Source organism: Cibotium barometz, chromosome 9 (assembly GCF_041138505.1).
Source record: "Cibotium barometz isolate CiBa-2024 chromosome 9, ASM4113850v1, whole genome shotgun sequence".
Lineage (NCBI taxonomy): Eukaryota > Viridiplantae > Streptophyta > Polypodiopsida > Cyatheales > Cibotiaceae > Cibotium > Cibotium barometz.
The window spans coordinates 6,811,353-6,883,441 of NC_141054.1; the positions used below are offsets into that span (position 1 = coordinate 6,811,353).

The 72,089-nt window shown below is 39.8% G+C and overlaps 1 protein-coding gene across 1 annotated transcript; it reads right to left on the bottom strand.

Moving 5' to 3' along the window:
- Positions 1-32,996: 32,996 nt before the first annotated feature.
- On the bottom strand, positions 32,997-35,023 carry LOC147635203 (peroxidase 29-like). The gene is made up of 4 exons (XM_086803254.1): positions 34,811-35,023; positions 34,494-34,688; positions 33,517-33,691; positions 32,997-33,388 (listed from the first exon to the last, which is right to left on the bottom strand). The coding sequence occupies exons 1-4, from the start codon at positions 35,021-35,023 to the stop codon at positions 32,997-32,999; spliced, it is 975 nt and encodes a 324-aa protein (XP_086659380.1).
- Between the last annotated feature and the right edge of the window lie 37,066 nt (positions 35,024-72,089).

The window sequence follows — 72,089 nt, forward strand, 5'->3', positions numbered from 1 at the left end:
AAGGTAAGAGATAGTGATATACTTGCCAAATAATCTATCCCTTGTCAAACATGAATATGAAGGGTGCATTTTGGGCAAGCTGCAACAACAGGTGCATTATTCGCAAAAGATTGATCAATAAAGGCTGTTTAGAAATTACAGCTTATGTATGTGGTCCTATGGGGGTGCCATTGATCGCGTGATATTTCTACTTTGTAACTTTTATTTGTAAGATCCCTCCTTTATATTTATTATTTAGGTTATAATTTAGTGAGAGAGAAAAATTTCAAAGAGAGAGAGAGGGGGGGAAGCTAGTACATCACATGGTGGCCCTCTGGCCATTTGTAAAGTAATTTTTGTAATATATCTTTTATTACAAAAAAAAGAGTTTAAATTCAAAATTTGTTAAAAAGAAATGACCCCAGATAACCTCAAAGGCAAGTTGAGTGCTAATCAAGAACTAAACAAGTAAAAATCTGAAGCATAAGTCAGTATAGAAGCCAACTTCCATAAAAACTGCCTTATAGAAGCCAACTTCCATAAATGACCAGTTGGAGACATTTTGAGGTCATGTAAAATATCAAATATAATTTTTGTGTGGACTAAGAACTTTTGGAAGAATCGGAATGAGAAAATCACTTTGTTTTTGCCAAATTAAAAAACCATGGAGAGAAAATGGTCTAAAGAGAGAAAGGTGTACTTGGAAAAAGTGTCTAAATAGAAAATTTCTACTTAGTCCTTGGATCCTATATGTCAAACAGAACTCAGTTTGCCTCCAGATGAGAGAGATTATTTTTAAGAAACAAACTAGTTACAAAAGCTGACATGAATCGTAAATAAAGTAAGCTTGGTTGTGAAAATCTTGGAAAATACTCATTTGAGGATAGAAAGAGATTATGTAGCATAACAAAATTCATCCCTCATACATTTTAAAAAATTTGGGGGAAAAAACTTATGGCTTTTATAATCTTAATCGAGGTCACATGCCACAACTTTTAGAGTTGGGAAAATAAATGGCCCAACCACTAGGCTTGCCCTATCAATGGTAAAGACTAACATCAAGTTCTTTTTCATGCCTAGAAAAGACTAATAGCAAGTTCTTTTTAATGCTTAGCATAAATAATAATTTTGAGAGAATGATTATCCCACCATTTTGTAGAAATGAGCACAACCTTACTAGATCTTTTTACTTGTTATGAGGAGTTGTTTGCACATGTGACTATGCCTCCTTGAGGAGCAAACTCAAGGGAGGAAAACAAATCATGCTGAGAAGTAATGTACCACTATCAAAATACCAAACATGATGATCTATCACTAACATGCATACATCATGTGAAAAAGGTTCATAATTGTACTGCACACTACTGAATGCCCAATTATCATGTGCATAGTTTGTTGACTCCCTCTTTTTAGCACATGGTGTTGAGACATCAGCCACATCTAGTATGCCTGTCTCTTTCTCTTTCTCCTTCTCCTTCAATAATTTTTTTTACATTCATTGATTTAATGTCATGGATTTTGACAATAGCTACATTTTCCTTTCTTCTTATACTTAATACACCCCTTCTTGTCATCCTGGTTAGAAGACTGGGCCAATTTTACCTCTTGGCTTGTAGTCACCCAGAGAAGGCTTTGCCTTTACCTTTTTGACTCATTTAGCAAATGCCTAATCTCACACAAGCATACTAGTTTAGTTTTGTCGGGATTTATCTGCTTGTAAGAGCACTCCAACCAACTCATCAAATGTAAGGACATTGGGGTTACCCTTCACCCACCCTTCATCACCACCCATGAGCCAAAGTGTGGATGCAAAACCCTAGTATGAATTTGGTAAAATTGTGAGAACAATAGACACCAATGAAGTGTTTGGATAGGCCTCATTAATACATGAAATTTTCTCTCTAAAATATTTTATCCTTGTGAGAAACTCGTCCATTAAGGCTCCCTCCTTCATATGCTTAGATTCTAATCACTTATGCACCACTTTTGCCTCATCTTACACACCTAGTAAAGTGTAGCAAGCGTATCCCAAGCTTGCTTCGTAGTTGTACATGAGAGAATATGAGGAATAATGCATCTTTCATAGAAAGTGCCACCAGTACATGTGCCTATGCATCCTTGCCATCCCACTTGGCTTGTTCCACTGTGGGAGGCATAGAGGCATATGCTATGGTTATGTCTAAACTAGTATGACCATCCAAAGTACTTATACTATCTTGCAGCACTAGTGAGTTAGGGCATGCCTCAAATGCTAATAACAATATTGCAAAGCTCTCTGGTAACCAATACATGACACATCATATAGGACCACAATGGCTAGTTGGTCCTGTCATGCTTATTCTAAGCAGAAAGCGTATAGGACCATAATGGGTAGTTGGTCTCATCAAGCTTATCCTAAGTAGAAAGCATCCAAATATTGTGCCTGCCATTTGAACCTACAAATAAAGAATCTTTGACAAATATCCCAACAGCTTGCAAGTACTATCAATGCCCATTGAATGGAATCGAGATGGTTATTGCTAGTAGATCACTGGTGATGAAGAAACCTGGAATATGAGAAATGGCAGAATGCATAGTGTAAAAATGTTACTTGCACACAGGGATGCAAAAGTTGATGATAATCATGATGATGCTGATGAAGGCGTATGATGAGCTTGAAGATGTTATGTTGATGATAACAAAGAAGTGATGATGGAAATCAAGCTTGCACACCAAATGTATACCACTAGAATGCAAAAACCTAAAATCAAATATAGACAATTCAAACTAACACTCCCTCAAGATGTCTAAAAAAATCTTACATCATGCAAATGAGCCCCAAAATGTGCTTGACATCTAAAAGGTGTAAACACTTTATTACCTTGGTAGTTAACAACTCACTTTAGGATATATCTTCTCCACCTAAGATGATAGCTCAATCTTAGTTAAGAGTAACTCAAGGAGGTGATGAACAAGGAGGTAAGGGCCAAGAAAACCTACTTTGATACCAATTGTTGGAGTGGAGGCAATGGTAGCGACACACAGAGATATAGAGAGATGCATAAGACTCAAAGTAGATTGATGAGAATGAGTGAAGTGACATAATAAGGTCAGTTACACACACTCATAAGAGTGTGTGTAAGTGACATAATAAGGTCACTTACACACACTCATGAGAGTATGTATAAATGCTTGGGGAAAAAAACCTCCTACAAAGGGAAAAAATGCCCTAGCCCATACATAAGCCTACATCCACACATCAGTACTATATAAATGGCTATAATAACTACAATATTTTTTACACATACATGGTATTTTTTACAATACCATGCACGTATTGGGTATTTCTGAGATAGTCTCAAGTTTAGTCAAGGGCCTTAGTGGTGTGACCACTAGGTGTGAGCACATTAGGTGCCTATAAAAGCATGTACTTTGGTCCTTCATTCTTACATTATGAGTACCATTTAAGTTGTGTAATCTCTCTCTCATAATTGAGCTCTACTACTTCTCTCTCTCTCTCTCTCTCTCTACTACTTCTCTCTCTCTCTCTCTCTCTCTCTCTCTCTCTCTCTCTCTTCTACACACTCCCCCATGCTGCACATCCATAGCTCCATGTGTGATCTCTTGTGATATCCAATATGGTATCAGAGCTCAGACAAGCCATGAATCTTTCTCCTTCTCTTGTTCGCATCTCTGCATTTTTAGGGTTATTTAATCAAAAAGGGAAAAATAAGGTTTCACTAAAGGCATATATATCTTAGATTCCATCATTAGTCTTTGGGAAGGATAAGAATGTGTCAAGCTATCCAATCAATCCAACATCTTCTTAAAAGTTGAGCTTGGTAAAGCCTATAATAAAATGAACTAGGCCCATATCACACTGAGATGTTATGGATTATTGTATTAGACCCACTTTCATTAACCTCATGGAAATAGGATCTCAGTCTACTAGTCTTGGTAACTATAACCCTACCATTAGATTGGTACAAAGGAGTGTAAACATGGCTATCCTTCATCCTCTTATTAAAAAATTGACGCGAGGAAAGATAGAAAACTTCCTAATGGACAGCAATAGTCTTGGAACAATTTGTAGATGTGACACCTCAATCTCATTGGGATCGGATGTAACTAAATTTTGCAAAGCTTAGAGTTTATAATCATTGCCATATCCTTGGTTCTCTAGTCAAGACCTTTGAAACTATGATTTATTCAATCATTTTTTTGATTAACTATTCTCAATCATGGGTTTCAAATAATTAAAAATTGATCAAATCGGTAGGAGGGTTCTAGGAACCTTTTTGTATACTCCTCACATATTAGAGACCCCTAGAGATTCATCTTAAAAAATTAGAAAGTATTCTTAGAGATATGTTATGGGTAGAATTCTAAGAGGGTGATCCTAAACAAAGTTAAGACTTGGAAAGGCCTTCCTATGTTTTTAGTTCTCTTTGCTTCTTTTGGTTCACAATATGAGGGCTTAAATATATTGAAAGTCCTATGGAAGGGAGGCACAAGAATCTCCTTAAACGGATGTAGTAGTAGATTTTTTTGGATTTCAACATGTAATTTAGATCGAGCCTTAGATTTGAAATGGAAAACCCCGCTTTATAAGAAAAGGAGTGAAAACGTGGAGTGAAATTTGGGATTTTAATCTTCACCAAATGGAAGCTTTAAAACCACACCCACTAATACTACAAGAGAATGAAGGCCATAACCCCATGAAAGGTAGCCATGAAATAGTGAGGCAAAGTATTGATATCAATGACATTGATCATGGCATGGCTATTTTACGGCTATACATGTAGCTGTACATGGCTATACATGTAGTGCTACTAGCATGGCTATGCCGTGCATATAGCCACATGTATAGCCATGCAGATAGCCATGTTAACATGGAAAAAATAGGTTTCTTGAGTTTGGGCTATGATGCGTTATAGTAGACCTTTATCTCATTCATGCCTTCTTCTTTCCTTGCTCTTCCACAAAAATATTGCTCTCTTCCGCAAGCATAGTGCTCTCAATCATAAGATATGAATCTCCTCCCTTCTATGTTTTTTAATAAAAATGTTTGTATTTTCTATGCTCTTCTCCATTCCTCCTCTTCAATCCCTCTCTCTCTATTGATTTAATTTTCTTTCTTGCGTGTTTGGTTTTTTGTTAAGGTAAAGACTCTTTAGGACATACTCTCTTTGGCCGCAACTCTTGAGGTAAGGTCCAACCCTAAACCCAATGCTCTCGTTTTGTTGTTTTATGTTTTTTTATTCTATCAGGGTTTAGGTATGAGCTTTCTACTTTATACTCTATGCAAAGAGTTTAATGCATATTTATTTTCATATAATCCATGTTTCTTGTAGGGTTTAGGTATGAGCTTTCTACTTTATACTCTATGTATAGAGTATAATGTATATTTGTTTTCATGTAACCCATGTTTCTTTGATGGGTAGGCCTTTCATCTATCTTACGCAATCTCTATTTTCCCTCTCCATTCTCTTATGGTAAGCTTTAAACCCATTACTCATTTCTGTAATGTTGCTACCCTCGACTGCTATGGGAGTACGCTTTTTTCACATGCATGAGAGCTCTATATGAACTCTATTCATGCATAGAGGGGTCTACCTTTTGGATATAGCTCTTTATGCATGCATACAGCTCATAGAAAGGGCTCTACCGCTCTACAGAATGCATGAGAGCTCTATGCATGCATAGAGGGCTATACAAAATGCATGAGATCTCTTTCCATAAGGTAGAGCCCTTATGCAAATTCATATAGGGATCTACAAACTGAAATGCATGAGAGCTCTATGCATTTGCATAAGGGTTTTTACCTTATACATATAGAGCTCTCTTTAAGCTCTATGCATAACGTAGAGATACAAGAGGCGGGGCCATTATCCACGCTTTTTTCGATGCTTTAGAACTAAGCTTAAAATCCTAGAAACGTCGAAATACACGTTGAAAAAAGCGTCGAAATAGAAACGTTGAAATAAGTGCCGATATATACGTCGAAATAAGGGTGGAAATAATCATGTTTTCCATGCTTATTTTGATGCTTATTTTTCGACTGATATTTCGACTCTGATTTCAACTGACATTTCGACACCGATTTCGATTGACATTTCAACATCGATTTTGACTAACATTTCGACTCCTATTTACGGATGCAGGAAACTTTCGATGCTTTTTTTTTACAGTTATTTCGACGTGTGCAGATATTAATTTTTTTTGGGCATAATGGTGCATCCAGCTGTTGCAGTCTTATAGTAGCTGGATGCACCATTATGCCAAACTTATAGAGTACTAAAGGCAATTGTACTCTCATGTGAAGAACGAAGCGAATTTGTTGAAAAAGTTAGAGTGCCTTAACGTTTTCAACATTATAAAAGTAGGTACACAATTCACACAAGTGCAAACAATGGCCAAATTATATTGCAAGATGTGAAATTTACATATCAAGAGCTCTGACGAGATAAGCCAAAATTGCATAAAGTAGTTGCATAAAATTGCATACAAGCTCTACAAGCTATACTCGATGACCAAAATTGCATAAAGTAGTTGCATAAAATTGCATACAAGCTCTACAAGCTATACTCGATGACCAAAAGTGCATAAAGTAGTTGCATACAAGCTATACAAGCTCAAACAAAGATGTGAGAGCTGACCAAAATATGTATGTACAAGAGGAAAGACATGGGCAAGGCCACTCTATGCGGAGCCCTCACTCAGGGTTAGGCATTGGTCCCTGCGAAAACCATACAAGACGCTTTTTTTGGTATACAAAATAATGATCTAACATGACATGGTAAAGCAAGTATACAAATCATAAGGTTAAGGCTTACCGCACTTACCATATCTACAATGTGCCCCCAATTGAGGTTGGCGCCTTCTTGCTCAAGCTTCTACAAAAGAAAGTACATGTTATTGCGATGAGCAATGTCCTCCTCTTCTCCTGTTGCTAGCAATGTCCTCCTCTTCTCCTTGCTGGCCGACCAACCACTTGATTCTAAAAGTACCAAAAAAACAAGATAAGCATTGATACTTACAAAGTAGACATAACATCAAATGAAACATACAAGATAAGCGTTGATACTTACAAAGTAGACATAGAATGCGTCCCAACCGCCGCTTCCAAGGTGAGAGCTTCCTATGCTCTCCATTCAGGCTTTGGTCGCATCCTCTTGTTGCTTGTAGCGTTGGGGATTTCTTGCATGCTTTTGCTTCTCCTCATTCCAATCCTCGGTGCTCATGTACCAAGGCTTTTCACCCAATGCCTTCACTCTCCTAGTCACATCTCCCCGCCAATGTTTCATGACGTCCACCATGTGGTTCTTTATCCACCTTATGGGGACGACATCATTACCGACGGCGGTTGGCTTGTACTCATCCTTGATTTGATTTATGACTCTATCTTTCTTATCTTTATCCAACTTTGGTCATAAAGTCATAAAGTCATTTGCAAAGACAATGTGGCAAAGCTCGCAGATATGTGGCTCTTCATCTCTTGCCCGATATTATCCAAAACCACATTGCCATTGACAATTGTGTAATATTTTTCTCCATCGGTGGGTGTGGGCTGTGTGTCGAAACGTCGCGATGATCGCAAGCGTGGAGTGCTTTTGGCGCTAATGGGGAAGGATGATGCTCACGTGGTGGGGGCATAGACCCATCCGTGCCCTCACTTGGACAACAACCGCCTCCGCCTCCACTACTCGAGCGTTGTCCTCTTGAGTGGTTGAGCGACCTGAGGGAGGGGTTCTGGCAGCTCTTTGTGGGGTTTGTACAGGTAAACTAGGGTTAGCGGTGGTGGTGCCCGATGGTGCGGCCAAAGTCCCCGCCCCTCTCCCAAAATATTGTTGTGCCATCGCTCTTTGCTCAGGCATGGCTTGTGCTAAAAAACCCATAAACTAGTCAGGCAACATGGCATATGGAGAGAAAGATGGAGAGTAAGCCGGTGTCTCATCTGGAGTGCGAGACATGTTTCTACACACACATAACAAAGCCCACATGGACACTTTAATAAGAGCATACACATGAATTATCCCTCAACATTCATTTATGCATGAGGCCTTATGTATAAAGCCTATGCATAAAGCTATGCATGAGGCCTTATGCATAAAGCTATGCATGAGGCTTATGCATAAAGCATTATGCATAAAGCTTATGCATAAATCATGCATGAGAATTATGCATAAAGCATTATGCATAAAGCTTATGTGCAAACCTACAAAGCTATGCATGAGGCCTTATGCATAAAGCTATGCATGAGGCCTTATGCATAAGGCTTATGCATAAAGAACTATGCGCATAAGGCCTTAAGCATGAGGCCTTAAGCATAAAACTATGCATGAGGCCTTATGCATAAAGCATGCATGAGGCCTTATGCATAAAGTTATGCATGAGGCTTATGCATAAAGCATGAATGAGCCTTATGCATAAAGCATTATGCATAATGCTTATGCGCAAACCTACAAAACAAATCCCCAGCACCCAAGGGTGCAATAATAATAGAGGAAAGATAGAAAAGCACTTACCTCTTTTTTGTGATGTTGAAAGAGAGGATTAGAGGACCTACAAAACCAACAAAAGGGTGAGGAAAGAATTAGTAATGCATACATACAAAAGCTTATGCAAGCCTTATGCAAACTATGCCGCTATGCAAGTCTTATGTAAGCTATGCTAAGCTTATGCATAAAGCATGCATGAGGCCTTATGCATAAAGCTTTAAGCATAAAGCTATGTATGAGGCCTTATGCATAAAGCTTATGCATAAAGCATTATGCATGAGGCTTATGCTGCATAAAGCACTATGCAAGCCACACTATCCTAAACTAAACCGTACCCCAGCACTATGCATTAACCATGCATGCATAGATTAAGCTCTATGCATGCATTAAGCTCTATGCATAGAGCTTAATCTATGCATATATCTCTATGCATTATGAATGCATGCATAGAGCTTAATCTATGCATTAAGCTCTACAAATAGAGACTCGGACTAGCGATGGATGGAGTGAATCCATTTGGTCTACGAAGTTCATCATCATGGAGTACATGGCCTGTTTGTCTAGTTAACTATAATCTTCCACCATGGCTAGCGATAAAAAAAGGACATCTTTTATTGTCTTTGGAAAGTACAAGGTGAAGAACATGGATGTGTATTTAGCCCCTTTAATTGAGGAGCTTCGTGTTCTATGGGAGGGCAATGAAGTTCATGATATTTCCAAGAGGTTTGGACAACGTGCGCTAACATTGAGAGGAATACTTATGTGGACTATGCATGATTGGCCTGGCTATATGGAGAGTGCTCAGGTAATACTGTAGCTTGTTAACATATTATGTTAAGTCATGATTGTCATCCAAACTTACCTGCTACAATATTTTTTGATGTTCTACACAGGGCTTTCAATGTCAGGGTATAATGGATGTACATTATGTGGGCTGCAACTTGAGGCTCGATACTCAAAGTCTATGAAGAAGATAGTATACGAGGGCCACAAGAAGTATCTCCCAGTGGACCATCCTTTGCGTGAGGGATTTCTAGGGAGGTCTCCTCGCATATGGAAGAGTAGTGATGGAAGGACCTTATGGGAGCTGGATCCAACCTGTACACCTCCATGAATGAAGCGTCTATCCATTTTTCACCAACTTCCATACTGGAATGACCTTTTAGTGAACCATCTTCTTGACCCAATGCACATTTTCAAGAATATAGCCGAGGTGCTTTGGAAAACCATCACAGGAGCAAAGGAGAGCAAGGCACGATAAGATGATTTACAAGAGGTTCAACGCATGTACCACTTATGGGCCCAAAATAGAGCAGATGGAAAGGTGAAGCTACCAAAAGCACCTTGGGTCATGACAAAGGATGAGCAACGACGTGTAAAGAAGTGCATTAGTGAGTTTCATACCCCTATAGGATGCATGCATTGCTTGAAGGGAGCATTTACAAAGGACGATGATCTTAGTGGCTTGAAGAGTCATGATTGGCACAAATTCTTACAATTTGTGCTTCCTATAGCCATCAAGGATTGCCTCAACAATGACATTAGAGCAACAATTTACAAAATTGGTGCAGTGGTACGTTGGATATCAAGGAAAGAGATTAGTAGAGATACATTGGAAGCAGCACAGTTAAACTCCATCGAGGCTGTTACAATGGCTGAGAAATACTTTCCAACAAGTATTTTAGCCATTCAATTGCACTTGCTAGTTCATGTGGTTGATGAAGTTGCTGTGGCTGGGGTTGTCCATAGCTGATGGATGTTTTTCTTGGAGAGATTTATGAAGACACTTAAAGGATTTGTTCGTTCAAAGAGCTCTAACTGAAGGTAGTATGGCAGCGGGATGGCTTGTTCAAGAATCACTTGTATATATAACTGAATTTCTCAGTACGTCTGATCCCGATATGCCAAGATTATGGACACAAGAAGAAGATGATCGACTAGTTGGGGAAGAGCCACAAGGGAAAGGCCTTGTGAAGAGAACAATGGATGTAGCATTGCGTGAGAAGATCATCTTAAACTCATATGCTATGGAGAAATGGATCGAGAGATATAACTTGGTGAAGATTGAAAGGGACCAAGCTCGTTTGAGTTTTAGAAGGAGTCGAACAACCCGCACACTACCGTACCCAACACAACTTGCACTTCTTCTAGACTTTCCTTCTAATAAATGGCTTGAGCAAACCATACTACAAGCTAAACGAAATAGTGAATCAATAAGTGATGAGGAGGAGGAGCTTGCATATGGTTGTGATTTCCATGTATATAAGTTAGAGATATCTTTCATGAAATTATATAATAAAAGTACTTATTTATTATGCTTGCAGTATCGTAAGTTTGGGGCAATTTGGTCATGCGGATGTCACTTTCGAGTAGAAGAAATAGATAAAAAGAGAACAACATTTGATTGTGGTGTGAAGGATAATTTCATGCAAGAAAGTCGTTCAAGTGCAAGTGATGGCAATACTGAAGTAGGCATGCTAGATTATTGTGGAACAATCCAAGATATTATCACGGTTGGATTCAGAAAGTTTGATATGTTCATTTTTGATGTGAAATGGTTCAAGTTGGTAACTCAAGGGGCACAAGTAATTGTACGCAAAGACAAGTGGGGATTTCTTCAAGTAGACCGCACAAAGATATGGACCAAAGGGACACATTTGTACCAGAGCACTGTGAGCAAGTCATCTTTGTGGAAGATCCAATAGATCATAAATGGTTGTTTGTGATCCAAATAAATCCACGTGGAAAACAAATATTTGAAGAGGTGAAAATAGCAGTTGACTGTTTTCCAAATGTTGAGGAACTCCCCCCAGATATCATGTGTGATGGTTGAGCATACACCACTAGCACCTATTGAACAGCAAGAAGAAGACATACTAGTTGAGGAAGTAGGTGAGGCTCAACAACCGGTTCCACCAATTGACAACAATGATGGAGTATTTCTAAAAATAGATTTACTTGGAGCCATGGATCTCGCTGAGGACGAGCAAGTTGATGATGAACTTTAATTTCATTGTAAAACAAAGCACTTTCTTAATTGCACCTTAGTGATAAGGAGGAGGAGCTAGCATTTTTTCTCCTTCAAAGATTGTGATGGAAGTTATACCCTCCTCTCTCCCTTGTCCCCCCCCCCTCTCTCTCTCTCTCTCTCTCTCTCTCTCTCTCTATCTCTCGTTCTCTTTGATCTCTCTCTATCTCTCGTTCTCTTTGATCTCTCTCTATCTCTCTCTCTCTCTCTCTCTCTCTCTCTCTCTCTCTCATATACACATATGCTTGCAACAAAGAGGTAGAAAGAGAAGGCTAAAACACACCCCAAGATGGGAACTAGCAAATATTATATATAAATTCAAAAAAAAAATTCGATTGTTATTTCGATGCTTGTTTCCACGTATATTTTGATGGATATTTCCACGCCTTTTTCCACGCATATTTCGACGGATATTTCGATGCACATATCGACGAGACGGGACCAGGCGTGGAAACTAAGCATCGAAAAACAATGATTTTCTTGTAGTGGTAGAGCCTATATATCAAATGTATGAGAGCTCTATGTAGTTTCATAGAGGGCTCTTACCTTATGCATGAGAGCCCTTATGCAAATGCATAAAGGCTCTATGCATAAGGTAGAGCCCTTTATGCAAATGCATAAAGGCTCTATGAATAAGGTAGAGCCCTTATGGATTTGCAATGAGGGCTCTACCAAATGCATGAGAGTTTCTCTATACCTTATGCATAAAGGCTCTATGCATAAGGTAGAGCCCTTATGGATTTGCAATGAGGGCTCTACCAAATGCATGAGAGTTTCTCTATACGTTTGCATAAGGGATCTTACTTTATGTATAGAGTTCTCATTGAGCTTTATGCATAAGATAGAGCCCTTATGAAAATGCATAGAGGGCTCTATCAAATGTACGAGAGCTCTATGCATCAGGGCTCTCTTTTAGCTCTATGTGTAAAAGGTAGAGCCCTTATGCAAATACATAGAGGGCTCTAATAAATGAAATGAATGAGATCTCTATTTGCATCAGGGCTCTCTTTTAGCTCTATGTGTAAAAGGTAGAGCCCTTATCAGGAACTGCTCAATATAGGTACTCATAGTGATCCAAAATTGACATGTTGAGGCTTGGGGAAGGAGGGCTTGCAAGATAGGTGGTTGCAAGTCATTTATGCATGTATCCCTCCATTGTTGTGCTTGAACCTCCTCAGGTAATCTACGTTAATTTGGTCCTTGGTCTCATACTCTCACATCAAGAAGGTTATGGCGTTGGGGTGTAATTAGCCTGTGCCATATCGTCGAAAGTAAGAGCGGCATAGCCAACAAATGTGTGAAGCTTCTCCTAATACGAGTCGTGCATACTCTTGACAATGTGGAAATGGGTGATGTTGTTGAGATAGAATAAAGTGACAAAGTGATGCCCATAGCAATTTTCACCTAAGGGAGCATAAAAGTACCTAGAATGAGTTTGAAAAGGAGGAGCACTATAACCCCCGCGATGTTCAGGTTGAGTATCTCGCCAAGTATCCATCAGGAGGTATCTAGTCATAGAACAATGAAATTTAGAAACTTCAAACTTTATACACTCATATCCATCATTACAATCCCAATCAAAAACATTGTAGATAAGATCATCTCAAAAAGAACACAATCCTCTAAAGGCATAAGGAACCACATTAGTAAATGTGAGACTATTCAAACACTGATCTACCAAAGAGCTTCAATTGTAGTGTTAATGCCTTACCTTTGGTTTTGGGTATGTCCTTCTTAAGAGGTGGGAAGGTTAGCAATTGTCGAGGAATTTGAGCAAGATAAGATGATTTAGGCATTGAAGTGCTAGAATCTATGCTCAAAGGAGACTCATGTAAAGTTGGATTTGTCTTAGGTACACAAGTTGATGGTGGAATTGTGTAACAAGGAGAAATTGGGACAACTGGTGATTCAATACATGTTTTGGGAAGGTCAACACAAGGAGATTTGTAGGTGCTATCACAACCACCTATCTTGAAGAGGTTGTGTTGATTTCCTTTGCACCCACTGATATGGAAAACCAAGGGTGGCTTTTGGAATCTTATTGATACACTCTTTTACCTCTAGCAAACCATGGCATTTGGGAAGCCAAAGTGCTATTGCACCCTCATAATAGCCTTGTGCTTTAAGAACATGCTTTGGGACCCAATGAGTAACAATGTGAGGTTTAGGCTTGGAAAAGATGTGCTTTTTAGGAGGCTTAGCAACTAGGCTAGATGGTACAAGTTTGTATGCATCTTTGGGTAGCCAAATTGATAATTCCTTCTTGCCTGGCCTTCTTTGAGCAGTGACTAGAGTAGTTGGAACATGCCATCCATGGCCCTCACTTGAGGACTCATCGATTATCCACATCATTTGTGTTGGAGCTTCAAGAGCAGATTTTGAAAGTGGGTTGTGTAAGGTAGAAACACCACCCTTTTGACATGATAAAGCTCGTGGAGTAGCAGATCCCAAGATGCAATCAGAATCAATTTGCAATTTGTATTGTCTATTCTTCCAATCTAATGAACAATTGGTAGCACTTAACCATGATCGACCGAGAACAGCCTCTACCACTGCCTTGGACTTACTTGCTACATAAAAGGGAACTGACATCTGTGATCCTGAATGGACATCATAATGACACATTTTTCCTCTATAGGGTTATCTTCACCTGAGAAGCTTCATAAGTCAATAGGAATGTGCACAAGTGTTGGTTGTCCCAAGGCTATCCATGTGTCAAATGAGAGAACATTATAATTTGCACCAGAGTCAATTAAGGTAGAGACGAAGTAGGTAGTCTCATGAAGATGAAGACACACTTGAATATTGAAAGGATCGACATATTGTTCATCAGTAGCCAATTATAAGGCCAACATAGAAGCCTTGCGATGCTCCTTGGCATATTGTTCATCAGTAGCCAATTGTAAGGCCAACATAGAAGCCTTGCGATGCTCCTTGGCTTTTGCAACTCTAGCTTTAGCCTCTTCTTGAGCCTGACGTTTAAGTAGGTCATGTGCTTCTTTCCGTGTGTGTGCAGCATGCATTTATTGAAGCATGGCTTCAGTTAATGGTTCATTGTATTTCTTGAGACGACTTCCATTAATGAAGTTAGGCATTTGCTCACCTTCTAGTGTCTCTAAACGTACTGCACCACTTGGAGTAAGCTCATTAATCACAAACGGTCCTAGGCCATGTTTCTTGAGCTTTCTCTTATGCTTCTTAAGTGTTTACAAGAGCACAAGGTCCCCTTTTTTGAATCGGCCAGTTGTTACATTTCTATCATACCATTGCATTTGTCTCCTCTTCTCGGCATACATCCCCATTACTGCCAATAAGCGGGTCTCATCAAGCTTTTCCAATTCATCAATGCGTTGTGAAAGCTCATGACCAGTCCAGTCCAATTGTTTAGCAACTCGTAGAGTAGGTATAAGAAATTCAATGGGAAGAATTGCATCTAACCCAAAAGCAAGCTCAAATGGGGTTGTGCCCACAGATGTTTTATAGGCTGTCCTATATGCCCAAAGAACTGAGCGCAACTTTTGCTCCCAATCAGTCCTATGTCCCTCAACAATCTTTGTTGTGAGTGCTGTGCAGAGAATCTTGTTAGTACTCTCAGCTTGTCCATTGATCTGGGGATGATAGGGTGCAGAACGCTTGTGAATTACCATAAATTCTTGAAGCAAAAACTCTATGACCTCATTCACAAAGTGCACACCTTGATCACTAACGATTTCAATAGGTAAGCCATAGCGTGTAAACACGTACTCATACAAGAACTTGGCTATGGTTCTGGCATCATTTTTAAGTGTAGCCTTTGACTCTACCCATTTGGTCAAAGAGTCAGTTGCGACTATAATATATTCGACATGCGTGTGACGAGCTGGAGGTTTAATGGGACCGACAAAATCTATACCCCATTTTACAAAAGCACGTGTGCTTAACATAGGTCGCAATGGCATATTGTCCTTTGTGATGGGAGGTTTGGTCCTTTGACAATTGTCACAACGTTTTACATATTCTTCGGCATCCATTTGTAAGGTTGGCCACCAAAGCCCAGACCACCTAATCAACTTAGCTGTGGTATTGCCCGAAAGTGTCCACCCCCAACACCTGCATGTGCATGAGTCAAGATTTTCAAGTAGTCAGCTTCACATACACACATGTGTAAGTTGCCATCCTTGCCCCTCTTGTAGAGTTGGCCCTCTATCAGCATATAGTTTGCTGCTTCAACTTCAATAGCATGCTTTCGATATTTAGGAATTTTTTGATCAGTATGACCATGCTAAAGATAGTCCACAATATACTTACTCCAACTTGGTGTAGTTGAAATTTGGAATAATGTGACATTATGAATTGGCTGTTGAATTTGACATGAAGCACAGTTACGAACAAATTTTTCAGCATCCGCATGCATGGTAGGCCACCATTGCCCATCCTGAGATATACATCGCACAGAAGTAGTAGCTGATGCATGGATTCCACCGATACCCACATGTGCCCATTCCAAGATCTCCTCATATTGGTCAGGGTTAGGTATAAGCCGCAACACTCCATCATTACCCTGACGATATAATCTCCTTGAGATTAACTTGAATGGTCGCCATAGGTCCACATTAGGACCCGCTAGTTGTATCTGCCCACTTGTCAAAATTTCTAAGATGGATTCAGACCATTTAGGAGCTGTCTCCTACAAGGAAAAGTGTTGAATCTAACATATCATCATCCACACCCACAGGAGCTTCGCCAGAGGTGATTCGAGACAAATGATCTGCCCTAAGATGAGTTGTTCCTTTTCGGACTGCCACTTCAAAATCAAACTCAAGAAGGATGACAAACCACCTCACAATCCTTCCAGTTGCACAAGGCTTATTCACCAAATATAGCAATGCTTGATGGTCCACAAAAAAATATGAATTTGTTTGCCAAAAGGTAATGGCGAAACTTTTTCACTGCATATATCATGGACAAACCTTCTCTTTCTGTTGTGGTATAATTCTTCTCAGCATTGTTCAACTGTCGACTAGCATATGAGATTGGGAAAATCCTTGTTATGTTCTCCCGATTGAGCCAAAACACATCCAATTGCAAAGTTTGAAGCATTAATATGAACATGAAAGATTTGGTTCCAATCTGGTGCCCGTAAGATGGGTGTAGACACTAATGCTTGCTTCAACTTTTCAAAGGATTCCTCACACTCGTCAGTCCAATTAAACTTTACAAGAAGAGCATATAATGGTCTGGCTAGGATAGCGTACATGTAGATGAATCGATGATAATAGCCACAATGTCCCATGAATATTTGTACCCCTTTAGGGTTGATAGGCCGAGGTAATGAGACAATGACATCAATTTTATCCATATCTGTTGAAATCCCATTGCGAGAAACAATATGGCCCAAAATTTTCCCTTGTCTTACCATGAATTTGCACTTGTTAGGATTCAAGCATATACGATAAACTTGACACTTTTGAAACACAAGTCGGTCTGAGGTATTCTATATGATCATCATGCTCTTGTGAGTGAACACATAAATCATCCATGAAGATCTCAAGAAATTGCCTAAGGTACTCCTTGAATACATGACTCATTAACCGCTGAAAGGTTGCTGGTGCATTTGTTAGACCAAATGGCATAACATGATAGGCAAAGATGCCATCTTCACTAGCAAAGGCTGTCTTGTGTTGATCCTTTGGATCAATTGACACTTGATTGTAACCGGAGAATCCATCCAAGAAACTATATGCCTTTTTCCCTGCAACTCGTTCTAGAACATGATCCGTGATTGGAAGTGGGTAATGATCACGTACAGTAGCTGCATTTACCTTCTTGAGGTTTACACATACTGGAAGTTTTCCATTTTTCTTGGGCACCACTACAATAGGGGAGACCCATTCAGTGTGTTCAATCTCATAGATAAATTCTGCCTCTAAGAGCTTGTCTATTTTTTCTTTTATCTTTCATGCAAAATTCTCATTGTAAGTATAAGGACGTTGCTTGGAAGGCTTTGCATCCTCTCGCAATGGAATTGTATGCTGACATATGCTTGGATCAACTCCTTTGAGGTCTTTATAACTCCAAACAAAAACATCGCGATACTCCTTTATTGTTTGAATTAATAACTTCTCCTCATCTGAGGACAAGTCTGTGGCAATCCACACATAGCAAGGCTCTTCTCCTGGCTTAGCAATATCAATTTTTTTTGCATCTTCTGGACCATCATATGAAACCCCTGGCATGCTTGGCTTTTGTCGCATGGGCTGTTGAAGAACAATCTTCCGATCTTGAAGAGTGTACTGTGTGAAGTTGGGGGGAACATTGAGACCTTGTTCTTGTCCACTTGAGTCGTCACTCATTGAAGACCATGCGGTTTTGAGCTCTCCTTTGCAATCTTGCATCAGATTTTTTTGTTCAACTGTTATCTTTGCACTTCCGACATTCTCTTTTGAATCGGTTTTAGACTTGAGTTTTGGTTTTTGTTTCTTCATTTTTTTACGATTTTTGCTAACAGTTTTTAGCTTTTCTCCTGGTTGGAATCCATCTGATCGTTTTACTTGGTCTTTGACACTATCTTGTGCTTGGACATAGTATAGATATCCATTCTTTCCTGAGAAGTGAGGTGGTGGTCGAGAGTGTTCATTCTTAAACTCCTCCTTTTCTTTTTGTAGTCTCTCACGTCGTTCCCTCTCATCTTGTTTACGGATTCTCTTATGGCTCTTACAGCATTTACGTTTAGGTCGGCTTCGAGGGATCTCTACTTGAAACTCCCTTCCTCTCAAGAGTAGGCGTGCCTTTCCTAACTCTTCCTCAGGGATTATCACATCATTATCAAAATCAGAGTCCCATCCATCTTCCTTATCAGCATCATTAGCAGATTCGAGTGTTAAATCCTCCACTGAGACTTCCTCTACATGCAGTGTTGTTGTGGATGCATCCCCATAGTACAAAACATCTAGAAGGTCACGTGGTTGTACCATTCGTATAGGAATAATGTCATATCTATCTGAGTCACAAAATTGAATTGGCTTAGGTAAAGCACATGTCGATAATGTTGCAAGGACATGACTCCATTCTAGTGGATCAATTAAGTGCTCAGGGAAGGGTTGTGGAATGTATGCCTCATCTGATACACTTCGATTACCCTTAAGTCTCTCAGTGTTGAAATCCCTACATGAGGCTCCACACATCCACAGATCTTCTCGCCCATCTGACAATGTAACTCTTGAGCCCTCAGATGAAGCAGAATCAAACTCATCTATTGGAGACCTTGTCACATCACGATATGAGTGATTTGTTAGGTTGACCCTTGTGATGACAGAATCATGTCGGAGGTACAAATAATTGTATCCCCAATCTTGAATCATTTGAAATTGTCGCATGAATGGTCTACCCAATATCACTTCATAGTTTGGATGTTTTCTAAAATCCACCTGCAAAGGTGTGCTCATATTCAATCCCACATGTGGTGACTAATATGTTCTCAAGCAGCCCAAGGGGATGTTCTAAGCTTCCATCTGCTAGCTGCTGCAAGCGCATACTGGTACTCCTAATAGCTGGTTTGCCCCACTTTTCCCAAATGGACCTTGTCACAATGCCAACTCCTGCACCACTATCAAGTATTGCAGTTGAAGCTACTTTTCGCACTTCTAATGGGAGGGTAGCATTTCCCTGATCATCCTCACAAAATTTTCCTACTTTGTTGATAGGAACTGGCATAACATGCTTTGTCTCAGGGTGTATAGTACAATCATGGTGACCCTTTTGTAGCAATACCTGCTCTGACAAACATGTGGCAATATCATTCCACAACTCAGGTCGAAGCTTTATCAAATAAAGCAAAGGTAAGGTACAAGCCACTGGTGCTGACAAAATAGCTTGCACGATACCCATATCCATCTCCTTTGTCAACCTTCTATGCATGGAGGGTATCCTCAAGGTTTGAGAACAGTTCTCATATTCTCCCAAATATGATGGTAAGGATTTCATTGTATACTTACTTCTAGGAGAAACAATTGTTTGAACTTCCTCCTAGATGCTTGGGCATCTAAAGTTGTTTTCTGTGCTCCTAGTAAAATCCACCTCAGAGAGTGGAGGTGAACTAATTGAGGACATATTCTCATTAACTTTCTCATGAACTGCTGCCCACATCTCATTTGCCATGTCCTCGTTAGCATCAATAACTTCATCATTGCATGGGAAGGCAAGGCTAGGTGGTGGCAGAATACCTTCTTTCAATGGGGTGGCAATTGGTGCAGACTTCTCACTATGAGATTGTGAGATGAGCTCACTTTTCATTTCCCAACTTGATGACACTTCTGGTATGGTTTCTAATGTTGTCTTAAGAGAGGTTGGGCCCCGAGGGATAGGTGGAGGTGGTCCCTCAAGTATTGATTGAGCTTCCCTAATGAGTTGCTGATGTACAGCTAGATTGATCTTCTCCTCATGAGGGTTTGGGTATTCTTGAAGCTTCTTGGGTAGCTCAGATAAAGCTGCAATGCGACTTCTATGAGCATCAATGATGGCATCTAGAGTCTCGTTCACCTTATCCACAAAAACAAAACCCCCAGAACTATCCTCGGTCGTACTAGCCTCATCTTGTTTAGCACTAGGCCCAGGTTGAGGTTGATGCTCCTCATGCACTTCTTGGGATGTAAAAGCTTGATCCCTCATGTTTTGTTTAGAGACTTCTTGAGAACTAGTGGATGCACTCTTACGGTTCTTTTTCCTCCTAGTGGTCCTTTTTCTATTGGAATGTAGGGTCTTGTCCACTAGATTTACCTTTGCATCCCTAGTTCGAGGTGTCTCATCAGTCTGCATTTCGGCATTTCGTGTCTGTGATCTAGTCATGACTCTAAGTGGCACGACATCCTCATTCTTTGATGAAGGTGGCGATGGAACTGCCCCTACAAAGTTGAGTGAGACCTTTGGTTGAGAGGTGCCTTCCTCATGTGGTTTCAGCAAACAATCCTTTGGGAAGTGTTCTCCTAGACAATATCTTTCAATTGGTGGAAACTGTGGTTGTTGTATTGGATCGAGCTGCTTGCCTTGGGCGATGTGGACAATCACGAGCCCAATGGGGTTCTCCGCACTCATAACAGGGGCCCATTAGTTTGGCTTCTACTTTCCTTTGCTGCCATTGACCTGAGGGGCCTGGAGTCCTAGGTTGGTAGCCGCCTAGCAACATCAAAGTATTTTGTTCTGCTGGTTGAGCCTCCAGTGCTTGGCATGGATATGCGGGACTTTCAAAGAGATTTTCCTTGGATGAATATGATGCATATTCCTCGTCCACATAGCCTGGGTTTACCAAGTCTCTACACATATTTGAATTGTCGTAGTCAACAACCCTCACAGGAGCAGTCCCAGGAGCAGGAGGTTGAGCTCCAAGAACAGGTCGTGCTTGCTCTTGTGCCGTCGGTGGCTTACGTTCAAAATTAGTATACTGTTGATGCATTTGTGGAGTCACTCCACCCCTTTGCTGCTCACGCTCCTGTCTCATTCTTGCAATGCGAGTACATTCCTGTGTGGTGTGGGTAAAGTTCCAAGCACAGGCCTGACACCACTTCTTTGTGGGTTGGTTTGTGACTAGAGGAGAAAAGGTATTACATTCTTTGGTTTTATGGTTACCGCCACATGCTCCACAAAGATGAGGACCTGTAAGTAGTACACTCCTCATTCGCTGCTGCTGTTGTTGTGGCTGCATGGGTGGGCGATAGGTTTGTCCCAATCTCCTTAGTACTAGGTTAGCTATCTGGTCTGGATTTACTAGCACACTAGACCCTGAACTTTGGTCATCACCCCACTGATCCCTAGGTTGCACCTCAGGGCCAGAACCATCTTGGAATTTGAAGTTATCTGTGAAATCCATAGCATCATGGCAACACTCATTGAAATTTGTATGCTTCTTTGCATAGAGATGTGTATGCAGTGTTGAATTTTTGAGTCCTTTTAAGAAGAGAGAAATTAATCGGGCTTCTCATCTTCTGGGCAACGATTAATGTACTGCTTCATCCTATTTACACAATCTCTAACACTCTCAGTCTCGCCTTGAGCATTCGTGTAGACATATTGAAGTCTCACATTGAGTGGTAACCCCATGGTGTCGGCTTCAAATGGATTAAAAGATCTTGTGGGTGTCCTATTTGGGGCTAAGGGATGACTATTCGATGGCCCTAGATTGTCCATGGACAATGAGCTAGTTGTTCTGGAAAGGGTATCAGATTGGGATTCGGAAAAGGTTTCAGCAATATCTGCCAAATTTCCTACCGATTGGGTCCCTGCGTAGGTACTCTAGAAGGTGCCCTAGGCCCTATGGCAGTGTCTATATGATGTCCCGACCGCAAGTGCATAAGGTCAAATTGTTTATATATATATATATATATATATATATGTATATATATATATATTTTTAAACCCTACCTAACCACTAAATGCAACTAACCTGAATGTGTGTAAATACCTATCCTATTTTTTTATTTTTTATTATTTTTTATTTTTTACTAATTACACAAAAATACTAATTATGCATAAAATTACAAAAATTTTAAAAAAATGCAAGTTACACTAATTATGCAAAAAATTTTACAAAAAATTAAAAAAATGCAGATTATGCAAAAAATGTGGACTCAAAATAAAACACATAATTTATAAATTTTTTAAAATTATTTTTATTGTTTTATTGTTTTTTCTTTTTCTTTTTATTATTATTTTTAAAAAATATATAAAAACCATGAAAATTAACAAAAAAACTAAAAAAATACTAACCTTATCTTTCTGCCGGTGCGCCTTCTTTTTCGCCGCCACGCGCTCTCTGCTGCGGATTCGCCGGAGTTTATCCTCTTCACAGCCACGCATTCTCTGCAGCGCACAGCCTTCGCCAGCTTGCAGCCTTATCTAGCCAACCACCTCTCCGTCGCCTTCGCTCAGCTGTATTCAGCCGCCAGGCGACACTTCGCCTTCTCTTCCACGCTCTCAGCTGCCTCAGCCACACGGCCTCTCTTCGCCTCCTCTTTACGCCTCCTTGCAGCCAGTCAATCTTCTTGCTGTTGCTACCGGCCTTCGGCCACCTCCTTCGCTGCCTCTCATCCTTCGCCTCCCACACGGCCTCAGATGCAACCGCCTGGGCCTTCGCCTTCGCAGCTGCCTCTCGCCGGCCACCACCTTCGTCTGCTTCTCACCTCCTTCACACCCTTCTTTTCGCCGCCTTCCACAGCCACCCGTCAACCTTCGCCTCCTCTCGCCTCCTTCACAGCCTTCTCGCCTCCTTCCACAGTCACCCTTCCTTTGCTTTGCTGCCGTCACTTGACCCCGCCAGCAGAGCTGAAGCTCGCCGCCTTAGCCTCCTTGCGGCCCTTCACAGCTGCCGGTCGCCTCCACGCAGCCCTTCAGCGGCCAGGTGGCTTTTTTTTATTTTTTTTATTTTTTACAACCGCCAGCTTCTTCACGAGTCACACCTCCTCTTCTTCGGTTCTTCGTCTGCTTCACACCTCTACTGCTGCGGGTAGAGCATTATGCATTATGTAATATTGCATTAAGCACAAGTTTAATGCATAAAAAATAAGCTCACACATAATGCATTGAGCTTAATGTATTATTCAGATTTTCGTTTCTAATCTATGAACAAAAAATGAACACAACGATGAAAACAACCATGGAAAGCATATACATAAATGAGAAAACATTAGCGGGAGTAGATCTCAACCGCACAAGTAAGTACTAATCTACTTTTTCTCTTCTAATCACTAGCTCTGAGATTCCACACTCGTGCTAACCCTAAACCTAAAAACAAAAAGAAATAGTGGTAGTAATGCAAGCTTCTCAGCCGGTTTTGAGTCTTCTCCCTGGCAGCGGCGCCAATGGAGAGACGGATACTCTCTCACTTGTAGGATGAGTAGTATGATCCGTATGTAGCTCAATCCAATGGGATTTGCATCCCTTTTGGAGCTAGGGATTCAACCCGTACCGGTGCACAAAAGCTTATCCACAAATGGAGAGAATGCTATGAACACCACTACCTTGACATAGACTTAACACACACACAAGCTCAATCTTGCCATAACTCATTCACTCATCATCCCACTCATTCATGCATCCAATACAAGAAGAAAACTAAGCTAATGCATACACAAGCTCAAAGCATACTTCATTCTCAAGCTCTTACTTCCCTAGCATGCACACAAACCTTGAAGCTTAATGGAACTTGAAATAAACATGCATTCTTAATCACTACTCAAGCAATGCCTTGCCCATGGATAAGCTACAAGCTATGGAGAAGCTTAAGCTTGAATCCACAACCACACAAAGCCTAATAGAGAATCCACTAGCATCAACAAGAAAGCATGCACACTAAAGAATAGAAATGAGAAGAGGGACAAGCATCATCTCATTGTATTGAATTAAAAAAGAGCATTGCTCATACAATTGTGTAGATGGGGAGAGAGAAGAGCTTGCACCTCTATGAACAAGAGGGAGAGCTAATCTCAAGAGAGCTCAAACATAAGTTTAGCCCAATGTGTCCCTAAGCTCTCAAATGAGCGACTTTTTATACTAAAACTCCTAAAACTCCCAAAACTTCCCATGTGGGATTATTCTTAAGCCACTCCCATACTCATCTACAACTTGGAACTCTTTACAAGAGCCCTAAATAAGAATGTCAAATCTCTTGTTTTCCTGCTTGCATCTTTGTGTTGCATCCTTGCATTGATCATGCAACACCCACCCTCCTTCTCTCTCATCTCTCCCACCCTCCCTCTCTCTCCTCTCTCCCTTCCTTTCTCTCTCTCACCCACCCTCCCTCTCTTTCCTTCTCCCACCCTCCCTCTCTCCCATCTCTCCAACCCTCCCTTCTCTCCTTCTCCCATCCTCTTCCCTCTCTCTCTCTCTCTCCTTGTCCCACCACCACCCAACCCACACTACCCTCTCTCTCCTTCTCCCACCCTCCCTCTCTCTCCTTCTCTCCATCCTCCCTCTCTCTCTCCTTATCATCCCACCCTCCCTATACATAATCTCTTTATCCATATGTTATTACATGTGGATGTTATTGCATCTGGATGATGTTATTATATACGGGCTTGTAAAACAAAGTAATCAACCATGGCATGAACTATACAATTAGATATTTAACTTTAATTTAAATATTATTTCTTATATCTTTTTAAATGGTGAATTCTATTATGAAGCCTAGAAGTCTACGTGACAAATCACATGTTCAAGGCAAAGGTAAAGGTCTTATGAAAGATGAAGGGGATGATAAAGATGAAGAGGATGATGATGATGATGATGATGAAGAGGATGATAAAACGATGAAGGAAAAAAAGTGCCAAAAAAGGATGCAACGAAGGGAAAAGGAAAGTCACTGCAGGAAGAGGAGGATGACTTTGATACCTCTCCATTAGAATATGACAAAAGCGGTTCTAATGATAGCACATGCAAGATTGAGGCAACCCCAAAAGTTGAAGAAGTTGGTCATGCAGCAACACAAGCAGGGCACTCTTTTACTTGTGGTTCATTGGCATTATTGTGACATTGTTTGCATACTAATATAGATTAAGTTATGGATTCATATAAGCTTGGCAAGAGATGAAGCGCCAAATGCACCATTGCAACCAATTCATCCACCTAGCATGGGTGACCTGACTCCAATCCAAATGAATTTACCAGCTATGATTTTACTAATTGGTAATGATAATGTAAAGTATTTATGTGATTGCATGCACTTACAAAATGTATGCTGCTTTGGAGTGTCTCGACGTACCACGACAGTAGTCCTTAGTGCTCCCAGCGATCATCAAAGTGCTAGTTCCTCTACCATTATAGAATCCTCATCGTTAACAGATGTAATAATCAATTGTGAACACATGAAATTTTTATATCCTGTACTAACAATTGATGTACAACTCTACTCAACATGGTGTGACGATAGGACATCATTTTACAAAGATGATGGCGTGTGTTGGGAATCCTTTGAAGATAGGCCATGCACTTCTGAACCAGCAGTGTCCACCGGAGCTAGAACATGTCTTTGATATGTTTTGCTGAAGGCCAACGTGGGAGATAGAACCTTTACAGTTAAAGGTGTCAATACAAACACAGTGTGTGATTGTATTGTAGTGAGGTTGCCCATAGGTGGTTTTATTTATGGTTTCCCTAATGACATTGTCCCACCATGGAATCTCTGCACATGTGAGTGATGAGATTATTTTTCCTTCATTAAGACCTTGTGTGTTGTTGTGAATATGTTGCGTGTGTGTATGTCATGCTTACGTTTTTTGTGTATTCTAATTAATGCCATGTAGATGGAGAGGAGAATGCATTGCTTTAGATTTACGAGACCATCTTAGAGATGACAATGGCTCTATTATTGTCATCGGTATTGTGTGTATCAAGTAGCAACCATTATAGCTCATGCCGAGCATTCTGGCTTCTCCTTGGACACCTTGGTGAATGTGTGATGTACAATGCAGATTGGAAGGGCCTTTGCACAAGAGGTAAGAAACACTAACCATAGAGGTTTCCATTGAGCATCACTTTTTGCTACAAAAAATCATCTCATACTGTTGTGCAAATACATACCCTTGTCACGGGTACCTTCATGAGCATAGTTGGACAAAACCACACACAACCTTTCTCACATGATTATATCATTGATCCTTGCAACATGATGCACTGGGGTAGACGCCCAGATGGGACAACATGGTGAGGTATAGAGTTAACTCTTCATGTGCTCCTAAATAAAGACCCGTTAAGATAGATGTTTTCTTTGCAGGTGGATCTCAGCGTGGATATGACTTTTGGGATAGCTTGTTAAGCCATCATGTAAAGTAAGGGCAAGTGTTTGTAGAGCTTTATGCTGGATGTGGAGTTTGTGCTATGGTAGCAAAAAAATTAGGCATGAACATTGTTTGTATTGACCCCGATGAGGATGTAGTGGAGGGTGTCTTAATGAAGATTTCATTATAGTGTAGTAAACATATTTATTTATGAATATTCAAGTGATTGGTTCATGATCTTATTTGTAACAATTGTTTATGATTGTGTCATGATCTTATGATTGTGTCATGTGAGAAAGAGGGCGAGAGCAATGCATTTTGGGGTTTTGTAATGATGTTTATATACGTACAAACCAATAAAGAATCGACATTTTTTGTATTGTGTGGATGAATAAGGTAGTGAAGCGTTTGTAGACCCGAGAATCTATATGCAAAACATGCGTTAAGTATGCTGTGTTGAGAAATGAGAAGGAAATATAGAGAGAGTGATCAGAGAGAGAGAGAGAGAGAGAGAGAGAGAGAGAGAGAGAGAGAGAGAGAGAGAGAGAGAGCGCAAAGAGAAGGGAAGAGAGAGAGGGAGGATAAAGAGAGTGAACAAAGAAAGGGACTGTAAGAGTGAGAGAGAAGGATAGAGAGGAAAGATAGAGAGAGATCTTGTCTTCTGAGGAGGTTCTTGAGCAAGAAAGAATAAAATGAGGAGTTCGAGAAAATGAGAGAGAGAGAGAGAGAGAGAGAGAGAGAGAGAGAGAGAGAGAGAGAGAGAGGGGGGGGGGAGGTGAGAGTGAGCAAAGAGAAGGACTGAATGAGTGAGAGACTGAGAGAGAGAGAGAGAAGAGAAGGGGAGGGAGAGAGAGAGAGAGAGAGAGAGAGAGAGGCGAGAGTGAGCAAAGAGAAGGATAGAGAGGGAGAGAGAGAGAGAGAGAGAGAGAGAGGCGAGAGTGAGCAAAGAGAAGGATATATATATATATAGAGAGAGAGAGAGAGAGAGGCGAGAGTGAGCAAAGAGAAGGGGAGAGAGAGAGAGAGAGAGAGAGAGAGAGAGAGAGAGAGAGAGAGAGAGAGAGTCAAAAGAAGATTAGAGAGATAAGGGAGGATAGAGAGAGAGAGAGAGAGAGAGAGAGAGAGAGAGAGAGAGAGAGAGAGAGTAAAGAGAAGGATAGAGAGAGTGAGCAACAAGATGGATAGAGAGAGAGATGAGGATCTTGAGAGCAAAAGAGGGAAGGAGGATAGGAGCTAAGACAAGGATAGAGAGGGGGAGAGAGATACAGAAGAGAGAAGGATAGAGAGAGTTATCAAGAGAGAGAGAGAGAGAGAGAGAGAGAGAGAGAGAGAGAGAGAGAGAGAGAGAGAGCCAAGAGAAGGATAGAGAGATTGGGAGGATAGAGAGACATAGGGTAAAGAGAAGGATAAAGAGAGTGAGCAAAGAGATGGATAGAGAGAGAGGGGGGAGGATAGAGAGAGAGAGAGAGTAAAGAGAAGGATAGAGAGAGTAAGCAAAGAGATGGATAGAGAGAGAGAGAGAGGAGGATATAGAGAGCAAGAGAGGGAAGGGGCATAAGAGGTAAGAGAAAGATAGAGAGGGAGCTGAGGATATAGAGAGCGAGAGAGGGAAGGAGGATAGGAGGTAAGAGAAGGATAGAGAGAGAGGGTGGTAGAGTGAAAGGGAGGGATGGAGGGTAGGAGAGTGAAAGGGAGGGAGAGAAATGAACGGTGGTAATAGAAGATAGAGAGAGTGTTAGCAAAGAGAGACAAGGATAGAGAGAGTGAGAGTGGGAGGGTGGGAGAGTGGGAGAGGGAAAGGGAGGGAAGAGAGAGGGGGAGGGAAGAGGGCGGGAGAAGGAGAGAGAGGGAGGGTGGGAGAGTGAAAGCGAGGGAGAGAGTGGAGAGAGAGGGAGGGTGGGAGAGTGAAAGGGAGAGAGAGAGAGAGGGAGGGTGGGAGAAGGAGAGAGGAGGATCTCCTAGTAGAGAGAGTGAGGGAGGGAAGTGAGAGAGTGGTGGAGGGAAGAGGGTGGGAGAAGGAGAGAGAGGGTGGTGTGGGCTGGGCTGGGCGGTGGTGGGTGGAGATAGTGGTGGCAATAGTTAGAGAGAGATTATTCAAGTAGAGAGAGAGGGCAGCCAAGAAAAGCCCCCTCTACCAAGCTCCCTCGGTGACCATCCCCGTATGGATATAGCTCTCTATATATGCATAGGGCTCTCTATGAACTCCATGCATGCATGGGGCTCTCTATGCATGCATAGGGATCCCTACATATGCATAGGTATCTCTTTGAGTTCTATGCATGAATAAGGGGCTCTCTATGAGATCTATGCATGCATAGAGTGCTATCATCCATGGATATAGCTCTATATATATATGTAGGGCTCTCTATGAGCTCTATGGCATGCACATGGCTCTCTATGCATGCCATATAGCTCTCTATGCATGCATATAGCTCTTAATTTATGTATCTTTGCATATGGGCTTGTATAGAGGTATCTTACGCATATAGGCCTTTATGTCTATGCATCGCTTCTATGCCTATGCCTTACTATATGCATGCGTCTTTACTTTATGTCAATGCGTAGAGGCCTCTTTGTCTCTCGGGGGGTTTACCTAAAAATATGTAAGTATAGCACGTGAGTTCAAATAAAGGGGTTTTTTAATTCAAAATTTCAAGGTAAACTTATAAAAATACATTTACAGAAGGAGTTTTTTTAATCGATTTTGAAAAAAAACTTGTAAGTCCATAAAGAAAAAGGGGTCATTTTATTCATGAAAAATTCACAAGTAAGGGGTTTTTTAAATATCCCTTGAACACACGTGATATATAGGGTTTCTTAGTAGTGCACTCCCTGAGCTATGTGTATGCATTGCTTCTATGCCTATGCCTATGCCTTACCATATGTATGTATGTTTATCTTATTCCTATACCTTACCATATGCATGTGTCTTTATCTTATGCCTTGTCGTAGATGTGGCCTGTTGTCTTCTCTTCTTTTGGAAACCCACAAGGAGCTCAAGACGATCCAAAGCTTTTATGCGGTCTTTGCTATGTGTGAGCATGCGATCGAGATGGTATGGGGTGAAATTCATGGCACATATGTTGGTAACCTCCCATATATATTATCTCCTTCTAATATCTAATCACCCTATATATTCTATCCATCTACCGAGGCCATGCTTTTTCCATTGGCACCTCTATCCATGTCCCCTTTCATGCCTCCATCCATGCCCCCATTAACCCTACCATCTCCCTAAAGATTCGTGTGGGTTGTGATGATACTTCAGCATCCACTCGCCATCGCCAGTTGGGAGGGTTGCATGCTTCTTAAGAACGAACAAGCTCTTAAAGCTATCATTCTCGAGGATGCTTTAGTGCATGCCTTGGTGGAGACACTAGCTGGTCATCCATGGAGGATGAGAGTGATGATTCACACGTGTGATGGAGAGCTTATATTACATGGTGGATGTTGATGGGAGGTTCTCATGGATGCCCAAGGCAATCATTTACAAACCTTTGTCAACCAAACTTTCAAAAACTTATTTATTAAGTAGACTAAGAAAAAGATTAGGGACAAGCAGTACATAATATATGTATTGAAAACAAAGTTCCCAAATCCCACGGGTCAATGCTTTGATGAAAGTTGGGCCAAAGAGCTAATGATACTACATCTCTCCAATAGGAGGTTGACTATACGACGATGGGCAAAGCATGGTGGTCATCTGAGCCATTGCTCGAACAAGGAGTGGAGGATTGTAGAGAAGTAGTTTAGAGAGAGCTCACATGCACAAAAAAGGTTAAAAATGAGGTCCTCACACTACGTTTGGGTGCTATTTTTTTTTAAAAATTCATCTTTTCATCTTATGCATAGAATTGCTTAAGATGATTAATTTATTTTTCTAGAAAGCACAAACTAATCACTCACACCAACAAAAGAAGAATGTGGTTATCATGGAAGACATAATGAAAAAGAAACATGACGCTGGCTTCTTGAAAAGGGGGCAAAGTTCCTATTAAGGTTAATTCAATGTATAACATATTTTCTTTTATCTTTTCTAACAAAATTATAGTTCTTTATGTAATGTTCTTTTATTTTCTATTTGTATAGGATTATGTGGAGGAGGAGCATGATGATGGTGATGAAGATGAGCTTGAGGATGAAGATGATAAGGCACTCTAGGATATATATATATATATATATATTTTGTGTAGAGCACATCGTTGAAGATATGATTCCTCTTTTTGTATATATCATGTATATCAATAAATATATTTTTGGTATTTAAGATATTAAATATAATGTCTTTCTATGCTCTTAATTATTATGAGATCTTTAACTTCTTAATGTGTTCTTGCTTTAGATGATGTGTATGTAAATTTAATTAAAACAAATTATTATCTCCCCATTAATTTTTTTTGTTACTTTTTTAATTTTGTGGCTACAAACGCGATTATAAACGTGTGGCAGGCCAGCAGCCACGTTGTTTATAACCGCGAAACATCTGTCTAGATCCTTTGATTCTTTGCACATAGTTGAAACAGAATTATACCCCCTATTTCTTATAGTGTAATAGGACTTTGGATTGAGAAATATCGAGAAACACATTCTTTTCACCTAGCATGCACGGTTGGCCAAAAGGCAGAGAATTTTCCCTTTAGAAGAAGACGACTAATTGATGCATGGCTGCTCAAATTTCCTAAACCTTGCAAATTTGATATACCAATTGAGGTTGTTGGATGCGGCCTTAACAGAAAGTGGGGAGTTCATTGTCCCATGTTTTGGTGGATGTCGAAGTTTTTTCAATCGAATTCGCTGGTCAAACTCAATCCTAAAATTAAAAGTTACAATCAGGTCAAACTCAACCCTAAAATTAGAAGTTTCAGGTGACTAATTATATATCAAGGGCTATTGCTAAAGTAAAGAGCGAGTCAATAGACTTGCGTAATCATGTATCAAGGGTTGTGGCTAAGGCAAAGAGCGAGTCAATATATAGTCGAATAGCAACAATTTGCTCTATACATTTTGCAAATAAAAATTAGAAACATGCGTATTCTGGCATTGCTTTAACACGTGAGTGGGGGAAATGTGTACACACGGTGGTATCTAGAATGAGGGGGGTAGATGTCAATGTCTTTTAGGGGAAGTTACCAAGGATGCTGAGATGGTTATCATCATAATTGACTGTTATTATGCTCGATGGTCTGGCAACAAGAAAGAAGTGGTATTCAGAGAATCTACAAAATCAACAGGAGGATGCACATGTGAAATATTGTGTTAATGCAAGAGACACTCGTCAAGAGAGATCTAGGAATATGCTACAACGAGTCTTAGTGATGATGAGAACACCAATACTATGTTGAATTATGGACTTTGATGATGTTTGGTTGGGTCGAGTACTGTTATGGACGTCCAAAAACTCAAAGATTACAATCTTGATCTCCTAGAGCACATTGAGAAACCTATCAGTAAAGTAGGCTATGTAAATCCATATAGTGTTGGCAAGAATTATAGGGGATCTTCTGCTCCGATCTATAGCGGTTTGCATTCATCAACTGAAAATGGCGATCCACCTGGTTTCCAATGCTCAGGCGTTTGAAGACGATTTGCTGCAAATGATATTGTGCAGGTGGTTGTGAGGTGAGCACATAGGATTTTTGAAGTATCAATGGTTCAAGCTGGCTATTCAGATTCATGGTAATATAATTATGGGTTTTTAAAACTGTCTCATTCTCGACCATTTCAAGCCATTAAGTCCCAGTAGACTTGTAGTTTTCCTGGAGGAAAAACACCAAATTTTTTGGACTGTAAATTGTTTATCAATTAAAAGAAGTAGAAAGAGCCTTAAAGTACACTAAATCTTGCGACAGCCTTAAAGTACGCCTGCTCTGCTCCTACGCTAATTACGGGTTGCATTCCAATGGTTGGCGTGTCCTCCCTTCCAATTATCAGAGCCAGAGCATCATGCAAAATTGAATGTTTAGGGGGATCATTTGCAAATCCTGTCTACGTCCAGGACCAATATGGTGCGGCATGAAGGCGAATGAGAGGGTGGCTGAGCCAACTGAGAAGGCCGTGTTGATGCAGGTGCTAGTGCTGGACATACCACAAGACGTTATTCAACATTAAGAGTTGGACTAGCAATTAATTATTGACCTAGCTAGGGGCCTTTTGTAGATTAACATGCTAAAAGAATGATTGGGAATTTTCTCAAGTATCAATACTTTATGATACATGAATGTTGAAGAATTTTGAGCTTTAAGCGTATCTTTTTAATCGATTATGTAACCTTCATAATTCCTAACTGTGCTGCTACGGTTAGGATTTGCAAGCAAAACTGCATCTCAAGTTATCTAATTACTTGGGCCTTTGCATGGGAGTGGATCTGAAAATTAAGGCCCAGAGGGCTATTAAGCTAAATGTTACTGTTCTGTGGGAAAGGCCCTGAAATGAGGAGGGAAGAATACTTGTTTTGCATTCAAACGAAATTACAAAGCCCTTGAAATGTAGGATAGAAATATAGAATATAGATGGCGGAGACATCTGCGAGTGAAGGGGTGGAAACCCTATGAAATGTGCAGACGTTATATTAGTGATGGAAAGAAAAACGGTAGCACGCCTAATTAGTGTACTGATGATGCAGAGAGATGGAAACCCCAGCTGTACTATCATTGCGGAGTTGACATGTGATCAGACGATGGAGGGAGGAGATAGGAAAGCTGGCGGGGCTGTCAATATGTTGCAGGCGCTGGTGAGATGATGATGGATAATTAGTGTGCCGATCTTTAGCTAGTTGACGAAGCTGCAGCGCTTGCGGACCTGGCCCTGGTCGTCCGAGAGGACGGTGGCCTGGGTAAGCTTGAGGAAAGCGGTGGTGTAGGCGTCGAAGAAGGCGCGCTGGCTGGTTGCGAACCGTCGCACGGCCGGCGACGTGCGCGGATCCGACGCCACGCCGGCGTCCGCCGTCAGCACACCCCGGTGCGCCAGCAGGTCCTTGAAGTATTGGTTGTCGAACACCAGGTTGGTCTTGTCGTTGAACGCAGACGTCACGTTGAAAGGAATATGCCCACTGCATATCACCTGGAGCGCTTTCCCCAGCACAGGGTTCATGGACTTGTCCAGCTTTGGCTTCAGCCTGTTCTCGAAGCTCACGCAGTGCGAAACCCCGAGTGTGTGCGATCCTGCATTACATCGTCAAGGTAGGGTATATTAATCAAGCATCCATTGATTAACACAACGATAATTAATCTGCGCTTATAATTATGGCTCTACATGCCTACTTCTCACGTAATTAGCTGCATATACGCACCTAACAGAGCAACCGTTTCTTCTACTGTTATGCCTTTATAATAAGGAGAGTCGAAGTTCTCAAGCACTTGGTCCACAGAGGCTGTCCCTGCTGGAATGGTAGAGTCAGCCAGTGACCTGTAAGCTTGCAAGCTATCCTTGCGCCCGGTAAGAGCAGGAATGGCAGGCCCTCCAAGCTGCACAATGAACGGCATATTGATTAAAATCAGCTCATGTAAATATTTACCAGGTTACCAAGGTATCTTATGTGACAAGAAAATCATAGCTAATAGATAATACTAGCTACATACATAATGCACATTTACACGTACACGCACACGCACACATGCGTGTACAGTTGTACGAAACCGCATCATACAGATGCAATATACATCATAGCTTCTTACACATCCACAATATCTGCATACATCCTACAGATGCATATATCATGGCTGCGTACACATGTCCGTCACAACACGTTTGCAGACATATATACACATTCATAACTAGAGGGGTGTGTAATATGGATATAGTACTCTATTAATATGTTGAAGAAGCTCTGTCTCTGGCCGCGTAGCCCCCTTGGTAAGGCGGGTGCCGATTTCAAACCGTGTTGTTGCTTATAGAACTAAACTCATACGTTACAGCTGGATCCCCTGTGTAGTATAGCATTCCTAGATTCCCATATCCTGCTTAGTATCAAGCCTCTCAGTGTTTGCCACACTTGATATATGGCAGGGTTTATCCTGCCCATGCATCCAATGACTATAGCTCCATAGGGAAAGTAAGGAATCTAGTGGTAGAAGGTCTTGTACTAGCAAGTACTAAGGAGAGAGGGAAGTTAAAAGCTACTGTGGATCTACTGCTTAGGAAAGTCCATAAGCTCCAATGTTCACCTTAGGGTGCTGTATCTATTTTGATACTTAATATAAATTTTTTTGCATAAAAAAAAAAACTCATACGTTACACTCTCACAAAAGAAAAGAAGAGGAAACTTACCAAAGCTATGGCATCCCTAGCTGCAAGAACAATGACATCTGCACATGAAACAATCCCTGGGCACTTATGTTCCAGTATCTCCTTGATTATCTCGATGAAACCCAACCTTCTGATGCCGAAATTCCTAGGAGAGTGGAGCTCACTCTCTATTCCCTTCTTGGGGTCATCTTCCAACAGGATTGAAGCATCGCAAGCCTGCACAAAATTAAATCAATTCACTTGACCAGGTAGCTAAGGTTCCTACCCGACTTTAATTATTAACGGTTACTTAAGTAATGCTACTGCAAGGGAAAAGGTGATATTGAAAGCCTACTCACCTTGACATTACAGTCATGGAAGACAAGCCGGAGCAGAGCAGCTCCTGCAGTGGCATCCGAGAGAAGGAGGCCCTCCATGGTCTCCTTGACAATCTTCTCGGCATGAGGGCAGCTTTTCTCATAGTATCCTACCTGCAGCCCCGAGGTGTGCACAAAGTTCGTGATGATCAACAAAACACAGGAAGCAGCTAGTTGCCATTTGGGAGTAGGCATTGTAAGGGAGATGATGGAAATGCGTTGATTTGATGTTGATGATGGGCTTGCAAATGATAATTGTTGCAATTGCAAGTGATTACGTCTAATTTGACAGGAGAACTCAATCTACCTTCAATAGCTTTATACTAACCATCCAGCCTACTTGGAACAGCGTACAGGAAGATAAAATCTAGCTATCTAACACACCTACGTAGTGCATAAAGGTCGCCTAGATTATCTCCGTAAATCACCCACTCCTTTCGATCGCTCTGATTTGGCCGATATTCCAGCTCCATCACCTCAGTTTACTGGCAAAGGTTATAAAATATTATTTGATTTTTTCGCCTTAGAACCCTAGGGGACACGTGTTAGAAATAATAATATACCTTAGGTAAACATAGACTAAGGTTCTGCACATAGCATCCATCGTACATGCGCCCACAACTGAAGCCACTGTGCAAGTAGTTTGTAACTGCTACATAACTCAGCCTTCTAATTAAGGTTCACACCCTTGTAACAAACACATTGTACATAGCAATGCATCTTGTTATTACACCATATTGCTATTGGTAGAATGACTAGTTGGATAGGTGGAGGTCATGTGCTCAAATTTCCTTAGGCCCACATTTTTTGGAGGGAAAAACTTTGATTGGGATTTAGCCCTAGACAACTTTGGGGCAAGCTAGGGATGCTAGTCGAAAAACAAGCAGCAGCAGCGTCCATGAGCTGGACCACTGCATCAGATGTCTCCTCTGTCCATTTGGATGATGTGTGAAAGTGGAGGCTGACTAAAAATGGGATCAACAAGTTCGGATTGGTCGAAAAGATTGGGCCATACATGTCCGTGGTGTTAGGATTTAGATTAAAAGGCCCGCATTAGGGGAAGGTTGAGGTCTATGGGGGCCCTTTAAGCTGCCATGAGATTAAGGAGATGATTAGTGTGAAGGCCAATAGGAAAAATACATGTGTACAAAAATGTTGGGTTGATTAAGAACCTAAATCTTGTGGTCAAAGGTAGAATCTTACCTTTTTCAGATCTGTCAGCAAAGAAAATCTTCAATATCTTTTCTTTTTATTTTTTTATAAAGGAAAAGTTTTAAAAAGTTACCCCCTCACTTCCCTCTTCCCTCCAAAAGTAGGGGCGTGTTTCTCTCTCCTCCCTTTTAGACTAACCCACTTTCCCCATCTACCACTCTCTACACCCTCACTTCCAGCCCTATCTTCATCTCCAACTTGAGGAAAGCTCTTTGCTACCAGCTACTCAGAGAAAGCTCTGTTATCAGTCTCTCTCTCTCTCTCTAGAGGAAGCTCTGTTATCAGACTCTCTCTCTCTCTCTCTCTCTGTGTGTGTGTGTGTGTGTGTGTGTGTGTGTGTGTGTGTGTGTGTGTGTGTGTGCAAGCAGGCACCTAATGCAATCTCTCATTAGCTTTCTTTTGAGGAAAGCTCGTTGCTACCAGCTACTCAGAGGAAGCTCTGTTATCAGCACTTCTCTCTCTCTAGAGGAAGCTCTGTTATCAGACTCTCTCTCTCTCTCTTTCTGTGTGTGTTTGTGTGTGTGTGTGTGTGCAAGCAAGCATCTAATGCAATCTCTCATTTGCTTTCTTTTGAAGCTTTAGCTTTTTGTGTGTGTGTGTGCATGTGTGTGTGTGTGTGTGTGTATTGTGTGTGTGTGTGTGTATGAATTTGCAGCGATCTTCTTTGAAGCTTTAGATCTCTCTCTCTCTCTCTCTCTCTCTCTCTCTCTCTCTCTGAGTAGGTATTTGCTTTTTTGCCATATTCTTAACATTCACTTTCTTTTCATTTGGGCAATCTATGGCTCTTCAGTGTGTACGCAGGCCATCATCCACTATCGAGTCCATGGCTATTTCCAAAGTACAGGATGATGAAGGTTATTGGATTCCTACCATTTTTAAGCGGTTCATGTGGATAACAATGCAACCCAGTTTGAGGGGTGCACACAAGGTTCCTCGAAGGCATATGGCTTCCACCTCAAGCCAAATACATCTTGAAGATGAGAACTCACCACCCACCACGGTTCCCAACTAACTGTAAGTTTCAGAACTTGTTTATAGTTTCTTTGCTTTAGAGAAATGCTTGCATGAAGACTATGTGAATATCAAGAACTCTAATGTATTCTATTGTATGCAGATGTTTTTCCTTCAACATGTGTGGAATGGCAGCCTCTAGAATGTTTCACAGGGACCTTCGAAGCATGTCATGTTGATCTAGGTAGGCTTATGTATGCTGGGGAAGCAAGTTTTGAACTTGCAAATAGAGGAGTATTTTTCATTGCTGCAACATATGTTGTGCCACAGAGGGGAAGGTTTAGAGCACTTGAGCCAATTTCTCCTCCTGCACTAAATAGCCCGGAATGGCCCATTCCAGACCCCACCACAATGGAGAGCTTTCAGCGCAGGATTTTCCATGACATTCAATCAAGCCTAAAGGCTGCATATGGATTCCACAGGATTTTCCTCTATATCTTTTCATGCCTTTACATATGTTTATTGCTATTTTCAAAGTAGGCAAGTTCCATCGCACCCCAACAATGTGGATAAGCAAAGATGGGACCTTTGAAGCTCTAGATACATTTCTAAAAGGCGATTGGACCACCAAGGTGGAAGAACATCATCAAGGCGATGTTATAAAGTGCTCAGCGGGCGGTAATGTCACATTAGGAAAAAAGGAAGCTCATTTTGGGGCCTTTTACAGTTTGGAAAAATAAGCTCTCAACCAATCAATAGAGGGCCAACGTAACGTTGGAAATTCTCAAAAATAAGAGAAAATAGATAAAAGAAACAATACTTTATGTAGGTACAAGCATGCTACATTAATGTGGAGATTGGTTTTTTATTCTCACAAGATCTTTGGACATGAAGATAGAATCTAGTGTGACATTTTCTCTGACAAGGGCCTTCCCGCTTTCACCTTCCTTTGAACTTTGAAATGTTGTGCTGCCTTTTCTTCGAAAGGTCTACCATTCTCCACCACTGCCTCATTGTGTAGCAGCCTCTTCTTTTCCAAAACTGCTCCCTTGATCCTGTTTGGCTTAGAGTAAGATGTTTCTTGTCAACTGTCTGTCTGCCCACTTTCTCTTTCTTGAAACTTCACTTTGTTATCTTGTTTACATTACTTTGTTGTTGTTACAGATTCACAAGGTCTCCATGGTGAATAAAAACTATGGCCGTTCTTGTGGAAGACGCTCTGTGGATGATAATGCTATGAAGATAGAATTATACCACACATCCTTACTCCGTCGACCTGCTTCTTCTATTTCTTCGGTAGAGAATTCAAGTACAGTCAAAATGGAAGGAACTTGGGAAAGGTTTAGTGTTTCGAAAGGAGCATGGGTGCTCATGCAACCTAGCAAAAGAAAGAGACCCCAGACAAAAAACATTTTCTTGGTGTCATGAAAGGGAAGAGTACGAGATTTTAAAATCACCAGAGGGAAGATATCGGTGAAAGAAGTTTTGATTCAGCATGTGTACATGCATAAAGAACTTGTCTTGCGAGACTATCCAAATGATCTTCCGCAACATAGGCCTAATTGTATATTTTTCTATTGTGGTTTTGTTCTTTATGAGGTGTATGGATTTTTAAGATGAATCTTTTTTTCTTTGCTTATTGACATTCTTGTGTTATTTTATTTCAGATTTATACCCTTCATCGTATGAGACATGGCAAAACATCGATTGTATTCTGGGATTTATAGATGTTTTGCATGGATCGATAAGAGAATAACAATACCAAGGTCGATGTGCAATAGAGCTAGCTCAATCGGGAATATTTTTTACTGATCATTTTTATCAGTTGCTGGACAATGCTAACACACATGGTGTGTTAAGAAAACAAGACCTTCCAGCATGGAATTCAGTGGATTGGCCCTCTCCCACATTTTAGTGTTACAGAGGCATATAGGGCCAAGCTTTTCAAAGAAGTTTAGAAAGCTCTGAGGCCCAATATTGCCACAAGGATAATAAAAATTTCTTTATGCATGCCTCTCACAGTTTTTGTAGACTTGTTTAATACCTTTCCAGTGAAGGTTTCAAAAACAATGTTCACAGTTAAAGCAACAAGTCTGGCATGCATGCCACAATTTTTGGATAAAGGTTGGGATAAGAAGACATGTAGTTTAGTGTTTTGTGAGGTTCTCCAACCTTCTATGCAACTGAAGTACATGGTTGCATCACAAAATTTTGTTTTTTCTTTTTATATAAGCGCAGTCGAATGCTAGGCACAAAACTAGTCCCAATGGATTAAGATGAAAATTCTTTTGGTGCAGAAAATAAACTTCTTGATATTGATGTTGTTGAGAATGGTGATGTGCTAGTCAATATCTCATTAAGACAATGTTGCTCCCTAGCTCAATTGCGCAATGACATTCTGTTTGAGACAGAAGGTTCTATTTCAAAGGACTTTTTATTTATCTACAACAATAAGAAGGTACACCATCTGACTTATCCTAGTCTCATTAAGCACTGCTATTAGTTTACTTTACCCTATTATTTTATATTGCTTTTTTGCAGGTGCTCAAAAGAAGAGAGAGTTCAATAAAATACAAAGACATTGAAAATTTAAAAATTGAGATAACACAGACTCCATAAACAAAGGTATTGCTTTTTTGCAGGTGCTCAAAAGAAGAGAGAGTTCAATAAAATGCAAAGACATTGAAAATTTGAAAATTGAGATAACACAGACTCCATAAATAAAGGTATTATATTCAATAAAGTAAAATTTTATACAGAAGTGTTTAATTGTATATGTAGAACATATTCTTGACAACCATTTTCTATTTATCTACAGCCTGATCCAGAGGCTGCTCTACATGGTCCAAGCTCACCGTATCATCTTTTTTTGGAGAATCTGTTTTCTGCTGCTCCATCCTGTTCTGTACAATCTCTTGGTGCTGCTCCATTGTCTCCTCTACTGCCCCTGGAGCTGCTGCTCCATCTTCTCCTCAATAACATCAGCACAGCAGGTCCTTGTTCATGTGGCTTCTCCTCATCAGCACTAGGTCCTTGTTCCTGTGGCACCACATCAGCATCATCTGTGTCATCAAGGTGTATGACACCTTCTCGAACTTTAGAGCTCTCACCCAACTCGACAGTAGCTGGTACAATAGGTTTGGGGGACAATAGGTTTGGGGGAGGCATACTTCAAAAACTTCCAAATTGTATTCTGAAACTATATACATAGTTCGAGCTGAAGCTATCGTCTCTCATCTGCAATGGCATATGATGATTTAGAACACTTTGTACCAATATCAATTATTTTGAAGCTACGGAGGTACAAGAAGGATTGTTTTGCAAACAAATGTAAAATAAAAGACACTTACTAGAGCATTGCAAGAATGATAGTATCTGAGTAATACTCATTCTTATGAGCCAATGCTGCCAAGCATGGTTTTGTCAAGTCAAAATTATTCACTAAAGTTTCATCCTCAATATGGACAACTATGTTAGGGCCCAGCTCCTGCAACCTTCTCTATATCTGCAGCTCCCTCTGTACAGTCTCTACATCTATAACAGATTTGGATTCTTTTATTTGCTGCTTCAGTGACTCCTCATAAGCAGCTGTCCCTCTGGTGTTCTTTGAGTGGGTTACCTGAACAACCTTAACCTCATCTACCTTCAACTTTCTTGTAGCTGGAATTAATAATATGTCTCTCATCTTGATGTCCTGCCATTCCACAGGATGGACCAGCTTGTCATACCTCCATCATTAGGAAAAAAGGGAGCTCATTTTGGGGTCTTTTAGAAGAGAGAGAAAATAGGCTCTCAACCAATCACGAGTGGACCAACGTTACGTTGAAAATTCAACAAAAGAAGATGAAAATAAGAAAAAGAAATAGTACTGTATGTTCATAGAAGTGTGTCACATTAATAAGGTGATCCAATTTGAATCTTTAAAAAAATTATTTCCTATGCAGAATTTGGTGATTTTGACACCACCCCCGCAGACGCGTCCGAACGGCCCAAAACCCCGAAAACGGCACTGGAAACGCTGGAATCGGACATCCGGAGGCCCGAAAACTGCCAAAAAGGGCCCAAAAGTGAGATTTGCTGATAAACGCGATTTGGTATCTTCTTTTGGGCCCTTTTTGGCCGTTTTCGAGCCTCCGGATGTCCGATTCCAGTGTTTTCACTGTCGTTTTTGGGGTTTTGGGCCGTTTCGGACGCGTCTGTGATGTCAAAATCACCAAATTCTCCACAGAAAAGTGTTGCTCTTATATGAACATTGAATGTAAAGCATGTGAAAGAATATATTTATTCCTTTTCACACTGGCATTTCTCCAGCACTCCTTGCAGCAGTTGACTTGGTTCTTGCCATCACTCTGACAAGCTGCATACAAAGCAATGGAAAGAGATTACAGCCATGGAGAACATGGAATGACACAAAAAGGCAATGACAAGGGTGGATGAAGCAACATTTATAAATTTGTAACAAAATGCGATTTCGCAGTTTGAAATTCCTAAGAGCTCACTTTCGTGTTTTCTTGCAAATACCTGAAGTAACATGCTGGTACATTCCTACAGTGATTTCTCTATCTTTACAACTAAATACAATATGGATTGAGTTTATGCAAGGAGTGTACAGCCATGGACAACTTGGAAAGACACAAAACCACAATGACAGGGGTGGATGAAGCAACAGTTTTATATTTGCAACAAAACGCGATTTCGGCTGTTTGAAATTCCTAAAGCCTTCTCCTCGCGTTTTCCTGCAAATTCATGAGGCAGCCTACTGGAACATGCCTTCAGTCATTTCAACCAGCCCAATTCAAAAGTCTTCCTACTTGTGGTATTTATCCTAATATCTAAGCTACATCACATCCCAAAAGTATGTGTGTTATACTATTAAACAAGAAGATAAGGATATAGAGAGTCTTACTGACCTGGAAGCTATCCGTGGGTGTGTTGTGCTGCTGATGAGTACCCTGTGCTAGGGATGAACCTGTGTTGCTGGTCAGGATGCTGATGGTGCAGAGTAGGGAGGTAGGGAGGCAAGAGAGCTGAGAGGGGAGGGCCAAGATAGGAGAGATTAAACAGGAGGAAAAAGATTATTGCAAAATACAAACAAGGCAGCTACTAAATACCACACGTGTGGAATGGAGTCGTTTTTTCACACGTGTGGATGGGACCCAGATCTCTTGGAGTTTGAAACTTGGCACATGTGAATGGGACACTTTTTGCCTTGGAACTTGTGCCGATCATGATTTCATAATCAGTTCCATAACCACTCTTCCCTCCCCGTCTTTCATCCGTGCCAGCACCCTCCCATCATCCTTTTCCTTCCCTCTCTGATCCCTTCCTACCCAAGACACTCCATCCAGACTGCAACCTGCCTGAAGACTACTACCACTGCCAGATCTCGAGGTTACCTAGGCTGTAGCTCAAGTTTGGGAGAGAGTAGAAAATTCACCAGTGCAACTCCAATAGCATGGAAAAGGAAAAGAAAGGTCAGAGTTCTATATTCTTTTCAAGAAAGGTCAGAGTTCTATATTCTTTTCAATGTTTTTTGATATATATTTCTTCCATCCATAGAATTCTTGATGTCTAGATATCTGGGCAATTCCCATCCACCACATCCCATATCCCAAATTTCCACATCCCAGTTTTATATTTGCAACAAAACGCGATTTCGGTTGTTTGAAATTCCTAAAGCCTTCTCCTCGCGTTTTCTTGCAAATTCATGAGGTAGCCTGCTGGAACATGCCTTCAGTCATTTCAACTAGCCCAATTCAAAAGTCTTTCTGCTTGTGGTATTTATCCTAATATCTAAGCTACATCACATCCCAAAAGTATGTGTGTTATACTATTAAACAAGAAGATAAAGATATAGAGAGTCTTACTGACCTGGAAGCTATCTGTGGGTGTGCTGTGCTACCTGATGAGTACCCTATGCTAGGGATGAACCTATGCTGCTATGGTCAGGATGCTGATGGTGCAGAGTAGGGAGGTAGGGAGGCAAGAGAGCTGAGAGGGGAGGGCCAAGACAGGAGAGATTAAACAGGAGGAAAAAGATTAGTGCAAAATACAAACAAGGCAGCTACTAAATACCACACGTGTGGAATGGAGTCGTTTTTTCACACGTGTGGATGGGACCCAGATCTCTTGGAGTTTGAAACTTGGCACATGTGAATGGGACACTTTTTGCCTTGGAACTTGTGCCAATCATGATTTCATAATCAGTTCCATAACCACTCTTCCCTCCCCGTCTTTCATCGCTGCCAACACCCTCCCATCATCCTTTTCCTTCCCTCTCTGATCCCTTCCTACCCAACACACTCCATCCAGACTGCAACCTACCTGAAGACTACTACCACTGCCAGATCTCCAGGTTACCTAGGCTGCAGCTCAAGTTTGGGAGAGAGCAGAAGATTCACCAGTGCAACTCCAACAGCATGGAAAAGGAAAAGAAAGGTCAGAGTTCTATATTCTTTTCAATGTTTTTTGATATATATTTCTTCCATCCATAGAATTCTTGATGTCTAGATATCTAGGCAATTCCCATCCACCACATTCCATATCCCAAATTTTCACATCCCAGTTTTATATTTGCAACAAAATGCGATTTCGGCTGTTTGAAATTCCTAAAGCCTTCTCCTCGCGTTTTCCTGCAAATTCATGAGGCAACCTGATGGAACATGCCTTCAGTCATTTCAACTAGCCCAATTCAAAAGTCTTCCTTCTTGTGGTATTTATCCTAATATCTAAGCTACATCACATCCTAAAAGTATGTGTGTTATACTATTAAACAAGAAGATAAGGATATAGAGAGTCTTACTGACCTGGAAGCTATCTGTGGGTGTGCTGTGCTGCTAATGAGTACCCTGTGCTGGGGATGAACCTGTGCTGCTGGTCAGGATGCTGATGGTGCAGAGTAGGGAGGTAGGGAGGCAAGAGAGCTGAGAGGGGAGGGCCAAGACAGGAGAGATTAAACAAGAGGGAAAAGATTAGTGCAAAATACAAACAAGGCAGCTACTAAATACCACACGTGTGGAATGGAGTCGTTTTTTCACACGTGTGGATGGGACCCAGATCTCTTGGAGTTTAAAACTTGGCACATGTGAATGGGACACTTTTTGCCTTGAAACTTGTGCCAATCATGATTTCATAATCAGTTCCATAAAACCACTCTTCCCTCCCCGTCTTTCATCGCTGCCAGCACCCTCCCATCATCCTTTTCCTTCCCTCTCTAATCCCTTCCTACCCAACACACTCCATCCAGACTGCAACCTGCCTGAAAACTACTACCATTGCCAGATCTCTAGGTTGCATTTGTCCCATCACCGTACGACACTTCAGTACTCTTCCCACATTCAGTAGCTTCTAAAAGCGTTTGACACTCAGTACCTTATTGGTAAGGATCAATAGTGTGTCTAGCATAATTAAGTAGTATTGATTGAATTTTTTGTGTGTAGCTCATGGATGTATTGATGCTTGTTAATATAGATCACATGTTTCACAAAAGAAATACTTTTGATGGAGTCTCAAAACATATAGGCATAACACCAAGAGTCACTTGTTCCACAAAATAAAAATCTATTGATTGAGTTTGAAAACATGTGGACATAACACTAATAAGTTACAAACTGCTATTCATGTTTACTTGTCCATTTATGGTTTCTAAATATCTTCGAATCCCTCCATTGTCTATGTCTCTCTGCTGCCATTGAATTGTCCAAAGTTTGTCTTCGTCTTTGCTTTTGGGCTAGAATAAAAGCAAGCTTGACTTTGGAGCTAGCAACTTTTCTTTTAGCATGCAGCCTCTGTAGTATGCCTTGGTAAAACTATTGGAAGACTTCCTTCAGACTATTTGCCTTTTGACTCCCTCTGTAGTGTTGTGTGTGTCTGAAAAATGCATTACGTGCCATGTACTGAGACTTCTCCATGCCTTGGGTAGACTAAATTGTTGGGCATCCATACTTTTTGACAAAATAGGGAAGGTGGTTGTAGATGATATGCTGTTTTCACAGAGACAAGATGCATAGTAAGTTATAAAAAAAAAGAGGATCACACTTAAGTAAAAGAAGAAGACAGAACTTTACCATGTAGTGAGTTATATTGCAGGCTGTCCATGCGTCTTTCTCGTTGACTTCCCAAAATGTTTAATTGCCTCTTCAAAGTTCTTGTAATCACTCTTTGTCCATGTTACATTATCACAGAACATGAAGAGTTGATCAAGAGACCTCCACACCTCTGCCTTCACATTTCGTTCTTCCCCATCTGCCTCATGATCTTTCACGGCATTATGGACTTGCTTCCACAATCCATAATTAATCCTTGAAACTGTTCTACCTTGCCTTACTTGCTTACTACTGTGTTTGGGTCGAGACAAGAATCTTCTTGCCTTAACACCACCAATAGAGGGCTTGATTGGTATCTCCTTGCCATTGGTAGACTTTTTAAAATCCTTTGTGATATGAACATCACCTCCATGCAGATCTATATCGGATAACACTTTTTCCAATGCTTGAAGATCATCCTTTCTATTTTTTTCGGGACGGAGTTTCCAAGCAAATCCAATATACAAAAATACCAATTTCTCAATAATTCGACATAGAGTCAAGAATGGTCTTGAAGTCAGGGTTAACTTTATCTCTATCAGGTGCTCTCTTCCACCATTTGGAATCCATTACTTGAGCTGATTCTTTGCAGTAAAGACAAGGAGACTTTGAGTTGCCTCCTTTACTAACGTTATACATGCACTTAAGTGTTTTAAGATCCCTCGCCATGTGCCACTCTACTTGAAAATCACCTTTTCCTGCAACATGGAGATTCTCTCCTTGCACTTGTCTTTTAATTATTCTTGGTATTTTTGTGTGGTGAAACACCCAATCTAGTGTTTCATGGTCTTCTGTCTTCACCTATTTATAGAAAACAAAAGTCTTACTATAAAAGATTTGAAAACAATGACTAAAATCAAGTACGAAACAAAAAATGATCATACCTGGAATGAGCCTAACCACCATATGTGTTTCTCCAACCGCACACTAAAATACTTCGAACTCGCTTCAGTCAATGATGTATCAAGTGCTCCATTCATCAATGTAATAGTAATCCTTTCCATTTTATTTTCCTTTACAACCTTACACTCATCTAGTTTGATAACAAATTTCAAAATGCCTTTGCACTCCTCAAATGTTATTCCATAAAACTCGACCATTCTTCTTTGAAGTTGTTGTAGATCTACAAATATATTGTTCCAAGGGTCATACACAGTGGTTCCTTTACCACCATGAAATATTTCTTCAATATGGATATATTGCCTAATAAACTCATCTATACTTTCATTCAAATGACCTCTTATCCTCCACACAGTTGCTGGATTTGGCAGTAAAACTCGTTTAATCCTTTGATCTTTCAAAGTTGAGGATATCGCATGGAAAATCGAACTATATCCCTTCTTGTTGCTAACTCCACTAACATCAAGAGCCTCTTGGATTGTAGTGCCATCAACTTGATTATTGGATATAAAGTCCTCTACAACATTGCGTTTGATTGTTTTGTATTTTTTTTCTTCAATCAAACCTTTTGCTACACCACAAGAAAGCAATCCTTTCATTTGTTTAACAGGAAGAAGGTTGGGATCCATATTTTCTTTTACAGGCTCCAATAGTTTCCTATAGTAACAACACAATATGCTTATATCATTCAACGCCTCCATTCTTATTTTGCGTTAATGGACAAAATAGATATAGTCATTTGAGAGCCTTTTTGAGTATACAAAATGAAAAATTTTAAACTAGCCTTGCTTTCTGAATTCTTCACTTGCATCCACCAATCCTAGCCTTCAAATTTGCAATGTTTTTAATCTTCCTGCTTCGTAGTCTGTCTCCAAGCATCTGTCTCCAAGCACGATTCTCTTCCTTCTTGCTCTTGTCAACTCTTTTTTACTTTTTGAATGCTCCTCAATTTCATTCTGCAACACTGCTGCTCCAATTTTGCACGAATGGCTATCCCTTGCATCCTGGCCCCCTTTTCTTGTAAGTACATCATTTTATATGTTTTTGCAAATGCAGACTGCGCTCAAATATAACCAAGAAGTCAATTTTGTCCATTGCCCGCAAACCTCAGTAGTGTGGTTGGATTGACAAATGGAGGTGTAGAGTTTTTTACTAGACATTTTGGATATATGCTTCCATTGCACCATAAGTCAATATGTTGAAGCCCTTCTCTTCTCATATTTTCCCGTTGTTGAGCATTCAGCACCGTATCCTTTCGTCTTTTTTGTGCTGGAGCATATTATTATTCTAAGTCGATGTGAAGATGGTGTAATCGCTTCTTCTGAGATTGTGACTCACTAGTACCGGCCATTTTTTGTGCTTCTGAGGTTGCAAAGTTTGCTTGTCAATCTCATAGTCTTTTTGTAACATGAATCGTAGAAGTGTGGCGGTATCCATGTAAATATTTTGAAAAAGTGCAATCATCAAGTTCAGTGATGGATATGAGAGGCTTGCACACGTCGTCAAAAGAGATGCGAAATCTTCGGGAAACAAAAAAAGAGAGGAGATATTTAATGCAAAATCGTGTTAGTTAGACAAAAGATTATCTTATTCCTTTCTGAACTGACAGTTCTATAGTCCTTACTGACAGTTCTGAGCCACGTTTTCGTATTTTACTATTTTTGAGGTCTTTTAGGAGAGAAATAAATCAAAAAATAGTAAATTTCTTACAAGGCCCCAAAATGAGCTCCCTTTTTTCCTAATGATGGTAAGATGCAAGTATCAGATAGGCAAGCAAAATCTAACTATGGTGTACCCAATTAGAAGGTGGAAATGCTCGCATGGTGAATGGGAAGCTTTGGACTCTGATCTCTATGCTAGGGAGGAGGTAGAACTTCATATTGAAGTTCACCCAGGAGAGGAGCATACACTGGTAGTTAATGATGATTGGAATTTCGCGCAGTTTGAGAGATCGTATTGTCATGTCCTTTAATGTAAGGAACCAATTCAAGTTTGTTGTTTCTAATCGACCTATGCGTCACAGGTCAGAGAAACATACACTCTGTGTGTCATTGGAGCCCCCTAGGGTCCTTAGCTTGAAAGACTATTAAGTTGCAGACTTAGGTAACATTTTAAGTGATTTTTGGTGATAATTTGTAGTGGTGTACTTTTGAATACAAAAATTTTGATTGCACCATAGGCCCAATGTCCTCTTTATTTCACTGCAATTTGGATTTTAATTTGATTAATTTTAAAAATTTTAAGTATGTTTTATAAATTTATTAAATGTTTAAATGGAATGCTTTATAAGAATAGGTTTTGCTCTATAAAGCTCATTTCATTCTTGACATCTCACAATTTCTATTTCCCTTCAATATCCCGCCATGGCTTCAAACTCTAACTCGCTACACGCAAAGCTTGAGAAAATTGGGCTCTCAGCAGGTGCAGGTCAGAACATCATCATTTTTGAGGGGGTGATTGATATGCAAAGAACTATAGACCTTCAAGCAGAGGCTTTTCAAGAGCAGGTCCAGTACATGAATGATGTAGTGGTACAATATGTCGTGCAATTGCCTGAGTCCACCACTAAATGGGTTCCAGTGGACTTAATCAGGCATCTGTACCATGGTGACAAGTCGTTCCGATTCAAGCTCAACCAATTTTTGAAAGGGCTTACATCTAGCAATTACAGGGTCAAAGATGATGACACCGTTTATGAATTGTAGGTTGGTAATGTAGGCACCACCTTCCTTTCATGGGATATGACGTTAGCACTGTTTCTGCAAGAAGCCAGGGATGCAGAAAAAAACAAGGGAAAGGCAATGAGTAAAGAAGTAGCTCTTGTGAAGGAATCCAAAGGCGAGGTGGAAGAGGTTTTCTCAGAAGAAGCTGAAGCGTCCATGGCCTTGGTGCTTCTCCAACAAGGGTCAATTGAGGATGAAGAGCCTCATCGTGACCTCGAGGGGGGGAAGAGATCCCTAAGTTGGATGTAACCACTTTGAATCCCATCATCATGGATAACAAGGAATTTCTTTTCCTTGATTACATTTGTAAATCCTTGGGGTTAAGGGAGAATGAGGCCCTAAGCATATTAGCAATTGGGTCTGGTTTCTGCAAAGAAGTCACACCTGAGCAACAGACTACAGGTGTATAGATTGATTTTGATGACCATGATCTTACCAAAAAGCTAGCATTCCAAGGTTATGATACAGAACGTACAATTGAGGAAACTGTTTCCAATGCTCTTGTTGCTATAGAAAATGTAGCAGCAGAGTATGAAAGTGTCCCTCAAGAAGCATTTCAACCACATAAGCGCTTGCATGTAGATACATCAGTTGAGCAGCGTGGAAGCAGTATAGACATATGCAACCCCACGCACAAGCCAATGTGATGATGACATTGAGGTGGGGTTAAATCAAAGTTCTAAGAAGGCGTGCCTTCATATTTATAAGTGAGTTGTTACTACACCTAAACTTTTTCTCCTGCAGAAAGCTTATATTTTTGACAAGTTTGCTGCACGATATGTCAAGTCTCTATCAAGGGGGGGCTCACTCTTAGAGAATGACCTCTAGGCCTCAAAGATAGGTCATCACCATCACGGGGGGTGTTGAGATTTGAGGTGACTTGTGAACTAGAGAGAAGAGTGGAGAATTATCCCATATTGATGTACAAGCCCAAGAGTGTACCTCCTCATATAAGAGGGGACCATTTCAAGAAATGAAACATGAAGCAAAGAGTCAAGCATTGGAGCACATATTGAGTAAGTCTCTTAAGCTCTTGTTTTTAATCTTAAGCATGTTTTTTTCATCCTCTGTAGCCATAGCTTGATCTTGATCCATGTTCTTTGACATGTTTAGCTGCTGTTAAGTTGCTGGTTGACATGCTCAAGAAGTTGTTGGTGGCTTACCAACATATGCTCCATTTCCTTTGTTTGGGCACTGATAGCCTCATTGCGGTCACTTAGCTTTTTGGCATGTGCTGTTCTATCTCTGAAGTGCCTCCACAATTTTGCATGTCGATCGTGTAGCAAATGCATGATCATGAGGTGGCAGCACCACACTTTTTGTTCTTGTGACCACACATATGTGCTGGTAGAAGCCAAGTTGTATGTTTCCTGAAACTATAGTTGGAGGAGCAGGTCAATGCCTTCCATGCTCTCTTCGAGAAATGTTTTTGCATCCTTGGGCATGTCTAAATGATCTAAGAATGACCGTGCTCCCTAATGCTTTCAAACTCCAATCTCCTTCGCTTGTTGGGGCCCGGACTTTTGTCTTACTTTTTGCCCTTGTTAGTTTCTTTTTCTTGTTCCTCGAGCAGGTTTTGAATGTGCTGATGTGGCTTCCTCATTTGCCTTACCTACATCCTCTTGTGGTAACGTATGCTCCTCTAGTTCTTGTGGCGCACCCATTTTGGATGAGGGGAGAAGATATGAGATTACTGTATCATGTAAAGGTGAGAGGTTTTGGAACACCAAGGCTACTTGGCTGGAAGGTGATGTTTGTATATTATAGATGTTGGGGTCTCTTTTTCCGATTGTAACTTTTTTGTTAATCTAATGGTGCCAATTTCCAATTCTGGATCAAGTGTGGTGGTTACCTTTAGCTGTGCTTGTTGTTCTTCCAGAGCTGCTTGATATGATGCAATGTCTTTTGCTACTTCTCCTCCTAGGCTTTGGGCTTTCTCCTCTATTTGTTGCCTGGTGACTTGCCTCAATACGGTTTCTTTAATGTTCCCTCGCATACCTTCTTTGGTGCCTTTGGACATTTCATTGATGAGTTCTTGGGTGTCCTTGAGTACAGCTTACCCCAACTGTAGATCTAATGTTAGTTGTGTCGGAATTGACATCACCTCATGGTTGTTGGGCCTGAGAGACATCATGTTCCTGATGGCTCATAGATATCGGAATGTTTCTGGCATGGCTAAGAATCTTTGTTTAGGAGTTAGGGGTTGCACACCTTTGATTGATGGGACTTGAGGTAGTGCTCCATTTCCTTGTGGATGAACCATGCCCGATCTTTTGCCTTCTCCTCATTCACCTTGGCTATTCTGTGAAGGGGTATATGGTTGTACCTATCCACCGTCTTTACCTGCATTATCATAGACATGGCACGGTAGGCTCTCTCATCAACCTCTTCCTTATGTTCTCATATTCTACCCCGTTAGAGCTATATGAGATCTTCTTCAACATATCTTCCAATGGCAGCTGAGAGGAGGTGTGTTTTTTCTGGGGGTGGTGATTGAAGTGCCTCTCTGATCATATTCTCTGTGATATATACCTGCCCTTTGGATCAATTAGACTTTGTGATGGTTCTGCATTTGGTATTCTTGTTGTATGACTTGAGGTATTCATCACATAGTTGTTGGTTAAAATTCCTAGGGAGTACCTCAGCCATCTTGCCCAATCCCACCTTCTCCAGCTTGTATTGTACATATGTGTCCTCCAATATTTTAAGGCACTCTAGGCTATGGTACTAGAAGAGAATCTTTCCTTGATAAGTGTAATGTAACAGTATCAAGAGAGCATCAGTCTTTGCTACTGGTAGAATCTCTCGGTACATGTGTGGTATGCTGGCGTGAAACGGTATGTTTTATATATATATATATATATATATATATATATATATATATATATATATATATATATATATAATGTGAATGTCAGTGATGCCCTAAGAGGTGATCTATGATGATGGAAAGAGTGTTAGTACGATGAGTAACAACAATAGTGTAGTGTTGTGGTGTTGGTGAATTAGTATATATATTATTACATGATGTGAAATAGTACTTTACTGTGAAACAACAGAGTGGATTTCATAACGTGAAAGTACAGAGTACATTTCATGACGTGAAAGTGTTAGTCCATGAAGTAGCACAATGCAGTTCATGGCATGAAAGTGTTAGCGTGTGAAGTAGCAAAATGCATGTCACGACGTGAAAGTGTGTGTTATTCGTTAGTGAGTGGGATTTATTCAGTTAGTGATCATTAATGTTAGGCGAAAGTAGGAAAGTTGGAAATGGTTTTTTTGTGAAATTGCAGTTTTTGGATTTCACACCGTGAAATAGTAGACTGCTATTTCACGTCATGAAATCCTTTATGCTTTATTGATTTTGAGATGAATTATCAATTGCATGATAGTTGTCGATGCAAGGTGAGATAGAAAAGATAAAAAAGAAAAAGAAAAGAATCACATGCAAGCATCGAAAAACAAGTAATAGGGTTTCAAGTAGGTAATAGATGATAGACTATGGAAGCATTCACATGTTAGAGCGTATGAGCTCCTACCTGAGAAGTCGAGGCGGTGAAGTGTTAGGTTAAAAAAATGTAGGCAATGGACACAATCCACATCAAGGCGGAGAAGAAGATTTTCAAAGAAGATTACAATGAGTGAAGTGCATAAGTTAGGAAGGGGAACGTATTTATGCTCTAGCTATCGGCATAATGGCCATCTTAACTGGGGGCATGCCACGTGGCCAGATACGATTCGCTGGATCTTTTTGTTTGTTTCACGGCATGAAAGTGTTATTCCATGAAATAGTAGAGGTGTATTTCATGACATGAAATTCTCTGAGGCTTTTGGTGTGAAAGTGCAGGTTAGGTTTTCATGTCATGAAATGGTCACCTTTCCTTTATGCATCAACAACTGAGCAAAAAATGTTGTACTATCCATTTCTCCCATTGGATGATATAGTTGGTGGTGTAAATCTAGGACCTTGCCATGGTTGAGTGGTATTGTCCATTTCTCCCATTTGATGATATAGTTGGTGGCATAAATCTAGGATCTTTCCAGAATCATCTCCTCTTCCATTGTTCCGGTAGGCATAACAAATACATTCCCAGCCAAGGGATTATTTTTTATGAAGATGTTAACATTCAAAAACCCCATGGAACGTACATATGCACACTACGAACCTGGGCATGATTTGCCTCTAGGGTAGGTCTGTTTAGAGATACCCAAGTTTCATAGGATATCAAGTTATGACTTGTGTATCAATCAATACAATGCTCTTTGTCTGATTACCCTTTGTAGAGACATGTACATTGAGGCATGCAGGTTCAATATCTAGGTCATCCTCATTAAGCAAAGTGAGTGAAGCCATGTTTACATGTAGCATTCTCCCTTGGAGTCTTTGTTTTGTTTTGGCTTCTCTAGCCTTCGCCTCCTTAGCTTTTTTTTTTTTTGTTTTAGAAGATGCAAGCATTTCTTGGGTCAGGGGTCCGTAAATTTTTTTCAGATGATCTCAGACACTCTAAAAGATCCTAACCCTCGGTATTTCAATTTCTTTTTGTTGGTGCTTCCAACACCATACATAAGGACAAGGTCTCTTTTTCAAGTTCCTTATGGATGTGCTGCTGGACTAATGGGTCCAACAAAATCAATATCCCATTTCTCAAAAGTTTGTCTTACAATTATAGGGGTAAGTGGCATCCTGTCTTGCTATTGAGGAATAGCAAATTGTTGGCATTCTTCGCATATTCTCACAAATTCTATAGTGTCTTTGAATAATGTAGGCCACCATAGTTCTTCTTGAAGCACCTTGCAAGTTGTAACTTCTCCATCAAAATGTCCTCTAGCTACTCCCGAGTGTGCTTCTTCTAATACCGTAAAACGAATTCATTTTCTCGCATACATCTCTTGAGGATATCGTCTTTGCCCAGCTTATATAGCTCTCCTGCAATCAATTGATATGGTGTGGCTAGCTTAATAAGCCAACACATCTTATCCTTGTTCAAGGGCCGATCTTGTGGAAAACCATGAGCTAGGTACTCAGATATTTCCTCGCTCCACTTAGGCACCATATCAATCTTGAACAAACATGCATCTTGAAGGTCATTGTTAATGCTAGAAGGTTCTCTGTTTGGAATTCTTGACATATGGTTTTCCAAAACATGTCATGCTCCCTTTCTCACCGACCATAAAGTTAAATTTCAGGAGTAAAAGCAACCATCATGTGATCCTCCTCGTGGTGTATGGTTGTTCACCAGATATAATAAGGCCTGATGATCCATAAAAAATACAAACTTGTTGCCCAACAAGTAATGCCTGTATTTCCTAAAAGCATATACCATGGCCAACCCTTCACGCTCAGTTGTGGTGTAGTTTATTTCTACGTCATTTAGTTGTCGACTAGCAAAGCAAATCAGATAATCCAATTTGAATTCCCCAGGTTGTACCAATACGTATCCTATAGAAAAATTTGATGCATTAATGTGTACATGGAATACGAGATCCCAGTTGGGTGGTCTCAAAATTGGTGCACTAGGCAGTGCTTGCTTTAACTGATCATATACTTTTTGGCATTCTTCAGTCCATTCAAAGACGATGAGTAGTCTATACAATGGCTTAGAAATTTTAGCATAGAATATGATGAGTGCTTGCTTCAACTGATCATATGCTTTTTTGGCATTCTTCAGTCCATTCAAAGACAATGAGTAGTCTATACAATGGCTTGGCAATTTCAGCATAGAATATGATGAATCTTTGATAATACCCAATATGTTCCATAAATCGCTGCACATCCTTGCAGTTTGTTGGTGGTGGTAATTCTAGGATTAACTTCACCTTGCTCTCATCAATGGAAATACTATTTTTAGACATAATGTGCCCTAGTATAACACTGTGCTTGACCCAAAATTGACATTTTAAAGGGTTTAAGGATATGCGATATAATCAATACCTCTCAAACACCTTCTTTAAGCAAGCCAGATATTCAGTCCATCGTGAGTGTGCACAAGGATCGTCAATGAATATCTCAAGTCACTTTTTCAAGTAGTTCTTAAAGGCCGTGCACATCAATCGTTGAAAAGTTGCAAGGGCATTAGTGAGGCCAAAAGGCATAACCTTATAAACATAGGTCCCCCACATCGTGTTAAAAACCATCTTGTGTTGGTCTTTTGGTGCAATGGACACTTGATTGTAGCTTAAAAACCCATCTAAGAAGCTATCGGCTTCCTCACCTACTACTACCCGTTCTAATACATGCTATGTATATGGTAATGGGATAGTAGTCTTTCCTGGTAGATGCATTGACCTTTTTGAGATCAACACAAAATCTTAGCTTTCCATTCTTTTTTGGCACGATCATGATTAGTGATAGTAGCCAATTTGTGTGCTCAATCTCGTAGATGAAATCCACAGATATGAGTTTATCAATTTCCTCCTTTACAATAGTTGCATATTTAGGATTTATCTGTTATACGGTTTTGCCTGGATGGTCTTGATCCTTCCATGATTGGGATAGTGTGTTGAACCACCTTGGGTGGTACACCCTTCATTTTCGTATTTTTCCAAGAAAAACAATCCTTGAACTTTTTTAGAAGAGAAATGAGCTCTTCTTCTTCAGCACAATAGTCAAGCCATTATAGCAATGTAGACAGGTTTGGGATCCTCCCTGGGATTTATAATGCCCCCTCCTTAACTTCAACTGGCCGTTTGTAAGACATGGATTGCCCGTTTTCCTTCACTATTTTGGCCCTGTCGATTAGACCACCTTCCGCTCATCAATGGTGTAGGTTTTGAAATGGTCTAAAATTGAGAGTAGGTCCTGCTTGTCATCCTCATCATCCTCTATTCGAGCCATCGCCTTCCTTGCCTCTCGCTCAGTTTTAGCCAGAGCCTTATTTTGTTTCCTTCATCTAGCCTTAGTGAGTTTAGGCGGATTAGGCTCTTGAAGAGTAGTTTTCTCTTCTCGTTTTCCTTCCAAGGTTATCTTACTTAACTCCTCATCCCAATTTTTAGAGAACTCATCGTGCACCTTAGTGACTTTGATATACCTCAGCCCCACAGGGTGTTTGTGGGTTTACTTCATAATAACAGGGCATTGCATCGATATACCTCTTTTGTTTTTGCCACTTCTTGAGGCATTGGGTGCTGTTGTTGCGACCATGTGGTCTAGGCACTTCTTTACATTGAGGCTTCATCCTCAATTTCCTCTTCCATGAGTTGCACATTCACCATGCGCACTGAGGTAGTGGGAATCGTTCCCAATTCAACATACTTTGTTTCTTTGGGAGGCAACACATCTATGGCGGCAAGTACATGCATCCAATTTTCACTAAACTTTGGCGGTGGAAGCAATGCGTACATCTCATTCTCTTCCTCTTCCCATGAGTGTTCTTTAACTTGTTGCATACTTGTAAGGATGTGGTTCGTTTAGTTGTGACTGAATCATCTCCAAACAATTGCTCTTTTATGGGATGTGCCTTCCATGTATGGAGATTAATTTTTTTTCCATAGGATGAGAGATTAGTGTGCAATTAACTAATAGCTTAATGTAGGCATGGATACTCAAAAACCAGCAAATACTCATTAGGCCAATGCCTCAATTTATACAAGTTTTGTCCATGATCTGCTCCATTGATTTGTTCCTTGATTTGTGCCACCTCCCCTACATCTGGGGGACACCTCATCCTTGATTTGTGCCACCTCCCCTACATCTGGGGGACACCTCATCCTTGATTCTCTCCACCTCTTCACTTTTCCTCCCAGAATATCTCCACACATCCTAGATCTTCTCATGCTACCCTTTATTCTCGCCCAGTAGATACCTCTCACCTTTTCACTGCTACCCACTCATTTACAGACTCTCTTTTACAATCTCTTGCTAAGGGCTTGTTCCTGCACACACCCATTCACTTGTATATTTCAACACCTCTCCTCAAGTGAATAATCCTAGCACACCTAGACCCTATATCAAGTTTCCCTCTTACTTTGGTAGCCCGGGACCAGTGCCTCAAGTCCCTAACTCATAGTCCTTGACACTCTCTATGTGTCCAAGGCTACTACAAGTGCCTGTGACCTTAACTAAAGTGCTCACACACACATCTACCACATGAGGTGGTTTTACTCTGTTGGGGCCAGTTACATTGGGTTGTGGGGTTTCTCTCTCTTTCTCTCTCAAAAAAGATGTCCTGACTCCTCTTCCTTTTTAGGAGTCTCCATGAAGTTTGCTGATGTCGATCCTTCTTCATTGGGTTTGCTGTAGCAATCTCCTAGCCATATGTCATGGCTTCCCACAGTTATGGCAAGTGAAGGTCCTTCCTCCTCCCCTGCCTCTTCCTCGTCCTCGTCCTTGTCCTCGTGAGAATACTCCTCGGGTGTAGAAAGTTCTTTCCTCTCCAGTTGTAAGGTCCACCCCTTTCTTCTCTTTGACCTTGGTCTCTTGCTCTATTAGAGCTCCTTCTATCTCATGTAGCTTCAATTTTTGTACCTTCTTTAAGGTTTCCATAATGTTTTCATATTCTCCTTTGTCCACACTCTTTAGAAGCACTGCTAGTGTCTCATCATCCTCTACCTTCTTACCAATGGCTGCCAATTGTTGCTTAATGCTTTTATATTTATTCAAGTGTGTGGTTAGAGGTTCACTTTCCTTCATGTCAAGTTTGTAGAATCGCATTAGCAGATTTATCTTTGAATTTTTTGCTTGAGTGCCAAATAATTCATTGAGTTCATCCCATGCATCTTTAGCCCATTGTATCCCTGTAATGTGGTGAATGATTTCATCATTTAGGCAAAGCGTAATGAGCCCTAAAGCTTTCTCATTCCTGATCTTTCACTCATTCTTCCCAATCTCCTCTAGACATTCATCTCTTCCCTCAACTAGTCCCCCACATATTTTTTTCTCATGAGCAAATACATGGTCTTTGTTTGCCATGTATAAAACTGCTCCTCGTTACATTTAGCTATTTCTTGTGCCATATGGGCTCATGATGATGTGAAGAGGGTCTTACCTCTTGATCCAATTCAAGATTCAAGGGTAGTGTCTACCCTTTTACAACTCAAATCTGGTGTTAAATGATGATTACAATATATTTATCAGCATAAATTCATAAAAAATTACATAAAGCCAAGGGTAACTGATCTGTACTAGATGGTTGGGATATCAAACCATCTTCGAATTGCAATATGAAGTGATAGGGATCTGTATCAGATACCCAATGGTAAATTTGAACCCTCAATTGCACCAAATGTACTGATTAGTGTTGATTAATCATTGATTAGTAAAATAATCCCATGTTTTGTGTGCAAAAAATAGAGTGTGCGGGGAGGCTAGATCTGGGGGGCCTTAGAGTTCAAATGAGCTCAAATCCTTTCAAAGGCATCAATAGAAATTAGTCTAGTAGAGGATCAAGCCAAGAAACAAAAGATTTGACTAAACATTAAATGCTTAATCTCTGTTTTACAAAAGCCACGAGATTTGGTGCAGAGCTTGATGCCACTTCTCCTTGAGGAATTTCACAAATCTGAGATCACTAGCATGTAGAGCACCCTTGAAAACTCCTAGGGACAAGAGGAATTAGGCCAATTTCTTCTGCGTAGGTGTAGATCTGAGATCTTCTCCAGAAATAAGGCTTCAGCGAAATCGCAAAATGCAGTAGCTCCTCCCGACGACGGTTTGATGATTTGAGGTGGCTAGCTGAAGCGTGGGGAGTCTCCTGAAGTGAGAGGGTTTGGGCTAATGTTATGGCTGGGGAGAGAGAGATCTCCTCCACCAGTTGGGGGTATAGAAACTAATTGAAAATAGACTTAAAAAATGATTATCTTCTAATTATGATTAATAGGATAATTAGTAAGATAATTAGGCTCAAAATTTGGATGAATCCTAAGCTTGGCTCTGATACCATGATAAAATGCAAGCAAAGTGATGAGATATGGTGGATCAAATGCAAGAATCAAAATCATTAGTAGCAAGTGATTAGACAATGATTAAGATGAGATTAGTGAGCAATTAAACTAATAGCTTAATGTAGGCATGGATACTCAAAAACCAGCAAATAATCATTAGGCCAATGCCTCAATTTATACAAGTTTTGTCCATGATTTACTCCACTGATTTGTTCTTTTGATTTGTGCCACACCTCCCCTACATCTCGGGGACACCTCATCCTTGATTCTCTCCACCTCTTCACTTTTCCTAGAATATCTCCACACATCCTAGATCTTCTCATGCTACCCTTTATTCTCTCCTAGTAGATACCTCTCACCTTTTCACTGCTACCCACTCATTTACAGACTCTTTTTTACAGTCTCTTGCTAAGGGCTTGTTCCCATACACACCCATTCACTTGTATATTTCAACGAGAGAGAGAGAGAGAGAGAGAGAGAGAGAGAGAGAGAGAGAGAGAGAGAGAGAGAGAGAGAGAGAGAGAGAGAGAGACTTAGCAAAGTAGAGTGTGAGTGTGTGAAGTTTCAAAGCTGAGTTGTGTTATGAGTGTCCCCATGACCACTCTAGAGTTGATGTTCAAATCTAGAAGCTCTGGTGGTGGGGCGAGTGGCTACATGTCTCCCGTGGCATTATCTGACTGGTATGATACCTAGACTACTGTCTTTCCATTCCGTCGAGAGAGAAAAATGAGCGAGAAACACCTGGCAACCCTGCTTCTGCTATTGGACTCTATGGCAACTCCGTTTGAAAACTCCCCACCACCCACGAGGGAAATTTCCAACACAACTAGACTGGGAATTCCCTTTTGGGAAAATCGCAGCGAAGTGAAAAAAACTCCATTGAGTAGTATTTTGTACCTTCAAGCAAAGGAAATCCTAAAAAAGAAAGTTTTGGTTCTGCACTAAATAATCTTGCTAGAAATAAATCCCTGAAACAAGTCTGTGGGAAGCCATAACATGGAGGGGATTTTCTGGGAAAGGCGAAGAACCATTCACCACACAATCCAACCAGCAAAAATGGTTTCAAACATGCCTTCCACATGACTGTGAACCTAAGAATGGAGAAAACTAATGGCCTTCCAAGAAAACCTCTAGGAAGCTCGTAGTTGGGGGTGCCGCACATTGTTCCAACCAAAAGATAGTGTAGAAACTTCTACAACACCACATGAGCGAGAGGGAGCGTCAGGTTCAAAGCATAATTTGGACCAAGACATTGAGTGCCAAGAACTAGAAGCTATGCACAGTCTAGGTCCAAGAAGCTCAAGAAGGGTGGAGCAACAAAATTCAAAAGAACAACAACAACAACAAAACCCATGGAAAAGGTTTAAGGGCGCCATGGCATCATTAGCTAAACATTTCTCGGTGTTCTCAGGAGAGAAAGGGGAAGATGCAGATTTGCATGTAAGGAGGTTTGAGTAATACTGGAAAGTGGCAAGACCTCCAGATGTGGAAGAGCCAGAGCTGAGTGAAATCCATGGAGATGCTTTCAACACCTTCAAAGACAGAGCCACGGAGTGGGTATCAAGATACCAAGACAACCATTTCCAGACTTATGAAGAGGTTATGACTACTTTTCTAGGGAGATTCTGTAAGATAAAGTCTGCGACTCAACTCTGTGATCAAATGAGAGAACTCCGACAAGAAAACATGGATGTAGAAGCCTATGCAAAAAATTGCTAAGCTTGAGGCAGAGAGTGGTGAAACAAACTCGACCCTCAATGTAAATAGTTGCAGATTGGTTTGTCCAAGGGCTTAATCCAGACATCCACGCAACGGTGGTTAGCACAAAGCAGGCTGAAACTGAAGAGGAGTTTGAGGAAATAATCGAGCTAGCCAAAATGGTAGAAAAAAGAAGCCAAGAAAGAAGACAAAAGAGAAAGCCCAGGAAAGTGCCACAACTAAGGAGGCTGATTCAAGCTACACCTCACAGAACACTCCAGTGGGCATGAAGGACAAAAATAATAAAACTGTGAATGTAAAAATGAGCCTCGGAGAACTTGTGCTACAGGTGAAGCAGCTGATGTGCAAGAGATGAAAAAGAGCAAAAGCTCAGAATTCCACAAAAATGTGTTCTTCTCTAAATGCTAACAGGAAGGCCGCCTCAAGGAGGAATACACAGTGCCACCAATGTCGTGTACCATTTGTAACATGTATAATCATAGTACATGGAACTGTAGGTACAACATGAAAAATAGAGCTCCCATGGTGAATAACATGGAAGGAGCGGAAAGACTCCCCGGAATGGGAAGGTATGGGAGCAGAGATTATGAAAATTACTCAAGAAGAAGAAGCCAAGGACAGGCCGGTGGATCTACCACCTTCACATGCTACTATTGCCAATAGCCTAGGCACATTAAGATAGAATGTGCCATGAAGAAAAAACATGATGAAGAAAGATAGGCAGAATTGATGCAACTCAAAGAAAATCCACCAAGTGCCAACATGATGCAGTCGGCGGATGACATACAAACAGAGGTTAAAGACATCTTGGTAGTCACAAGGGCTAAAGATAATGAATTTGGTGTACTAATAACTCTGGTAGATAATCCGGACTCACGCAAAGCCCGCAAGAAGGCAACTGTGGATTGGGACCAGCAAGAAAAGGTAAGGATTCAAACCACTAAGGAGATAGAAAGAAGGAAAGGTAAGTAGAAGGAGGATGGCTCACGTGATGTCATCATAGATCTTCTGGAAGCAAGCAAAAATTTGCATAAGATGCATGCAGAGCACAACAATGAAAGATGCTTGGAAGAAAGCAAGAAGGATGCTAATTGGTTGCAAACCAATGTAGTATCAATGCTACTGGACAGGCAGGTTCTATTGAGATAAGTGTTGGACCAAGATTCACGGCTAAAATCTTAATGGGGCAGGCATGGAAGGATTAAGCCAAGAATCAAAAAACTTAAAAGAAGAAGAAACTTCAGAATGCAAGCTAAGGAACTCCTAGCATCTAGAGATGATGAACTAGCCAAAGTCACAATCCAACTGAATAATGTGCTCATCATCAATGATGTAGTATTGGATGGTGTATCTGGAGTAAGCGTCACTATGGAGAAAACTATAGTAGGATTGGATTTCAAATGGGAACCCATTCCATTTAACATAAGAATGGTAGATAATAGAATGGTGGTTCCTAAGGGAATTGTCAAAAATGTCCAAATGAAAATCAAACAAGTAGACTTCAAGGTCAACCTAGTGGTCATAACCACTGAAAACCACATTGAGTCTTACCAAGTGTTATTGGGAAGGCCCTTGTTTTGAGACACAACAAAGTGAAGTTGGATTGGGGTAGAAACAGAATCTCCATCAGAAAGGGGAAACAAAAAGTCCATGTTGACCTTTCTGATGTAAGGGGATTAGTAAAACCTACTCAAAGGCCAGTTCATGTGGAAACATTCAATATGTCAGAAGGCTTTGATGATGATTAAGAGGATAGAATACTCCGGAACATCTCACTTGGTGCCCTTGTACATGTTACATGTAGATGAAGTGATGGGGCACTATGTAGAAGCAAAAGATGGAAAAGCGGAAGAAGCAACCAAAGAAATGAAGAAAAAAGAATCAAATTCCACAAAACCAGAGGGCTCAAGGAGAGAAAAACTAAGCAAAACCATGCAAGAGAAAGCCTCGAAAGAGGTTGAATGGACCCAAGCGCTCGAACAAGAGGAAGAAATGCAAGAGATCCATGATTGAGTGCAGAAACAAAAAGAGAACCATAAGGGAAATGCCACAAAAGTAAGCCCGGGCAGACTATAAGAGGTAAATATGGGAAATGAAAAAGAAGAAAAGCCAATGAAGATTAGTCTTGAACTGGAAGAAGAATTCAAGCAAGAGTTGGTGTCCTTTACTGAAAGAATACCAAGATGTCTTTGCTTGGTCGTATGAGAACATGGAGGGCATTGATCCTAAATTCTTTCAGTAGCACAGCATCAATTTAAGAGAAGGAGCCATACTAGTCAGCATAATGAACCCTAACTATGCCAAAAAAAGTCAAAGAAGAAATTGACAGACTGCTAAGAGTAGGTTTCATTGTTGTGAGGTCCCTGTTTCCACCGAGCAACGGATTCGGGGTACTAGCAGCGGAAGTAGCACTTCTCGCGCGGGACAGGGGTCCCACACTCGGGGGCTCACCCACGGATATCCGGATAAGAGACTAATCCGTCGGTTGTTCCAGAACCGAACCCGGAAAAACTTCCTTTACCGGAAAGCACGGGCGATTCCACCAGGATAACTTTTTACTCTAACGTAGTCAAGATCATTTCTGATCAAACTGATCCAATTGCATCTATAAGATATTTGGTCGGATCAAGGAAGAAACTTGCACTTGGATCATTGGGATCAACGCTTTTTTCCCCATTCAAGAGGCACAGCCGTTGATTCCTATCCATAGAACAATTACTGTCCGGGATTTACTTTATCTATCATAATAACAAAAGTTGAGTCTCGATTTATGGATCCATCAGTCCAGCCTAACCCCATCCGATCCCATGGGTTAGCCAACCGCCCAACCACTGTAGTGATGGGATCCAATTTGGAATTTGGTTAGGTTTTGTCCCGGGTACCAAGGAAAAGAGTTCCAAGGCCCCCTAGCCGGAAGTTCATGCAAACATAAAACTAGCCACACCACTTACACACCCAATATGAAATTGCCTTTTTCTTAGCATTGGCTAACTTTAAAACAATCCTTTAATGAAACCATAGTACCACTGATCACAATCTTCCAATTTATCCGGTTGATTCATAATTTCCCATCATCAGAGTATCTATGGCATCATTGGCAACTAGAACGCTCACCACCTGTCCACACAGGGGCCTTTTCAATAGTTCCTAGCCCATAATACTCGGCAATATAATCACTTATAAAAATCAAGATGGACTCTCGTTGAAGATCAGCAAGATCAACCAACAGATCCATAAAAAGAGCCATGGACTCATCCATTGAAGACCAGCAAGGTCAATCAACCAGATCCATGCCCGGTTTCACAAAACAACTCTTACTCCTTGTTCCAATATCTTCCTCGACGCACGCGTGGGTATCCTGGGCGACCCAGAGCCCGAGCACCGTATGGTCAGCACCCTCTAGGATCCTTCGCAGGTGACCTAGCGCTTCACTCATAGGCCGCTTCCTTGGTCCCTCATCCACCGTACCGGAAGCTCACCATTTTAATCGAACCGAGGCTGGTCAAGACCTCGGCCGACCTTGCTACGCGAGACATCCTCCATTGACTCTCCGTCAGCAGTTGCAACTTTAACAGTTAGGTCTCCACGACCTTAATCACAAGACGGTCAAAATGCTTCCCCAGCATTCTTGACATAAAACAGCCATTTACAAACAGCATTTACAATAGTTTACAAATACAGTTTCTATATTAACTCTCATTTTTCCACATTATCCCTCATTAATCCACATTACTTATTCCACATTCCATTTATATATGTACTCATCCAATCACATCATTTTCCATCTCTTCACTTCAGATTCCTTCACATCACATATCATATATTCACATCCATATCCACATCCATACATCCACATCCACATCCACATTCACATCCATACATCCACATCTACATGCTTACCTCCATTTTCACATCCTCATTTATACATCCACATTCACATACATCCACATCCACATTCCCATTCACATCTATACATCCACATCTACATCCATATACATACATACATCCACATCCACATTCCACATTCACATCTATACATCCACATCTACGTCCACATTCACATACATCCACATCCACATCCACATTCCCATTCACATCCACATTCCCATTCCCATTCACATCCACATTCACATACATCCACATCCACATTCCCATTCACATCTATACATCCACATCTACATCCACATTCACATCTATGCATATACATCTTCATGCATACATCTACATCCATATTCACATCTATGCATATACATCTTCATGCATACATCCACTTTCACATTCATACATCCACATCTACATTCATCTATTTCTACATTTCCATTCATATGGCCTCATACGCCTTCACATCTATTCTTTTACATCACATCCATTCTTGCCCTATCACAACCCATATACATCTTATCTCATCTCATACACTTCTTATCTCATCCCATACACATCTTAACTCATCTTATCACATCCTAACTCATCCCATAGGTCTCTTATCACATCTTAACTCATCTTATCACATCCTAACTCATCTTATCACATCATAACTCTTCTCATATATATCTTATCACATCATATCCCTTTCCATATCTATTTATAGAATATAAGAGAATTCTTATATTTGATATAAAATTTCTTTACGCATCTAATTATGCATAAATTCCATTTAAGGATACTAACACTTTCGAAATAAAAATCAATCTTTTATGCATCTTCCTATGCATAAATTCATTTTAAATGAGAATGACACTTTGAATTAAAATTCAATCTTTTATGCATCTTCCTATGCATAAATTCATTTTAGATGAGAATAACACTTTTGAATTAAAATTAATCTTTTATGCATCTTCTTATGCATAAATTCAATTTAGATGAGAATGACACTTTTGAATTAAAATCAATCTTTTATGCATCTTCTTATGCATAAATTCAATTTAGATGAGAAAGACACTTTTGAATTAAAATCAATCTTTATACATCTTCTTATGCATAAATTCAATTTAGTAGGAATTACACTTTTAGAATAAAAGAATTTCTCTTATACATCTAATTTATGCATAAAATCTTTTTATGATGAAAATCACACTTTTAGTATAAAAATATCTTTTATGCATAACCCTATGCATCAAAACCAATTATGACAAAAGTAACATTTTTATAATATAATAATCATCTTTTATGCATACCTCTATGCAAGAATTTCAAATGTGATAAAAGCAACACTTTTACTATAAAAAAATATCCTTTATGCATACTTCTATGCATGAAAATTAAAAATGATAAAAGTAACACTTTTGATATAAAAAAATTATCCTTTATGCATACTTCTATACATGAAAATTAAAGATGATAAAAGTAACACTTTTGATATAAAAATTTTCTTTTATGCATACTTCTATGCATGAAAATTAAAAATGATAAAAGTAACACTTTTAATATTAAAAAAAATATCCTTTATGCATACTTCTATGCATGAAAATTAAAAATGATAAAAGTAACACTTTTGATATAAAAATTTTCTTTTATGCATACTTCTATGCATGAAAATTAAAAATGATAAAAGTAACACTTTTAATATTAAAAAAAATATCCTTTATGCATACTTCTATGCATGAAAATTAAAAATGATAAAAATAACACTTTTGATATAAAAATTTTCTTTTATGCATACTTCTATGCATGAAAATTAAAAATGATAAAAGTAACACTTTTAATATTAAAAAAATATCCTTTATGCATACTTCTATGCATGAAAATGAAAATTGATAAAAGTAACACTTTTGATATAAATTTTTTTTCCTTTATGCATACTTCTATGCATGAAAATTAAAAATGATAAAAGTAACACTTTTAATATAAAAAAATTATCTTTTATGCATACTTCTATGCATGAAAATCAATTATGCATAATATAAAAATCAATTTCTCTATGATTACAATGAATATCTTTCAATTTATCTAGGATGATAATTCCTAGAATATGGTAGGAAGTCCTCTTTTTATGCTTTGAATGAAATTATTTTATGCATAATTTTTATAAAAATTTTGCCATAGCTCCGCTGCTATGACTGATAAATCTCAATTTTTTCTAAGGGATAAAGCTTATCATTAAGGAGATAATTAAAATGATCTCTAATTGGATCATTAATCTATAATGGATTGAATCATCAATATGCATAAACTAAAAGCATAGAAAAAAGCCATTAATTTGGCCTCAAGCATAGCTTAATCTTGGATTAAGGAAAAGCTTTATGAAAAGCTTCATTTGGATTGAGAATGGGTCATGAGTATGACCATTTCTTGAGTGAGAGAGAGAAATTACATAAAAACCATTAGAATTTAAACATAAATGAAAATTAACTTCAATAGCATTTATTAAATTATGTAACTCTTCACTACTATTCACCAATTAACTTTAATAGCATTTAAAAAACCATACCAATTAAGCTTCTCAAGCTTGAGAGGGGTTGAGAAGAGAGAAACATTGAGAAATTATAGAAAAGATCAATATTCACTAATTACCTTACAAATTGCTTGATTCTTTGTTCACGGTAGAGGCCCCCAACCAATCAATTGGTTAAGTATGTTGATGGAGCCACTAATTGGGATTGAAGAAAGAGGGAAGCTCCAAAAACTAGTGAATTATTAAATGAATTCACAGTTCTTGGCTTAGGTGGAGTAGAGTAACGATGCATAAACACTATCTATTTTTCAACAAGGGGGAGGCTTCTATTTATAGGAAAAATTGAGCTCCTAACCAAACAAACTGATTCTAGAATTTTCTAAATCAGTTTGGTCAATATTTGACCATGTTTAGGTCGGTTAAGCTAACTTTTTGGAACTAGACTTGAATGAGGAGAGAGGAGAGATGAAATATCTCAATTTTTATGAGTTTAAAACTCATTCAAGCATGTGAAATATGCACTTCCTTTAAAGAACTCCCCTTCCTTACATATGTGTCATAATGGAATCATTTTAATATTGCTCATAGTTTTTTACTAATAAACCTTGTACATTTTCAACTCTTCATCTTATGTGAAATATACACCTCCTTTAAAGAACTCCCCTTCCTTACATATGTGTCATAATGGAATCATTTTAATATTGCTCATAGTTTTTTACTAATAAACCTTGTACATTTTCAACTCTTCATCTTATGTGAGCATTTACTCATTTTTGGATACCCAAAATATCTCATATTTTTAATATTGCTCATAGTTTTTTACTAATAAACCTTGTACATTTTCAACTCTTCATCTTATGTGAGCATTTACTCATTTTTGGATACCCAAAATATCTCATATTTTTAATATTGCTCATAGTTTTTTACTAATAAACCTTGTACATTTTCAACTCTTCATCTTATGTGAGCATTTACTCATTTTTGGGTATCTTCTTTTACAAATTGGATTTATCTCCTCCCTACACATGGATTGATGCTATTGGCCCATAGGAACCTTAATTGGACCATAATCCAAAAATTTCTGAAATCTAGACCCTTAGACTAAGGTCCTTTATACCCATTTCCAATAAATTCTAATTACACATTGGAAAGTTCTTTTTGAATTTCTGTTTCAGGGGAACTTATTTTAATAAGATGAGATAATTTTCTATCCAAAAATATTAAAAATTTGAATATTCTCTCTCTAGAATATTCTCTCTCTCTAGGTTAAAACAATTAGAAACAAGGTCTTTATATTTCTGAAGAGGGATTGATTACAGGGGAAGATACTAGACATCAAAAGGGGGGTTGGGGGAGGAATCTTACAATTGTGCTAGTAGTAGAGAAAGCTTCTTGGATATCCCCAATTGTGGTAGTCCAAAAAAAGCACATGAAGATCAGAATCTATGTGGATGGTAGTAAGCAGAATTTCACAACTACCTCAAATCCCTTTCCACTTCCGTTTACGGACTCCTTGCTGGATGAGGTGGTTGGGAAGGAAATGTACTCATTTCTAGAGGGATTCAATGTTGGCTACAACCAGGTAAAAATGGCGCCAAAAGATAGGGAGAAAATAGCCTTCATCACTGAATGGGATGTCTTCGTGTGGCGGTTGACGATGTTCGGCTTGAAAAATGCACCAGCTACTTTTCAAAGAATGGTCCAAGAGATTTTTCTATGATTACTTGACAGACTTCATGAAAGCCTTTGTGGATGATTTTAGTGTATTTGGGGATAAGGCAAAGCACATCTATCATTTGAGGATGTGTTTGTAGAGATGTAGAGATACAAGGCTCAAGCTAAATCCAGCCAAGTGTGCATTTGTAGTAAACTCAGGAACACTGTTATTTAGGACACATAGTATTAACCCAAGGATTGGCCATAGATCTTGCTAAAGTGGAGGCCATATCCAGAATGTATGCTTTAGATAACATCAAGCAACTAGAGAGGTTCCTTTGCAAGGTTAAGTGGCATGCCAAATTTTTAAAATATTTAGCACATCTAGCCAACCCAGTGTATGTACTTACTAAGAAATATGCAAAGTATGAATGGAATCTGGAGTTTCAAAAGCATTCCAATGTCTAAAGAGAATGGTGTCAACTGCACCAGTGACCACCCTAGATTGGAATGAAATATTCCATGTATATGTAGATGCTTCAAACAAAGTAGTGGGAAGTGCATTGATGCAAGAGAAGCAAGAGGGGTATATGCAACCTATTCACTATGCAAGCAAATCCCTCATAAGGGCGGAAAGCAACTACATCACAGTAGAGCGGGAAGCTCTCTCAATGATATATGTTGTGAAAATCAAGTTCTGACACTACCTCTTGGGAAACAAATTTGTTTTCCATGTAGACCATCAACCTTGATTTATCTGGTGAATAAAGATTTTTTGGTGGGGAAGATGGCAAGGTGGATGCTCCTACTTCAAGAATTTGAATTCATCATCCAACACACGCTCGGAAAAGAAAATGCAGTGGTGAACTTTCTGTCCTCCAGAGACTAGATTTTGGAGAACTTGCACTAGATGGAGTGGATGACCAACTCTTGGATATCAACCTATTCAAAGTAGCAACTACAAAACTGGGAGAGAATTAGTATTATGATATGATGTAGTTTCTAGAGGATGGAACATTCCCGAAAGGCTACACTGCTGATATAAAGAAATGGATCACCTTGAGGAGTAGAAATTTCACAATGATTGCCGGGGAGCTCTACAAAAGAGGCATAGACCGGATCCTACAAAGGTGTGTCCTGTGGACCATGAGCATCAAGTGGTATTGTGTAAGACCCTTGCCCCCTCCACGGTGCCCCCTCCGGTGCGCTGGCAGCGGAAGCAGCATCAACCTCTCACGCGGGGTAGGGATCCACACTCGGGGCCTTGCCCATGGATGTCCGAGGACAAGAGACCAGCCCGACGGTTCCAAACTCAAAAAAACTTCCCTCACCCGGAAGGCACGAGCGATTCCCATAGTTAAATCTAACGAGTCAAAGTCTTAATTTATCAAACTAATCCGATCGAACCCGAGAAAGTCACATGGTCAGATCAAGGAAGAGACTTGCACTTGGTCTATAGAATCACCGCTTTTTTCTCCCTTTAGTGAGGCACAGCCCCGCTGATTCCCTCCCACAGAACAAGGTCTTCCTAGGACTTAATCTAACTAACGTAACTTAATCTTAACTATTTGTATCGCAGGAATCCCCCGATATCCAGTCTAACCCTAACTGGCCCATGGGTTAGCCAACCGCCCAACCATTGTATTGGTGGGATTCCTTTATAAAAATTTGGTTATGTTTTGCTCGAGTACCGAGGAAAAGAGTTCCTAGGCCCCCTAGCCGACGCTTCAAGAAAAATTCAAGTAGTCACACCACTTACACACCCAATATAAAATTGCCATTTTAACAGATTCGGCTATCTTTAAAACTGTAAGATTCCTCCCAGAGCCCCTCAAGATGTCCAGTTTCTCCCCCTCTAATCAATCCCCTTTTCAAAATAATAACAGATCTTGTTTCTATCTGTTTTGGCCTAGAGAGAGAAAATATTCTAGAGAGAGATAATTCAATTTCTAGATATCTTTGGATGGTAAAATATCCCTTCTTATTAAAATAATTTTCCTTGAAATACAAAATCAAAAAGAACTTTCCAGTGTGCAATTGGAATAAATTGAAAATAGGTAAAAAGGACCTTAGCTTGAGAGTCCAGATTTTCTGAAAATTTGGATTAAGGTTCCTATGGAACCAATAAGATTAATACAAATGTAGGGAGGAGATAAATTGAAGAATAAAAGAAAAATCCCCCAAAAATGAGTAAATACTCACATAAGATGAAGAGTTGACTAAGGACAAGGTTTATTAGTTAAAAAAGAAGAGATATTTAGAGGAAATGATGCATTTTTGACACCTCAGTGTGGAGAATTCCTCTCATAAGGAGGCACCTATTTCACATGTGTGGATGAGTTTTAAACTCACAAATAATGAGATATTTTCATCTCTCCTCTCTCCTGTTTCAACTAGATCCAAAAAGTGAGCTAAACTGACCTAAAAATGGTCAAAAATTGACTAAACTGACCTAAAAATGGTCAAAAATTGACCAAACCGATTTGGAAAATTCTAGAATAAGTTTGCTTGGTTAGAGGCTCATTTTTCCTATAAATTGAAGCCTCTCCCTTTGTAAAAGGTTAATAGTGTTTATGCACTGTTACTCTACTCCTCCCTAGTCAAATACATTGAATTCAATTGATAATTCAATTGTTTTTTACTAAATCCTCTCCAAAAGAACTGGTGGCCACTCTTGTTGCAAACAAGAGTAGAACCCTCAATCCCTCAAGCCAAAGGAAAGCTTACAAGTTCCATGTAAGCTTAATTCTTACTTATTGAGAATTTTAAATCTATGGATTTCTTAAATTTTATGCTTTGTAAATGTTTGAATTAAAATCTGATGCTAGGCCTTGATGGAAAGGCCACCCCCTTCTCTTCTTTACAATTCATCCCTTCTTAATCCTAAAAAGTTTAATTAGAATATTGATTAAACTCTTTTCATTGTTTACTCTCTTGATTTTTGGAAAATGGAGTAGATTAGAGATATTAGAATTCAAATTGGATTAATTCAAGTCATAAATTGAATGTTAAAATTGAGAAATGGTCAGCCATATAAAGGGGATTATGGCAAAATTTTCTTAAATTTTGTGGAACTAAAGTTTATCATTAGGTTATTCTAAAAGAGTAATTCCTTCCGTTTGTGCATTCTAAAAGATTTGTTTTTATTTCAAAAGTGTTATTCCCATTAAAATTGAATTTATGCATAGAAAGATGCATAAGGGAATTTATTTTTATTTCAAAAGAGTTATTCTCATTAATTTTGATTTTATGCATAGAAAGATGCATAAAGGAATTTATTTTTATTTCAAAAGAGTTATTCTCATTAATTTTGATTTTATGCATAGAAAGATGCATAAAGGAATTTATTTTTATTTCAAAAGTTATTCACATTAATTTTGATTTTATGCATAGAAAGATGCATAAGGGACTTTATTTTTATTTCAAAATAGTTATTCTCATTAATTTTGATTTTATGCACAGAAAGATGCATAAGGGAATTTATTTTTATTTCAAAAGAGTTATTCTCATTAATTTTAATTTTATGCATAGAAAGATGCATAAAGGAATTATTTTTATTTCAAAAGAGTTATTCTCATTAATTTTGATTTTATGCATAGAAAGATGCATAAGGGAATTTGTTTTTATTTCAAAAGAGTTATTCTCATTAATTTTGATTTTATACATAGAAAGATGCATAAGGAAATTTTTTTTTATTTCAAAAGAGTTATTCTCATTAATTTTGATTTTATGCATAGAAAGATGCA

What these genes read in the sequence shown, in the direction of transcription:
- LOC147635203 (XM_086803254.1), bottom strand. Translation starts at nt 35,023, where the DNA reads ATGCCTACTCCCAAATGGCAACTAGCTGCTTCCTGTGTTTTGTTGATC. An exon ending in TCCATGACTGTAATGTCAAG is followed by an intron (nt 34,689 to 34,810) that starts GTGAGTAGGCTT and finishes AATTTTGTGCAG; the next exon opens with GCTTGCGATGCTTCAATCCT. An exon ending in CTAGGGATGCCATAGCTTTG is followed by an intron (nt 33,692 to 34,493) that starts GTAAGTTTCCTC and finishes TTCATTGTGCAG; the next exon opens with CTTGGAGGGCCTGCCATTCC.